The sequence below is a fragment of the Lolium rigidum genome, chromosome 6, assembly GCF_022539505.1.
Source record: "Lolium rigidum isolate FL_2022 chromosome 6, APGP_CSIRO_Lrig_0.1, whole genome shotgun sequence".
In the NCBI taxonomy this organism is placed as follows: Eukaryota; Viridiplantae; Streptophyta; class Magnoliopsida; order Poales; family Poaceae; genus Lolium; species Lolium rigidum.
The window spans coordinates 40,366,321-40,422,451 of NC_061513.1; the positions used below are offsets into that span (position 1 = coordinate 40,366,321).

The 56,131-nt window shown below is 46.1% G+C and overlaps 2 protein-coding genes across 3 annotated transcripts; both read right to left on the reverse strand.

Moving 5' to 3' along the window:
• Positions 1-17,317: 17,317 nt before the first annotated feature.
• Positions 17,318-21,194, reverse strand: LOC124666949 (phosphatidylinositol transfer protein 3-like). Of its 2 annotated transcripts, XM_047204286.1 has the most exons (5): positions 20,850-21,194; positions 20,630-20,673; positions 17,983-18,241; positions 17,646-17,899; positions 17,318-17,568 (listed from the first exon to the last, which is right to left on the reverse strand). In XM_047204286.1, the coding sequence occupies exons 3-5, from the start codon at positions 18,227-18,229 to the stop codon at positions 17,452-17,454; spliced, it is 618 nt and encodes a 205-aa protein (XP_047060242.1). In that variant the 5' UTR covers positions 18,230-18,241; positions 20,630-20,673; positions 20,850-21,194; the 3' UTR covers positions 17,318-17,451. The 2 variants fall into 2 exon arrangements, with proteins under 2 accessions (XP_047060242.1, XP_047060241.1); XM_047204285.1 differs by lacking the exon at positions 20,630-20,673.
• Positions 21,195-29,058: 7,864 nt separating this feature from the next.
• LOC124660091 (probable mitochondrial adenine nucleotide transporter BTL1) lies at positions 29,059-40,706 on the reverse strand. The gene is made up of 5 exons (XM_047197882.1): positions 40,486-40,706; positions 36,063-36,157; positions 30,132-30,465; positions 29,784-30,021; positions 29,059-29,595 (listed from the first exon to the last, which is right to left on the reverse strand). The coding sequence occupies exons 1-5, from the start codon at positions 40,693-40,695 to the stop codon at positions 29,339-29,341; spliced, it is 1,134 nt and encodes a 377-aa protein (XP_047053838.1). The 5' UTR covers positions 40,696-40,706; the 3' UTR covers positions 29,059-29,338.
• Positions 40,707-56,131: the final 15,425 nt, after the last annotated feature.

Below are 56,131 nucleotides of genomic sequence, written 5' to 3' on the forward strand. Positions count from 1 at the left end.
AGTTTGGTTGATAAGGTAGTTGGAGTACCCATTACCATTCGTTGACAACAACAAACACCTCTCAAAACTTTACTTTTATACTCTCTATATGATTTCAAAACTTAAAAAGCTCTAGCACATGATTTAATCCCTGCTTCCTCTCGCGAAGGGCCTATCTTCTACTTTATTGTTGAGTCAGTTTACCTATTCTTTCTATCCCAGAAGCAAACACTTGTGTCAACTGTGTGCATTGATTCTTACATGTTTACTTATTGCACTTGTTATATTACTTTGTGTTGACAATTATCCATGAGATATACATGTTACAAGTTGAAAGCAATTGCTGAAACTTAATCATCCTTTGTGTTGCTTCAAAGCTTTCTACTAAGAATCTATTGCTTTATGAGTAACTCTTATGCAAGTCTTATTGATGCTTGTCTTGAAAGTATTATTCATGAAAAGTCTTTGCTATATGATTCATTTGTTTACTCATTATCTTCATCATTGCTTTGAATCGCTGCATTCATCTCATATGCTTTACAATAGTATGATCAAGATTATGATAGCATGTCACTTCAGAAATTATCTTTGTTATCGTTTACCTACTCGAGGGCGAGTAGGAACTAAGCTTGGGGATGCTTGATACGTCCCAAACGTATCTATAATTTCTTATGTTCCATGCTACTTTTATGATGATACTCACATGTTTTATACACATTATATGTCATATTTATGCGTTTTCCGGAACTAACCTATTGACGAGATGCCGAAGGGCCACTTGCTGTTTTCTCGTCGTTGTTGGTTCCGTAAATCCTAGTAAGGAAATATTCTCGGAATCGGACGAAATCAATGCCCAAGCATCCTATTTTTCCACGAAGCTTCCGTAACACCCGAGAGCCGGCGAGAGGAGGGCCACGGGGTGACCGGATGACGAGGTGGCGCCGCCGTGGCCCGGGCCGCGCCCCTATTGTGTCACCGCCTCGTCAGCCTTCCGACTCCGCCTCTTCGCCTCTTTAAAGGTCCCTGACCTAAATCTTCGATACGAAAAAGCCACGGTACGAGAAACCTTCCAGAGCCGCCGCCATCGCGAAGCCAAGATCTGGGGGACAGGAGTCTCTGTTCCGGCAAGCCATCGGGACGGGGAAGTGCCCCCGGAAGGCATCTCCATCGACACCACCGCCATCTTCATCAACGCTGCTGTCTCCCATGAGGAGGGAGTAGTTCTCCATCGAGGCTAAGGGCTGTACCGGTAGCTATGTGGTTAATCTCTCTCCTATGTACTTCAATACAATGATCTCATGAGCTGCCTTACATGATTGAGATTCATATGAGTTTTGTATCACTATTCATCTATGTGTTACTCTAGTGATGTTATTAAAGTACTCTATTCCTCCTCCATGGTGTAACGGTGACAAGTGTGTGCATCATGTAGTACTTGGTGTAGGTTATGATTGTAATCTCTTGTAGATTATGAAGTTAATTATTGCTATGATAGTATTGATGTGATCTATTCCTCCTTCATAGTGTGATGGTGACAAGTGTGCATGCTATGTTAGTACTTGGTGTAATTGCAATGATCTATCATGCACTCTAAGGTTATTTAAATATGAATATCGAATGTTGTGGAGCTTGTTAACTCCGGCATTGAGGTGCTCTTGTAGCCCTACGCAATTAGTGGTGTTCATCATCCAACAAGAGAGTGTAGAGTGGTTTTATTATGTGATCAAAGTTGAGAGTGTCCACTAATGAAAGTATGATCTCTAGGCCTTGTTTCCAAACATCGAATCTCCGTTTATTTACTGTTCTGTTGCATGTTTACTCGCTACCATATTTTATTCAGATTGTTATTACCACTCATATACATCCATACTACTTGTATTTCACCATCTCTTCGCCGAACTAGTGCACCTATACATCTGACAAGTGTATTAGGTGTGTTGGGGACACAAGAGACTTCTTGTATCGTGATTGCTGGGTTGCTTGAGAGGGATATCTTTGACCTCTTCCTCCCCGAGTTCGATAAACCTTGGGTGATCCACTTATGGGAAACTTGCTGCTCGTTCTACAAACCTATGCTCTTGGAGGCCCAACACCTGTCTACAAGAATAGAAGCACCCGTAGACATCAAGCACTTTTCTCGGCGTCGTTGCCGGGAGGAAAGGTAAAAGGCACTCATACTCCGGTCCCGTGTAACTAAGTACTTTTCTCGTTGCCGTTGTGTGTGTGCTCGAAGCTATTTCCTTTAGATCCTGCAATTGCATCTTTTTGTTTCTTGTTTTACACTAGTAAGGCATAATGGAAAACATCCGTGAGCTTTTTGTACTATTTCCTGAGTCAAGACATGAATGGTTTAATGCGAAAATTAAAAAACCTATGGAACCTTATTTGAATGCTAGTAGCAATGATATTAGTATGAACGCTTTGAACACCATTGTTGATAATATAGAAAATTCTAAGCTTGGGGAGGTCGGTTTTGATGAGAATGATCTCTTTAGCCCTCCGGATATTGAGGAGAAAGTTTATGTTGATTATGATATGCCTCCTATATATGATGATTATAATGATAGTGGTCTTTTGGTGCCGCCTACTATGGAGGATAAATCTTATTATGATTATACTATGCCTCCTATATTTGATGATGAGAATAATAATGATAGCTACTTTGTTAAATTTGCTCCCACTACAATTAATAAGAATGATTATGCTTATGTTGGGAGTAGTAATAATTTTGTGCATGAGAATCATGATAAGAATGCTTTATGTGATAGTTATATTGTTGAGTTTGCTCATGATGCTACTGAAAGTTATTATGAGAGAGGAAAATATGGTTGTAGAAATTTTCATGTTACTAAAACACCTCTCTATATGCTGAAAATTTTGAAGTTACACTTGTTTTATCTTTCTATGCTTGTTGCATCATGCTTCATGAATTTGTTTATTTACAAGATTCCTATGCATAGGAAGCATGTTAGACTTAAATGTGTTTTGAATTTGCTTTTTGATGCTCTCTTTTGATTCAACTCTTATTTCTTACGAGTGCATCATTAAACCGCCGAGCCCATCTTAATGGCTATAAAGAAAGCACTTCTTGGGAGATAACCCATGTGTTTATTTTACTACAAGTATTTTTGTTTTATATTTGAGTCTTGGAAGTTGTTACTACTGTAGCAACCTCTCCTTATCTTTATTTTATTGCATTGTTGTGCCAAGTAAAGTCTTTGATAGTAAAGTCAATACTAGATTTGGATTATCGCGCAGAAACATATTTCTTGCTGCCACGAATTTGGGTATGATTCTCTCGTAGGTAACTCGGAAAATCTGCCAATTTACGTGCATGATCCTCGATATGTACGCAACTTTCATTCAATTTGAGCATTTTCATCTCGCGCAAGTCCGGTGCCTCTTTAAAATTCATCTTTACTGGACTCGTTCGGTTTGACGGATTCTGACTTTTATTTCGCATTGCCTCTTTCGCCGTGTTGGATGGATTTATTTATTTCATTACCTTCCAAGTAGCTTTGTGCAATGTCCGAAGTGTTAAGAATGATTGTGTCACCTCTCGAACATGTGAATTTTTGATTATGCACTAACCCTCTAATGAGTTTGTTTTGAGTTTGGTGTGGAGGAAGTTTTCAAGGGTCAAGAGAGGAGGATGATACAATATGATCAAGAAGATTGAAGAGTCTAAGCTTGGGGATGCCCCCGTGGTTCATCCCTGCATATTCCAAGAAGACTCAAGTATCTAAGCTTGGGGATGCCCAAGGCATCCCCTTCTTCATCGACAACTTATCAGGTCATTTCTCTTGAAACTATATTTTTATTCAGTCACATCTTATGTACTTTACTTGGAGCGTCTGTGTGCTTTTATTTTCGTTTTGTTATTTTCATTCTCTGAATAAATTCATGCTTGTGTGGGAGAGAGACACGCTCCGCTGTTGCATATGAACACATGTGTTCTTAGCTTTATATTTAATGTTCATGGCGAAGGTTGAAACTGCTTCGTTCATTGTTATATGGTTGGAAAAAGAAAATGATGCATGTGGTAATTGGTATAATGTCTTGGATAATTTGATACTTGGCAATTTTTGTGCTCATATAGATCATGTTTAAGCTCTTGCATCATGTACTTTGTACCTATTAATGAAGAACTACATAGAGTTTGTTAAAATTTGGTTTGCATGATTAGTTTCTCTAGAGTCTAGATATTTTCTGGTTAAGGTGTTTGAACAACAAGGAAGACGATGTAAAGTCTTATAACGGTTACAATATGTTCATATGTGAGTCTTGTTGCACCGTTTTATACTTGAGTTTGCTTCAAACAACCTTGCTAGCCTAGCCTTGTATTGAGAGGAATTCTTCTCGTGCATCCAAATCCTTGAGCCAATAACTATGCCATTTGTGTCCACCATACCTACCTATCACATGGTATTTCTCTGCCATTCCAAGCAAATACTTCATGTGCTACCTTTAAACAATTCAAAAGCTATTATCTCTTATTTGTGTCAATGTTTTATAGCTCATGAGGAAGTATGTGGTGTTTTATCTTTCGATCTTGTCATTTACTTTTGACAGACTTTCACAATGGACTAGTGGCTTCATCCGCTTATCCAATAATTTTGCAAAAAGAGCTGGCAATGGGGTTCCCAGCCCCAATTAATCAACCTTCATTAATAATTCTCTTCACATGTTTTGCTCTGATTTATCAGTAAGCAACTTAATTTTGCAAATAGACACTCCTTCATGGTATGTGAATGTTGGAAGGCACCCGAGGATTCGGTTAGCCATGGCTTGTGTAAGCAAAAGGTTGGGAGGAGTGTCACCCATCAATAATGAAACTAAAATACATGTGTAAACAAAAGAGAAGAGGGATGATCTACCTTGCTGGTAGAGATAACGTCCTTCATGGGAGCCGCTCTTGAAAGTTTGGTTGATAAGGTAGTTGGAGTACCCATTACCATTCGTTGACAACAACAAACACCTCTCAAAACTTTACTTTTATACTCTCTATATGATTTCAAAACTTAAAAAGCTCTAGCACATGATTTAATCCTCGCTTCCTCTCGCGAAGGGCCTATCTTCTACTTTATTGTTGAGTCAGTTTACCTATTCTTTCTATCCCAGAAGCAAACACTTGTGTCAACTGTGTGCATTGATTCTTACATGTTTACTTATTGCACTTGTTATATTACTTTGTGTTGACAATTATCCATGAGATATACATGTTACAAGTTGAAAGCAATTGCTGAAACTTAATCATCCTTTGTGTTTCTTCAAAGCTTTCTACTAAGAATCTATTGCTTTTGAGTAACTCTTATGCAAGTCTTATTGATGCTTGTCTTGAAAGTATTATTCATGAAAAGTCTTTGCTATATGATTCATTTGTTTACTCATTATCTTCATCATTGCTTTGAATCGCTGCATTCATCTCATATGCTTTACAATAGTATGATCAAGATTATGATAGCATGTCACTTCGTAAATTATCTTTGTTATCGTTTACCTACTCGAGGGCGAGTAGGAACTAAGCTTGGGGATGCTTGATACGTCCCAAACGTATCTATAATTTCTTATGTTTCATGCTACTTTTATGATGATACTCACATGTTTTATACACATTATATGTCATATTTATGCGTTTTCCGGAACTAACCTATTGACGAGATGCCGAAGGGCCGATTGCTTGTTGTTCGCTGTTTTTGGTTCCGTAAATCCTAGTAAGGAAATATTCTCGGAATCGGACTAAATCAATGCCCAAGCATCCTATTTTTCCACGAAGCTTCCGAACACCCGAGAGCCGACGGAGGAGTGCCACGGTGGTCACCGGATGACGAGGTGGCGCGGCCGTGGCCTCGGGCCGCGCCCCCTATTGTGTCACCGCCTCGTCGGCCTTCCGACTCCGCCTCTTCACCTATTTAAAGGTCCCCGACCTAAATCTTCGATACGAAAAAGCCACGGTACGAGAAACCTTCCGAGCCGCCGCCATCGCGAAGCCAAGATCCGGGGGACAGGAGTCTCTCGTTCCGCACGCCGCCGGGACGGGGAAGTGCCCCCGAAGGCATCTCCATCGACACCACCGCCATCTTCATCAACGCCGCTGTCTCCCATGAGGAGGGAGTAGTTCTCCATCGAGGCTAAGGGCTGTACCGGTAGCTATGTGGTTAATCTCTCTCCTATGTACTTCAATACAATGATCTCATGAGCTGCCTTACATGATTGAGATTCATATGAGTTTTGTATCACTATTCATCTATGTGTTACTCTAGTGATGTTATTAAAGTACTATATTCCTCCTCCATGGTGTAACGGTGACAGTGTGTGCATCATGTAGTACTTGGCGTAGGTTATGATTGTAATCTCTTGTAGATTATGAAGTTAATTATTGCTATGATAGTATTGATGTGTGACAAGGGATTAACTTATCAATGCCTATGGATTGTAGGCTAGGGTTTAGTTAGAAGTAGAGGGCAAGTAGATCTCGAAGGTTTCAGCCGAAAAGTGCTCGACGAATATGAAAACTAGGGTTTGCAGACAATGATTCGATGATCTTCTCGTCCCTCGACCCCACCTTTATATAGGTGGAGCCGAGGGATTCGTGCTATACAAGGATTACGAGTCCGGGATGGTTTCTAACTCATCCCGCCGGATTACAAATAACACTTCCTATTACAACTCTATCTTTTCCTTAAATACATCTTGGGCTCTCGAGTCTTCTTATTCTTCGGGTAGTGGGCCTTCAATAAACCCCGGGTACTATATTAGGCAGGCCCATTTGGGATGCCTATGTCAGTAGCCCCCGAGATTTTGCTTGAATCATAGAGTCAGGGAAAATCTCTACCGTTTATTTTTACTCGAAAGCTCTAACTTTCATACTTTTTCTCATGAAATTCTATATTGTACAGGGATATTGGTAGTTGGGGCTAGTTCATCCGACGGATCAGGTACTAGTTAAGCTGCTCTAGTGGCAATCCGCAACAACCTACTTCAAAATCACGTCCCCGGACATGATCTCGGGATACTCGGTGTAAACTTCGACAGAGTGCCGCTTAAGGTCTTACCATTCCGTCGAGTCCCGGCCGAATTTATCGAGTACCTAACGCGTCCGTTAGGATTTTTCTTCGCATCTGTTGATACGGATAAAAGTAGCAGAGCGCAGTCTTTGGCGATGCCACGCCCAGCAGAATAGTTCTGGGGTCTTACCTTCGCAGATTTGCGGCATTCAGAAATTGATCGCAACTTTGGCGTTCTGAGAATATATTGTCGAGTGCTTTTCCGGCTGTTGGAACGGCACATTTTATCGAGTCAAATATGACTTATATTGCTCTCTCGATGGGAGTATATGTAGAGTTAATTATAACTCGAAATATACTCTCTTGCCGTTTTATTTTTCCTTTGTTAACTTCATCGGGCACGCGAACAGCGTTCCCGATGGGAGTAGCCCCCGAGGCTACAGCCCAGAACTTGTGCTTGGTTGTAGGCTCAACATTTTAGTCCACCTTGTCGCTATATTGCCATTATCTCCTGATATTCTTTCCTCCTTCTTCTTCTCTCTTTCTTTTTTCTCTATTTTTTTTTTATTTGGCGAGGTATTAATGTACCAAGGCTAAATATTTCGGTGAATCTATATTGTATGTATTCTGAGGCTTGAGCGTTTGAGCCCCCGAGCGTGTCGAAAAATAAGAAGTATATCTCCACTATCTTTATTATATTGTAGCACCACGAGCCCGCCTCATTAAAAACCTTTCCCGGCCCCACTCGTTGCCCCGAAAAAGGAAAAGAGTGCGTCTGAAAACTCGTGGGCGTTTCAGTACAAGGACTATATTTCGACTCTAGGCGTAGAACCGCCTGAGTTGCGCCACGTTCCAGGGGTTTGGCTCCTCCACCCCTGTCTTCTTGTCCTTTATCCTGTATGCTCCTCCTCCGATTACTTCCGTGACGATGTAAGGACCAAGCCATGGTGACTCGAGTTTTTCATGACTTTTTTGTGTGAGCCGAAGAACTAGGTCGCCCACCTGAAAAGATCTTGGCCGCAGACGTCGACTATGGTAATTCTTCAAGTCCTGTTGATATTTGGTTACGCGAGATAGTACTTCGTCTCGAGCTTCGTCGAGTGCGTCCACATCGTCTTCCAATGCTATCTTTGAAGCTTCTTCATCATATGCTGTCACTCTAGGGGAGTCGTGCTCTATTTCTATTGGAAGTACTGCCTCCGCGCCATGGACCGTAAAAACGGGGTTTCCGTGTCGCCGTATTTGGTGTTGTTCGGATGCTCCACAAGCACACTTGGTAATTCTTCGAGCCGGGTATGTCGAGCTTTTTCTAAAGGTCCCAACGGACGTTTCTTGATGCCATTGCAGATGATGCCATTGGCTTTCTCGACTTGCCCATTGGTTTGAGGATGTGCAACTGACGCAAAATTCAGCTTGATACCCACCTCTTTGCAATAGTCTTTGAATTCATTGGATGTGAAGTTGCTTCCGTTGTCTGTGACGATGCTGTGGGGCACTCCAAACCTGAAGACGAGGCCTTGTATGAATTTTACTGCAGATGCTCCGTCTGGTGAATTTATCGGCTTCGCTTCTATCCACTTTGTAAATTTGTCGACGGCTACTAGCATGTACTCCTTTCCTCCCGGCCATGATTTGTGTAACTTGCCCACCATATCGAGTCCCCATTGTGCAAAGGGCCACGACAAAGGTATTGGTGCTAGCTCTGCTGGCCGGAGAGTGAGGTTTTGCGGCGAACCTTTGACACGCATCGCAAGTTCGTACTATGTCCTTAGCATCCTCAATTGTCTGTTAACCAGTAGAATCCTGCCCGAAAAACCTTGGCTGCGATAGCTCGACTACTTGCGTGGTGGCCACATATTCCTTCGTGTACATCCTTCAGAATTATTCTTCCTTCTTCAGGTGTGACGCACCTTTGCAAGACGCCTTGCCTCAACTGGATCGTCGGGTATTTCTTTCTTGAGTATATATGATATGTATGGCTGCATCCATGGTATCTGTATTATCATGACCAGGTCTTGCTCTTCTTCTTCTTCTTGCTTCTCCTTGGTAGCCCCCGAGGGTTTCTTCTCCTTCTTTTTTGATTTTGTCGACTCGATGGATCTCTCCGTTATCTCTTCCCAAAATACACCCGGCGGGACCGCAAGGCACCGCGACCCGATGTTTGCCGAACGTCGGCTTCGTCGTTGCTCAATCTACTAATATGATTTACTTCGCATCCGTCGAACAACTTCTCGAGCTCATTGTACACCTCCTTGTATGCCATCATGCTATCATTGATCTGCGTCACATTGGTTCATAACTTGCTGAGCTACCAACCGTGAGTCGCCAAAGATTTTTAATCGAGTTGCTCCACGAGCTTTCGCCATCTTCATCCCGTGTATGAGAGCCTCATATTCTCGCTTCATTGTTAGACGCGTTAGGGAACGTCATCCGAAGGATGTACTTCAGCTTGTCGCCTTCGGGTGATATGAGTACTACTCCTCGCGCCAACCCCTTCTAGTCTCTTGGACCCATCAAAATTCATAGTCCAGGTTCTCGATAAATCTGGGGTCCCGTATTTTGCAACTCCATCCACTCGCGATGAAGTCCGGTAGTATTTGCGACTTTATTGCTTTTCGTTTTTCATACGTGATGTCCCGAGGGGAAAGTTCTATTCCCCAAAGGGAGACACGACCCGTAGCTTCGGGTTGTTCAAGTATATTTGATAAAGGAGCTTCATTGACCACTATGATCGGGTGTGCCGAAAAATAGTGGCGCAATTTTCGTGCTCGTCGTGAACACTCCATATGCTAGCTTTTGGTACCGAGGGTACCTTTGTTTTGAGGGCGACAAGACTTCGCTCACGAAGTATACCGGTCGTCGTACTCCATGGATTTTCCCTTCTTCTTCTCTTTCGACAACTAACACCGTGCTAACCACTTGGGGCGTGGCTGCAATATACGGCAGGAGAGGTTCCTTTTCCTTAGGAGCCACCGAGATTGGTGGTGTCGATATTTTTCGCTTTAGATCCTCGAAAGCTCGATCGGCTTCTTCGTTCCACTGGAATTTATCTCCTTGCTTTATCGGCGCATAAAATGGTAGCGCTTTTTCTCCTAACCCGGCGACGAATCCGCTCAAAGCTGCGACTCGCCCGGCTTAGCTCGTCGTATTTCTTTCAACTTCGTTGGCTTCCTCATTGTTACTATGGCTTGTATTTTATCGGGATTTGCTTCAATCCCTCTTGCTGAAACTAGAAATCCCGGAAGTTCTCCTCGTCGGGACGCCAAAAGAACACTTCGTCGGGTTCGGCTTGAGGCGGAATTTGTCGAGGTTGTCAAAAGTTTCTTTGAGATCCTCGATCGGCGTTGTCCCCTTTTTGATGTTATGACGACATCATCAATGTACACTTGCACGTTTTTCCCGATCCGTGTTGCTAAACACTTCGCATCATCCTCTCGATATGTTGCTCCCGCATTTTTTAGACCGAAGGGCATTGTCTTGTAACAAAACACGCCGTAAGGTGTAATAAACGCTGTTTTGGCTTCATCCTCTTCTTTTAATCTGATCCGGTTATAACCAGAGTATGCATCCAAAAAGGAAAGACGTTCACAACCTGCCGTGGAGTCGATGATTTGATCGATCCTTGGGAGGGGAAAGTGATCCTTAGGGCAATGTTTGTTGAGACACGTGAAGTCGACGCACATGCGAAGGACTGTCGTGTTTTTCTTTGGCACCATTATCGGGTTAGCTACCCATGTGGCTTCGTAGATATCTCTCCGATAAAACCAGCTTCCTCTAGTCGATTTATTTCGATAGCATGGATTTGCGGTTTGGTTCCGAAAACGCCGCAAAGGTTGTCCGATTGGTTTCGCTGTTGGATCCAAATTTAGGTGGTGCTCGGCAAGTTCCCCGGGTACTCCTGGCATGTCGCCTGGACACCATGCGAAGATTTTCCAGCTCTCACGGAGGAACTCGACGAGCGCGCTTTCCTATGCGATATCCATGTTGTTTGCAATGGATGTCGTCTTTTTTGGATCCGTCGGGTGAATCTGCACCTCCTTAGAATTTTTCTCTCGTGTTGAAAGTTGATTCCTTGTTTGGCCTTCCGACGTCCGGCGGCACGTCGTAATCGACCATGCTTTTCGACGCCAAGTATTCAGCCTTGCATCCCGAAGGTTTCGATAACCGATGGAAATCCTTGTCGCACTTATCGCCTAAGGCAAAACTCCCTTTGACCGTGATTGGTCCCTTGGGTCCGGGCAATCTCCATAACAGGTATGTATAGTGCGGTATCGCCATAAATCTAGCATATGCTGGTCGTCCCAACAAAGCGTGGTACTCGCGATGGAAAATCCACGACTTCAAACTCCGGCTTCTCGATTCTATAATTTTCTCGGGTTCCAAACCGAACGTCGAGGTTGATCTTTCCCAATGGGTAACTTGGTTTCTCCGGTGTGATGCCGTGAAACCTTGTGTCCGTTGGCTTCAAGTTTGCTAAGGATATGTTCATCTTTCTCAATGTATCTCGCATACATAAGGTTTAAGTCGCTGCCACCATCTATGAATACTCGAGAAACGTCAAATCCCGCGATAACTCGCCGGCGTATAAGTGCCGACCGCCCGGTCGAGGAACTTGCTCGCGGATGATCCGCTATTGTGAAACCGATATCTTGTCCCGACCAATTAAGGTACTCAACTCGTTGGTGGAGGCATTTTCTCCGCCATAAACACCCGTCGTGAGATTACTTTTTGAGCTCTATTAGATGGCCTTCCCTTCCGAATCATCGACACCTGCTCCGTTGGAGTTAGGATCAACATAGGGTGGTGGTGCGAGTGCTGCCGCTATTCCGAGCTGGTGTTGATTGCCTTCGTAATCGCGGGAGGTGGCGGTAGATGAACTTCGCTCCAAGGCTCCCGAGGGTTTCTCTCGTGCTGCTCGTGCGTGAGCGTTTTCGCACATCCGAACATTGCTTGAAAATTTCGACAATCTTTCACGCAGTGTCCCGACTGTCTTTTCCCATTGTCGTCGAGGAAGAAGTGCATCCGGCACGGTCCGTTCAGCATTTCTTCGGGAGACATAAAAGGTCGTGGAAACCTTGGCCCACTATTTTGCCTCGTTGCGGGAGTCGTCCCTATTATCGCCTCGCTGCTCATTGCTTCTCTCGATAATCATCTCTCGTTGCTTCCTCCCGTATTTGACCGAAATCCTGCCGAAATTTGCCCCGGGCGTCGTAATTCGGATATCGCGAGGAAATCGTCGCCTCGTTCGATAATTTCGACCACGGTCTTCCTCCGGCGACCTGTGTCGTTTATTGTGGACATCGTCTTCTCCGTCTCGCCCATCTATTTGCTATCTCCATCAACGCGGATACTCGTTTTTGGATTGGTCCTTCCCAAGTCCTCGACAAAATCTCCGCGCTCGATTCCCTGCGACAAACGCATCTATTGCTCTCTCGTCGGATATATTTTCTCGCCGAGTTTTTTATGATGTTCCACCTTTGGATGTATTTTCTCATTGACTCATCTCGGCTTTTGTCGACACGCCCTCAGCTCTTCCAACGATGCAGGCTTCTTGCATGTGGACTCGAAGTTCTTGACGAAAACGTCCTCGAAACTTTCCCAGCTGTCGATGGATCCTGGCGGAAGTTTTTTGATCCAAGATCGTGCGGCTCCACTTAAGTGCACCTGAATACTTTGCATCGCCGTTGCTCTAGTTCCTCCAGTTAGCTTCACCGTCTCGAGGTAATCAATTAACCAGTCTTCCGGATCTTGCAGGCCGTCAAACTTTTTGAAGTGGTCGGGTAACTTAAATCCTGAGGGGACTCGAGTTTTTCGGACTCTTCTCGTGAAGCACGGTAGACCGCACATATCCTCGTCATTAAGCTCCGGGACCGCCGATGATCTCTTCGTTTTGCCTTGCTCTATCGACCCTCGCTTGTACTCCTGTGTCTCTTGCTCCACTTGGTCCTTCCGGAGCTGCCGCCGTTCTCGCCGCAGGTCGTGGACTATTTTGCCTTGTCGCTCCTTCGGGAGGCGTTGCTACGAACGCCGTTCCCATAGCTCCAACCCCTGCCAATGCCATGTTGTATAATGTTTCCCTTGGATCTCCCGGGGTGGCCTGGATGCGAGGATGTAAGCTTGTGTCGCCATATACCCAGCTTCCGGTGTCTTAGGGATAATATTTCCCTTGTATCTATCGACATAAAAGACATGTCGAGGTTTTGAACCAAGAACTCTCTTTCCGCTTCGGGTATGTGTTGTAACCTTGATCTTCCTCTCGTTCCGAGCCTCCCTGTGGCTATCACCCGAAACTCTAGATTGTCCACTCAGATCTGCCCTTCTCCCTGCCGGATGCGTAGCTGCCTCCTTTCTCCTGTTCAACTCGAGTCGTCTCGTTTTTCTATTTCTCGGGCGGTTCGTGCGAGCATATATTGATAAGCTTGCGGTTCTTGAGCCGTAGTCGTTGTCGTCATTGGTTCCGAACCATCTATGGCTTTTGCCGCTCTATCCCAGGCTGCCTCGTGGAAGTTGGACTCGACGCGTGGTGTGGGCCCGACATATTTAGTGCCCATACCTCTCCTTAGATCCGAGGGATCGACAAAAGGATTTCCCAACTGGTCGAAAGCCTCCGATGTTTCCTCTTGATCTTCGATAGCATAAATCTGATGATATTTTGTACTCAGATCTATGTTGGGTTTGGTGACATCATTGTTGAGATTGATGAAGACCTTGCCAACTGTGAGAGATTTGTCGATGAAGTCATAACTGTCGGCATCGCTTGAGCCATCGCTTACATATGAGTCCGCAGATGACTCAAACGATGCGTTGCTGAAGGTCTTGGCGAGTTTCTCTCTTGCTCTGATGCTGACGTAACGTGTTGTCGAAGTTTCTTCTTCTGACTCAGTTGACGATGCATAGCTTGAAAAATCAAAATCGACCGCCGACGATCCCGACGAAATCGGAATTTCGATACGATACGATCCTTCCTTCTCGACGCGAAAGTGGAACCTTCCGAACGTCATCTCCAAGGGCTCCGCCGGATACGCATATGCATCCAAACGGGAGGGTGGGTGAGGAACAAAATCAGCAAGACCAGCAGCGATCCGTTTACCTCGATCCATGGTGTTGCTTCCGCTTGACGATGTCGAAGATCTTGAACGTGCCATCGAGATCGGATCCTTACGCCTCTAATTCCTACGTACGGCGCCAATTGGCGAGGGATTAACTTATCAATGCCTATGGATTGTAGGCTAGGGTTTAGTTAGAAGTAGAGGGCAAGTAGATCTCGAAGGTTTCAGCACGAAAAGTGCTCGACGAATATGAAAACTAGGGTTTGCGGACAATGATTCGATGATCTTCTCGTCCCTCGACCCCCTTTATATAGGTGGAGCCGAGGGATTCGTGCTATACAAGGATTACGAGTCCGGGATGGTTTCTAACTCATCCCGCCGGATTACAAATAACACTTCCTATTACAACTCTATCTTTTCCTTAAATACATCTTGGGCTCTCGAGTCTTCTTATTCTTCGGGTAGTGGGCCTTCAATAAACCCCGGGTACTATATTAGGCAGGCCCATTTGGGATGCCTATGTCAATGTGATCTATTCCTCCTTCATAGTGTGATGGTGACAGTGTGCATGCTATGTTAGTACTTGGTGTAATTGCAATGATCTATCATGCACTCTAAGGTTATTTAAATATGAATATCGAATGTTGTGGAGCTTGTTAACTCCGGCATTGAGGTGCTCTTGTAGCCCTACGCAATTAGTGGTGTTCATCATCCAACAAGAGAGTGTAGAGTGGTTTTATTATGTGATCAAAGTTGAGAGTGTCCACTAGTGAAAGTATGATCCCTAGGCCTTGTTTCCAAACATCGAATCTCTGTTTATTTACTGTTATGTTGCATGTTTACTCGCTGCCATATTTTATTCAGATTGTTATTACCACTCATATACATCCATACTACTTGTATTTCACCATCTCTTCGCCGAACTAGTGCAGCTATACATCTGACAAGTGTATTAGGTTTGTTGGGGACACAAGAGACTTCTTGTATCGTGATTGCAGGGTTGCTTGAGAGGGATATATTTGACCTCTTCCTCCCTGAGTTCGATAAACCTTGGGTGATCCACTTAAGGGAAACTTGCTGCTGTTCTACAAACCTCTGCTCTTGGAGGCCCAACACTGTCTACAAGAATAGAAGCACCTGTAGACATCAACGATCTTGGCGACACTGTGAATAAGACTGACAGGTCGAAAATCCCCCACGCTAACAGCCCCCTCCTTCTTCGGAAGCAGCGTTATGTATGCATCGTTTAGGCGTGCAAAGCCCCTGGCATCGTCAGAGTCAAAACAGCTAACAGCTCTCATGACCGCGTCCTTGACAGTTGACCAACAAGTTTGGAAGAACCTGGCTGTGAATCCGTCAGGCCCCGGTGCTTTATCCGCTGAGAGGGCACGAATGGCGGCCCAGATTTCGTCTTCAGAGAGCGGCAACTCCAGATGCGTGAGGTCCATGGCGGGCAGGTGCAGCGGCTCTAGGTTAAGGGTGAATTCCCTAGCAGCAGGCTCGCCTAGGAGCGGGGTGAAGTGCTGTGTGGTCCGCCATGCTGCTCGGGTCTTACTCGACGCAACGCCAGCGGTGTTGTTCGAGTTTGACATGCATGTGGCTGCTAGGTGTTGATTTTACCGGGTACTTAGCGGCCACTGTGTGGCCTCAACCGAGTCAGCACCAGATGCGCCCCATAGATTGTCCTTGCACAGTTGCGCCGGAGCCTTGCATAAGCAAGCGGTCCCACAAGACGGCCTTCTTCTTCGGCTGGAGTAGGAGATCCCGTCAACTTCACTGGAGGCTTGATTGATGAAGATGTGGTGGGATTCGGGCATAGAAAATAGAAATTTTCCCGCGAGATGCGAATAAAACCAATATTCAATCTAGGAATATCCAAGGTATTGGAAAGCTGTGACTTAATAAGTGTGAGTTAAAAATGAGTTGCTTTATTGATATGATTCTTTTAACATGATCTCCTACTCAGTGGCTGACCTTGGCCCATTTTACAAGGGGGATGGTTAAGGTTGGGCTGCCCGAGTCACCCGGGCGGAGCGACGCGGGGCGAAGGGGCTTCTCGACCTACTCAGTCCTATCCTTAGAGCATCTCTAACAGAGCCCGTGAATCCCGTCGGAACTGAACTTTTCTGGCGGATTTACGGGTTCGGGCAGAATCTGCCGCGGAACGGAGCTCGAAAAGATGGGCCGGCTCGTAAAAGAAGTTTAGGGGCCCGAGAAACTCTCCGCACGCCCCGTATTAAAAGGGTTCGCGGAGGGGAGTTCGGTTCGCAAACCCTACTCCCCTCCGTCGTTCCTCTCCCTCCGCCGCCGCCAAGCACCATTTCCGGCGAGCAATCCAGCGAGCCCCAGGCAGTGATCCAGCGCCCTCCGGTGCGCGATGGCATCCCGTGGCGGCTCCGACGGGATTGGGCGGCGGCGACTCGCCGCCGCGTCCGCCCGTGTTCCGCACCGACGCGGAGCGGCGCAAGTGGAACCGGTCGGAGGGCGCGTGCAAGCGCAGCGCCCGCCGGTGGACGAACTGGGGGCTCACGCCCCCAGGGAAGCTCGCCAGGTATGGCAACACCGGCGAGGGCTCCTCGTCCGGCCAGTCAAGCCGTGCCCCCGTCGCGGACAGCAGCGATGACGCGGACCTCGTCCCCACGCGGTTTTCCACCATCTCCGCCGGCAGCGACAAGGAGGAGGCCATTCTCGCCCAGACCAAGGCCTTCAGCGAGGCGGAGGCTCGCGCGCTCTTCCGCCGGGAAGAGGCGGACGCCGTCCGCCAGGTCCGTGAATACGAGGCGGCCCGCCGGGAGGCCCGCGTCCGCCGCGTCAAGCTCGAAATAGTCGAGCTTGACGCCGACGACGCGTGAAGATCGTCCACGACAGCATCGGCGCCCTCTGCCACCGACACGCTGCACCACCACCGGCACCGCCGCGCGCGTAGGTCACTATATTGGCCGCATTTTGCTTTAGCTAGGTAGCGCTCGCCGGTGTACCAGTAATGTAGGTTTAATTTATCGAACAATGTAAGTTTTGATGCTCGATTGAAGCATCAATTTCATGTCGAACTATGATCATCGCCTAATTTACCCGCACCATTTTGAATTCCGCTTTTCAGTTCCATTTTTACGGTTTCTGATCTAGGCCACTGCTAAAATCGAACGAACTTACGTTTTCGGAAGATTGAAAACCACTTTTTCGGTTTGCACTTTTTTGGGCTCTACTAGAGATGCTCTTATTGTCTCCCTTCCCTCTTCCCGGCCATGTTTACTTTAGGCGGAAGGGACTGATAGCTAAGTTTAGCTGCGAACATAGCTTTGCTTCTTCACATATTCTTTTACTTTTAATTTTCGTAAGAAGCAAGCACTTCTCTGTCGAGCCTGAACCCTACAGGCCATGACATACATACTGCGTGCATCGATCTATCTAGGAAGCTAGTCGTCGGCGAGGGGAATCAGAGTTAGCTTCCCGCCGTAGATCTCTGGCACCTGGCTCTCCTCCATTTCCTGCCGCAGCGTCTCATCCAGGTTCTTATCGTCGATGAACATGATCTACGTGCGCAAACAGTTAATCAACGAGAGAGCGACGTCTAACATTGTTTGAACAATCAGTGGGTTTCTTGCCACACCTTGGCCCTGGTATTGGTGTCGATGAAGGGGTACACCATCTTCCAGGCCTTCATGAAGATGTAGGGCACGTGGACCATGAGCGCCTTGCCCAGCCTCTCCGGGTAGTAGCTCTGCATGATCTCGATGGTGGCGATGTAGGCCCGGACGTCGGAGTTGGCATATCCCCACCCCTTGAGGTCCACCACGCACATGAACTTGTCCTGCCCTCGAGGGATCCTCGCACAGATCTTGTCCAGCAAGTAGATAAGAAATCCTGCACAAACGAGAAGAAGGTTTTCATGACATTACCTTGATTCCCGAGATCATCCGAGTAAATAAAGGTGAGATGTTACATACGCTTGTGCTCGGCCATGTCGCGGTTGGCAGAGAAGTGCTTGGCCGGAAAGGCGAACACGACGGGGCGACCGGCGCGGTCGACGCCGCCCATGCGGGCCTTGTCGTCTGAGAGCTCTCTACGCACCTGTTCCGCCGGCATGACACCGCCAGGTACGGCCTCCCGCCTCCATGCCACAAACTTGAGGAGCATCGCCGAGGCCTTGCTCACGTCGTGGTCGCGCGCTCGCAGGAACCTCCGGAGCGTCATGTTGTCAACCTCCTGCACGCAGAGGTCCAGCGACAAAATTACTAACTTAACGGATTTGTTGTTTCTTAAACAATGTCGCACTTCTAAATTTTGCTAATGATAAACACTTCATTATTAATTACCTGGGGCGCAATAGTACTAGAACTGTAATGTCTTTGTGACCGAGCATTAGGTTCAGGTCGTGACATTCTTCAGAATCTTAAGAATGATCGTCTTGTAACCCTTGCTGAGTGTTAAGGCTCCTTTTTACCCGCATAAAAAAATTACTTCTCTAAATCGGACCTAGCCGAACACTTATACAGTTTAGAAGAGTAAAAGTTATAGGTCCAACTGTAGGTACCTTTATTTATAAAACGGGGTGAAAGCCTGTATCGAGGAAGTTTGGCTCTACAACCCGCGCCAGCGTTCTTCCCCGTACACATCGCTACATCGCTAGCGACGTTTCTACTGGCCACGAATATACTCCGCCGACACCCCACAGCCTCCACCTCCCTCCCACCCCACTTAGATTCGCTCGTCGTCGTTGGGATCGACCCGTAGCTCCGCCTCCGTGCGTCGATTATTTTGATTTAGTGCAAAACGGAGCCGGGGGGGAGTTCAATTTGCTACAAAAACAGAGCTACTGGCGTACGGAGATGCCGTCAGCCGGCCGTGATGGAGCTACGCGGTGTCGAAATCGGGGGAGGTCCGTGAAATCCTGATCGACCAACTTCAGCCGCGGCGATCTTGGTGTACAACCGACGACCGAGGTTGGAGTTGAACCTTCGTCCTCCGAGCTCCGCCGGCTGTCTTGTAACCCTTTCGGCCAACGTGCAGCTTCGGTACTAGCTCAACATCGCAAACCGATGTGCTCACCTGCTTCACCCCCCAAGTGTTCGACTGTTTGGCCACGCGAGTTTTTTTTTTTTTTGCTATTTTGATTTTGGTTTTGGTTCTTCGATCAAATTTAACATAGGCAATTGCATAATGTAGATGAAGTGGTTGATGGAGTTTATCTTCGACGACTCTTGGTCGGAGGAGGAAGACAGTGATGACTTCGACATGGTCATACCCATGATCCTGAGCGATGAAACTCATCAACCAAAATAGAGCGGATGGCCACACCAAACTTATGAGATATTACTTCAACCCAGTGCAATCTATCGGGAGAAGTATTTTCGGCGACAATTTCAGATGCACAAGAGTCTCTTCCTCACTAATGAAAAAGCCGTGAAGAAGCATGATAACTGGTTTAAGTTGAGGAGGAGTGCATCAGGGGACATCACTGCAAGCCCATTGATGAAGTGTATTGCGGCTGTTCGAGTGCTTGCCTATGGGTGTTCAACTGTTGTCGTTGACGAATATGTCCGCATCGGGGAAGATACAGTCTTGTAGGCGTTTAAAGGTACACATAGTTCGTGAATGAGATCTTTGAACCGGAGCACCTAATGATGAAGACACCAAGAGACTCTTGTGTGAGAGTGCAGGACGAGAATGTCCTGGGATGCTTGGATCAATAGATTGCATGCACTGAACAATGAAGAATTATCCTGCGAGATGGAAACGTTGGTATCCAACAATCATTCTTGAGACGTCATCAAAGAATCTGGATTTGGCATTCATTCTTTGGATTTCCTAGCTCGCATAATGATCTGAATGTGTTATCAAGGTCACCATTGTTCTCGAAACTTGTTGCTGGAGATGTTCCTCCTTGCAACTATGTAGTCAATGGCCGTTAGTAGACGATGAGTGACTATCCTACAGATGCCATCGATCCTCCATGGGCCACCTTTTTGAAGACACTCACGCGTCTTAAGAGCCATAGGATATCTCACTTTGCAATGATGCAAGAGTCAACAAGGAAGAACGTGGAGAGAGCTTCCGGTGTGCTTCAGGAGGGCTTTGCCATTATTTGTGGCCCTGCTGAGTATTGGAAGCTAGGATGCAGAGATTCCTTGCAGCGCATCCATGCATCGAGAATCCGAGAGATGCACGCTCACCTGCAAGATGATTTTGTTGGCTATTCCACAACACATTATAGTTGTGTTTTTTATTTCATCTGTACCGTTCCATCAGTTTGGCGTTGAAAACAAAATAGGAAGTTTATTATAGTGCAATGGGTAGAAACTCCTTCTCTTCAGATCAGCAAATATAGAAAGATAAAAAATACTGTGTTGGATAGAGGACTAAATTATGAGGGATCGGCTAGAGATGCCATATGGGCCGTGCTTTCACCTCACGGGATGCCATATGCGACTCTTAGTCAACGATCAATATGTTAAGATGAAGCCATCATCTCTAGGTTAATTTAGGTATGGCAAGATCTCAGCGATCTCAACCGCTAACGATTTTTATTAGTGGCGATATTGCCACCCATAATTTGCACTACTCCCTCAGATTAGTAGTGATCAGCTGTTGTACCTTCTACATGTTCCCAGAGTCCAGGAGAAGAGCAGATCGACCAGCTGGCCGGGCGAGGAAAGGGCACCAAATTTCAGGTGGAGGTTAGTTGAACATTATTTTTTGAAACAAAGGTTAGTTGCACATACTGCCAGAGGTTATGATAATGATAGCAGAGGTATCTGTCAAACAGATCGAGCATGAAAGAAGAAGCGGAGTATCGTGTGCGCCGTGCGCGTACCTTAACATGCGGGTCCTGGGCTTCGGCCATGGCTCTCAGCTCAGCGACCTTGAGCCACTCCCCTTCCCCAGCATCTCCCCCAACACTGCTCGCCATAGATCTCCTCAGCTCCTCCACCGAGATCTAGCAGGCAACGCCGGGACGCAGCCTACTGGTACAGTGAGTAGTGGAGGAATAGCGGGAGCTCGGATGGGAGGAAGACGGTGGTGCAACTCAAGGGAGAACCTTCACCAATGGAGGAGGATAGGGACTAGGGAGCGAGACGACAAGTGCTGGCGCGCTCGAGCTCTACCAGTTGTTAGGCGAGCGAGAGGTGTGCACTGCAGGGCAGGGCAGGGACTTCTTCGTTTCTTGTGCGTGGGTAGCATTTGTTTTCTTGTGATTTTTCTCTCTTCTTTTAGTCAGCAATCGCGATACCTATGGCACTTTGCTAGATGTGTTTATTCTCAGCCACAGTTTTTCTCTATGGACTGTCTAGTGAAAATATTGGCTGGGACTCTCTTTTCCCATCATTTGGTTATTGACCCAACGAAAAGGAAAATAACAATGAAAAAAGGGAGCTTGTATGCAAAGTTTTTTTTCCACAAAGTTAAAATGCATAAGATTCAACACACGACCAAGAAAAAACTTTTGCCAAAATTTCGTACAAGAAGTTCCATATTGCTTTATTTCTCAATTCCTAATTGTGCGTAACGGGATGGTTCATGTTTACATTGTGATCTTGTACAACAGCTGTGCGGTTCAAAAGTGTGCAAGTTTCACAAAACCACAAGTATTGTAACTTGGAAAAGTTCCTATTTTGGTTAAATTTTGGGGAGAAGTTACAAAAGCATCAATTTAACTTGGAAAAATAATGTGAAATTTCCCAGTTTACTCCACTACTCGTTGTTTCAATTACTGGACTTTTCATTTTTTTAAAGAACCTCCTTTCCTATGCGGTACCTTGGATTGCCTCTTTCGATTCGCTCCTTGAGGAGGGTCGACTTCCAATTTCTTGAGGACAAGTGCGCCGGCAAGCTACCATCTTGGAATGGCAAATTTATCATCACGGCCGGCCGTACCGCTTTGATCAAATCCGTCATCGCCTCTCAAGCCATCTATCACCTTACGCCGCTTATGGTTCCGCCCGAGACTATCAAATTCATCAACAAACTCCAAAGGGCCTTCCTTTGGTCCGCCAAAGATACTACTACCGGTGCCAAGTGCAAGGTAAATTGGGAGTTAGTGTGCCGCCCCAAAAGGTTAGGTGGGCTTGGAATCCTTCATACGGACAAATTTGCTACGGCTCTCCGCCTTCGTTGGCCTTGGTTTGAGTGGAAAGACTCCAATAAGATTTGGGTCAAATACGGTAACCCTTGCAACAAGGATGATATGGATATCTTCTATGCCGCCACTTCGATCACTGTTGGAAATTTGAAGAAAACGCCTTTTTGGCATGCCCCTTGGCTCGGCGGGAGAAAGCCAATAGATATCGCTCCGCTCATCTTCGACTCCTCCAAAAGGAAAAATTGGAAGGTTGGGCAAGCCCTCCATGACCGTGCGTGGATCACCAAGATTGACTTGGGAAGACCGTTTACCGCCGACCACCTTCGCCAATTCATTGAGCTTTGGACGCTTCTCAACACCGTCACTCTTAGGCACGACATTGATGACGACATCATTTGGAGGCTCACCCCGCATGTCGGCTACACAACCAAGTCGGCTTACGAGCTGCAGTTCTTTGGGTCCACGGCCTCGGCCATGGATAAGTACATTTGGAAAGCTTGGGCCCCGCTGAAGGTGAAATTTTTCGCTTGGCTTGCGAATCAAAAACGTATTTGGACGGCGGATAGGCTTGCCAAGCGGGGGTGGCCAAATTGCGGCCTTTGCCCACTATGCAAACAGGTCACGGAATCGGTGGATCACCTCTTCGTTCATTGCCGCTTTACCATTCGTCTTTGGACTCGGGTTAAAGATTGGTTGGGCATTCCGGAGTTGACCCCCTCAGATTGGGAGGGGCTTTCGATCGAGGATTGGTGGAGAAGAATGTCGTATGATGCTAGGACCAACCGCAAAGCTATGGCTTTCCTCACTATGTTAGTATCCTGGGAAGTGTGGTGCGAGCGTAATGCTAGAGTCTTTCGTAACAAGCTTGCGCCTTCGTTTATTGTGTTTGATAGGATCAAATCCGAGTCGAGGTTGTGGGTCTTAGCGGGGGCTAAGTGCTTGGGTGATTTCATGCCGGGAGAGTAATACCTTTTGTCTTTGTCGGGGCTTCTAGCCTTTGTAAACTTTAAACTCTTTGCTTCTCCTTAATCAATGGAAAGGGGCAAAATCTATTTGCCCCCCGTTTCAAAAAAAATAAAAATTAAAGAACATTTTTGGCTGGAAGTTACAAAAGGGCCAAACTTCAAACTGGCTGCCAAAGGTGAGCTCACATTTTTCTGGTTTACTCACTACATGTACCCTGAATCTATATATTTTTTCATATTTTCTAAAAAGATTGAATTTGGAACTAACTACGGTGAAGATTGGTGCGGGGGCACGCTGCATCCGTCATGTTAATCTTCTAGTAGACGTAGTTAGTGATTATGTTTTTGATTCTGTGGAGCATGTTTTTGAGCCGTTGTGTATCAGCCTTTAAGTAGAGGAAGCTTAAAAAGAAAGTCTCCTCAAAGGTATCGTAGGAGAAGCCTGAAATTCTTTGAAAAGTGTGTTTTTGAGCCATTGCATATATACCTTTTTAGTGGTGAAGCTTGGAGTGTGTTTTTTAGCCGATGCGTAATTCTCAAAGATACAGTAGTAGGAGAACCCTGAAGTTTTTTGGTGTGTTTTTTGAACCATCGCATATCTATATTATAAGTGGTGAAGCTTAAAACAAAATTCTTCTAAAAGTTACTATAGGAAAACCCTGAAGTTCTTTGAACTGTACTTTTTAAGCCGTTGTATATCTACCTTTTAAGTGGTAAGGCTTAACAAAGTATTCTAAAAGTTACCGTAGGGTACCCTAAAGTTCCTTCGGATGTGTTTTTCTAATGGTTGTGTATCTGCCATTTAAGTGGTGGAAATTTTAAAAAACTTCTCAAAGTTAAATAGGAAAAACGATGAAGCTACCGTGTTATTTAAGTGGTAAAGCTTAAAAGAAAAGTCTTCTCAAAGTCATCGTACGAGAACCCTGAAGCTCTTTGGAGTGTATCTTCTGAGAAATTGTTTATCTAACTTTTCTACTGTTGGATAGTTACTGTTGCGGCTGAAGAGTTGTGTAAGAAAATTTATGTCAAAGAATTATCACTTTTGTACTACTGGAAAAATATCGTTGGAAAATTACCTTTGAGAAGTTTTACCCGCCGTTGAAAATTTACTATTAGATAATTATTGCCAAAATTAATGTCATATAATTACTGCAGGCAAATAATATAGTATTTTTTCTTAACTTATTGCATTAGAAATCCCAAGCTACTTTAGAAGAAGAGAGTTACAGTTGAAAAATCGATGCCAAAAAATTATTATTTACGAACCGGTGAGAAATTACTGTTTAAAAATTACCTTCAAAAAATAACAGCTTACAAATGAATATTTTTTGTTAGATAACACTGCAGAAAAAACTACACACGCTGAAACATTACCGTAGGATAACTTCACTCGATGAATTTTTGTTGGCTGCTGCATAACGAGGTTGAAGAGCTATGGTAAGAATATTGATATTGACAATTTAATATGCATGCACAGTTGAAGAGTAATTGGCGAAGAATTTCCATTGGATAAATAATGGTAGAAAAGTACTGCTGAAGAATTGTGCCAAAAATTTACAATCAGAGTATTACTGCTTAAAACTCACTATTGGATAATTACCGCAGAGAAAATATAATGAGCTGCGATCTAAGAATTGTTGATGAAAGTTACTACTGATGTGCCGTCACATTTTTGTGGAACATCAAATAATTATTGGACGATAATTAATAGTGTATAATTATGTCAAAGATTTACCATTGAAATTTACCTATGAAAGATTATTATCGAGTAAGATGGAGAATTATGTTAAAGATTTATCGTCAAAAATATATCACTAAAAAATTCCTCTAATTAGCGCCAAAAATATTGTTCATCCACGTGATAACAGTAACCTAATGGGCTGACAAGAGAGCAAACATGCTGAACTTTCATGTATAGTATTAGGAAGGTTGGCGCAGGTATGTAAATCATTGGTTAAAATACTGTAGTATCAGGCTTGTTGAAGTAATGCAGAAGTTATGGTGTGCTGCTTAGTGATGTGGAAGTACTAGGCGTGGCTTAGAATTTCGTTTCCACCGTCCATAGGTGATCGTGAAGCGATGGAAAAGGGGTAGTAAGGGCTAAAGTCATTGGACGATGGTAGGGCGTACCTGGAGCGAGGATAATGTGTCGCGGTTGAGACAGGTGGCGGATGAGAGATCAAGTTTTTCAAAGATACCATAGAGAAGGTAGTAGTGTTTTAACGACTAAAAAGGATGGTAGATGGTGAAGTATTTTTATTTCCGGAGTTGCTATAAAGAAAGATGGCAGTATTTTTTCCGGCTTAGGCAGTGAAAGATGAAATAGGTATATTTTTTCGAAGACACCATAGAAGAAGGCAGTGTTATTTTCCCCATGTAAAATGGGCGACTGGCGGTGTAGTAAGTATATTTTTCTAATGTCACCATAGACGAAGCCGTTAATATTTTTCCTGCGTAAAAGATGTGGCAAATATTATAGTTCTGATTTTCCTAAGTCAACGGAGAAAAAAGGGGTAGTATATGGAAAAATAATTATTTTTTTAGAGTGTGTATTAGTGTTTTTTTCCGGATAAAAGAGTCGATGAACGATAAAACAAGAAATGTTGTCATGGAATTACCGCCAAAGAATTATGAACTATCGAGGAATTTACATCGAATAATTACCATTGGAAACTACCGTTGAAATTAAGAGTTGTGTAAAACATAACAAACTCGTCGCCGTTGTAGACACACTCTTGATGGTACTAAAGACGAATTATGTTCCCTCAAACAATTATTATCACATAGTTAACGTACGTTGAAAAATTATTGTAAAAAAATACTGCTACGAAATTACCAATATTACTATTAGATAGGTAACGTAGGGCAAGCTAGTGTTGAAGCTAAAGATTTGTGGCCATAAGTTGTTTCGAAAAAATAGATAATTAACGAATGTTAAATAGTTAACATCGAGAAATTGCTGTCAAAGCTAAAGATCTTCACTGACTGTAAAATATTTGACAAAGCTGAAAAATTGTACTAATAAATTACAGCTGAAAATTATTAAAAAAGCAATACAAAAATTGTAAGAAAAAATTCTGCAAAAAATAGGGCTGAATACAGTGTTCATTCACAGATACCATTCATCCGTGCATGAACAGTGTCCCGTGAGCTGAGCGGCAAGCAAAACCCACTAGCTTTTTGTACTAGTAAGTACTACCTCTAACCACAAAAATATGTCTGCATACATCCAACTTTAGTCAAATCTAAGATATACTTTTACGGATGGATAGATTATAATAGTTGGCAAAGGCTGCAATGCAGCAGCGAGCATGTATATTTATTCCAGTCCATGCGTGCGTATGTTGAGTGCGTGGCCGTGGCATCGAGTGCATGTGCTCCAGCCAGCGTCACCTTTTCTGCGTTTAGTCCGGTCAATGCAAGTCAACGCAACCAGTCAGAGTCAGTGTTAGCTGGTCTACTGCATTTGCGTCACTCGCGGGGCTGGAGGACTAGCTGCTCGAAGTAGAATGGCTTGGCTGTCTGCGTTCAGGTTCAACGCCGAACGGTCCTCTTAGGGCATCTCCAACGGGGTGACCCAAACGGACGTGTTTAGACGTCCGTTTTTATCCGTATGGGTCGCCCCGCGGATACGCGGATAGTCCCAATGTCCGGGACTCGTTTTTATTCCCCAACGCGCTGCTGCGACCCATTCCTAGTAGGCTAGTACTAGTTCATCACAAAGTGGATACCACACCGTGCTCGTCGCCGGCGGGCGCGTGGACGCGGTGAAGCTAGGCAAAGTGGCCGGCGTCCGGGCGAGGCGCGGGCGCGGCATCGAGGTACGGGGATGGCGCGGTGTCGAGGTGCGGGCGCCTCTTCACGCGGGCGCGCGAGGCGCGAGAGGTGGCGGCACGCGGCGAGGCGCATCGACGAGGTGCCGGTGCGGCTTGTCGAGCGGCGCGGCGCCGGGGCCCCGGTCGGACGCGAAGACCATGCGCGCGAGGACGATGACCGCCGGACCAAGCTCCGCCGCGGGCAGCTCAAGGCCCGTCGCAGCGCACGCTCTCCCGGCCGCAGCACGAGCCGCCGCGGCCGGGACAACGCGACACGGAGGAGGTCGTCGGCGGCGGCCGACCTCGTCCACGACCTCGCGGCCGCGCCGCCGCCACGGGCGAGCTGGGCGCAGGCGAGGGAGGCACACGTCGCCGCGCTCCAGGGCAAGGCCCGCCGCCCGCGTCGCCGCGCTCCAGGAGGTCCGTTCCCTCGCCTTCTTCCGCTCCGAGAGGCGCGGGGCGACGAGAGGCGCGGGGCGGCGAGAGGCGCGGGGCGGCGCGGCCGCCGTCGGCGGCAGCGGGGCCAGGCGAGAGGCGCGGGGCGAGGAGAGACGCGGGCCGACGAGGCCGCCGTCGGCGAGCGAGCACCGCGAGGCGAGAGGCGGCGGGGCGACGAGGCCGCCGTCGGCACGCAGCACCGCGAGGCGAGGCGCGAGCCGGCGCGGCGAGCCACGGCGCGGCGTGGTTGCGCGGGGCTGCGCAAGATGGGCCCGATCTCCTCGCCTTCTTCCGCTCCGTCCAGGCCTCCGCCGTTGTCTTCCTCGTCGGCGTCGAGGCCGGTGGCCCGGAGCTCGTTTCGCCTCCGGCGACTTCCGGCAGGTGTGAAAAAAAGAGAGGCTGCAGCGACGGGGACCTCCATGTGTAGGCGACGGCGGCAGTCGAGGAGGCGAGCCAAACTCCGGCGAATGTCCATGGAAGAAAGGAGGACAGAGGAGAGAGAGAATAGTGCAGATCTACTAGTTGTCTTTGTCTCTCTGTCAAATGGGCCAGAACGATTGTTCACCCGGACAGATTGGCCACAGATGGACGCCCGCCCGTGTCCGGCTCGTCCCAAAAGTCTCCCAAATTTGCGCCAGTTTTGGGTCAGACCGGACGCTGCACCTGTCCGTTTTTAAGATGGGTTGCCCCGTTGGGAGCAGGTTTTACCCAAATGGACACATCCGACGTCCGTTTTTGGGTTTGGGTGCCCCCGTTGGAGATGCCCTTATGACGCAGGGGTGCGACAAGCTACCCCGTTCCATAACCGCGTGGCCTCTGCCGGCTTTGTACGAAGCAGGAAATTTGCACCAATGTGTTTTGTACTCCTTCGGTTTCATATTTTTTTGTGGCGAATTCGGATGTACTCCCTTCATTCACTAATATCTAATATAAGATGTTTTAGTTTTTTAAGATTCATCTATTTTAATAAGCATCTAGTTTATCTTTAATATGTAGATCTAATTTATTTTAAAATGTGTGAAACATCTTATATTTATAAATAGGAGGAGTATCTATTTGTAAACTCTGTTAAGATATATCTAAATTTGCGATAAGAATTATGGAACGGAAAGGATACCGAACATATTCTTCATACAAAAAAGAAACATCTACTCCCTGCATCCCATTAAACATGTCCGAGGTTTGTCTAAATTTAGATGTATCTAATACTATTTACTATTTAGTATAGTATTTAGATATATTTAAATTTGGACAAATCCCAAAGAAGTTGGTTTGGTTCCAGTAGACAGTAGTACATGCCTAAACCCGCTTTGGGGATGTCATCCAACCTCCGAGACTTAGTCCAACCCTGGTGTGTACATCCTGTTCTTTCAACCGCCAGAGGTTTGTCAGTTTAGTCTTTCCCAGTCATCCGGTGCAGGCGGAACGAATTTGGATCTGAAAACTGAAAAAAGGATCAAGTCGCAGGCCCACACGGAACGAAACAACATTACTCTAAGCATGTGGAACTATGATGCATCAATATCCATATCTTTGTGACTGAAAAAATGGTTGTCTGAGCTTTCTGAGCTCCTCTATATAGTAACACGAAATGTCGATCTTTCCTACAATCACCCAAGATTTCCATGTTCCTGCGGATTCGACCGAGGCAGCTGCATTCAGCAGCGACATCAGCAAGGTAAAAGAGGATGCTTGGAGGAACACCACGCACTGGAACATGCCAAATTTTAAACAAACAGGCCGAAGCCTCCTGAATTAATACCATCTGTTAAAAAAAACCCATCGAAAACCAGGCATTCAAAGTTAGTGTGGGGCAAACAAATGCTCCCAGCCATCATTGGCCTCAAGAAGACGACACACCGTCATCCTCCTATCTAAACCTTCTAGGCTCCAGCGCAGGTGGAAGTGGGGTTCGAAAACTGGAAAAGGATCAGAACTCCCACGCCCACACAGCACGAAACAACAGCATTATTATAGGGCGTTGTCCAGCACTAGTGGTAGACTACTAGTTCTGGGGCTTGTCCTTGTCAGCCAAGAGGATGTCCTTCCACGCCTCGTAGAACATCCATGTGATGCCCGAATTTGGCATCACCTTCAGGCAGCTCGCACCCCACCCGCGGTAGATCCCCAGGAGGCCCTCCTCCCGGATCACTTCTGATAGCGCGGCAATCATGTGGGGCGGGCACTTCCCTTGCAGGGCGCCTACCATGAGACGCTTCCTCGCCACCTCCAGCGGGAAGCTGATTGTACTTGCTGTGAGACCTGCAAGTTCCAAAAGCCAAATATGAACCACAATTCTACTTGTTTAATTACTGAAGCCCCAGCTTATTTGTTTGGGCAGAAATGCCAACACCTTTTGCAAATTCACAACAGATAATAAGATAAGTTCAACCACTAACTGAAAGGTGGTGAATGAAGCTAGTTGCAGGTGGTGGGGAATCTTGTTTTACCTGTCAAAGCTCCAATAATTAGTAGCTCAGGACGGCTCAAGGATTTCTTCTTATGTAGGCAGCAGTATGAAGTCTTAATTGTGTCGTACATAAAATAGTAGCATGTGCTGTAAGGAAGCATCCCAATTAGCGTCGGTGCGAGGCCAGAATAGAGACCACGGATACCTTCAGTTCGGTATATTTTGCTGAAGGCAATGCTAATGCTAGGGTAAGCAACTCTGTCGACGGTCAAGCGATCCTGTCATAAATAAAACATACAGAATGTGAGACACATAACAAGCACAGAATATACGAGTGAACAAACAGTTTTGAGTTTTGGCTGTCAACGTGGAGTTTAGTTCAGCAAACCTTAATAACTTCAAGAGGATGGCACATCAATGTGCCAGCTATTCCAGCAGCTGCACCAGCAATAGCAACTGGTGATAACAAGTGGAGTGGCAGCTCAATTTTCATATTTCCAAGCTGTATCTTTGGGCATCCATCATCTTTCCATTTCTCTTGTGCTGTTTTCATGCTCCTTTTTACATACTCAAATGTCCCAAGCTCAATTGCTTGAGTTGGAACAATGCGGATCATGTTGATTGTGTTGCCCACCCAAAGCCCTCGCCACCCATTTTGTTCCATGATCTCCACAAAACTACCACCAATATGTCTCGATCCTACACCTACAACCATTCTTGTCCTGAAATTAAATGCATACCACGATGTTATTCAGCCATACATGCATTTAACAGGGTAATTAGCATTCAACCTGTAACCTAATGATACATTATAACACTCCACTATAAGGAAATTATCCTTCGACATATAATAGTTACAGACCTTAACACCATATAGCTCGATGAAAATCAACTTTATAAATTTAAAATGGCGTATGGGTACAAAGCATACAATCTCCACTGCTCCATCAGAAAGGCATAGTAGCCTAGTGCATTACCAACAATACTAGTGATCTGGCATTGATAAATTAATTTTGCTATGAACTGCACAAATTAACATGCCTATACATAAAAATGCGATTATAATATTTAGCAAGTTGAACTTCTCCATTTTAAGATTATAAATGGAGAAAATTAGTTAAACGTTGGTATTATAACTTCAATACCAAAAAAGAAGGGTGCTGACAATCTTAAGCAATTTAGACCAATATGCCGGTTAAATGTTTGCTTTAAGATTTTCCCTAAAGCTCTTTCAAAGGTTTGATCCTGTCCTGAATAAAGCTGTTCTACCTTGTCAAAAATGCTTTAATAAGATCCAAGGATATTATGGATGGCATTTTTTCTCTTAATAAGATTTTACATGAATCCAATGTGAAAAAGCAACAGGGTGGTCGTTTTTAAAATTGATTTCGAAAAGCCATATGATAAGGTAAGCTCGGAGTTTCTTTTTTTACTTGTTTAGAGAAACGTGGTTTTAATTCCACTTTGTTTGGATGGATTAAAACATTAGTTGTTGGTTGTCATTGCGTATTTGATGGTACTCCGGTGAGGGGGTCCTCATGGAGGGGAGAGGGGGCCATAAGGCGACGAGTCACTGGGACGGAAACCCAGCTTCGGAAACCTCACGACGACATCGAGGCCCTACTGCTGCTTGTCTGGAATTATTAGGCAACTTGTGCGAGATTCAATGAGTTGAGTTGTGCCTCAAGGGCTACCAGGATCCGGCTTATAAAGGGTCCGGATTTAGGGTTACAAGGGTAGAGATCCTACCGGATACGACTAAGCCTAGACTACGCTAAGTATTCCTTGTCGTGCACATCACGGATCCAACCGACCTTCACCATGGGCCGGATCCGGTAGCTTGTCTCTGGATCGGATCCGACCTTTGTTGTTCTCTGACAACTGCCGCCCGGTTAGGCCATAGGCCTCACCACCATCTGTGGTATACCTAGTTGCATATCCCCAACATTGATGGAACTCTATGTGTAAAAATAAATAACGTTCTTGGAAATTACTTTGGTACACATGAGGGTGTCAGGCAGGGGATCCCATTTCTCCTTGCTTTTTTACATGGTGGGAGACAGTTTGGCAAGGATTGTTTAGAAAAGCACATGAAGGAAGTTTAAGATGTGGGTTGTCCCACATTTAATTCGAAGAGAAGTGGTGAGGAGTGGTTACTCTGCAATATGCAGATGATACAGTCATTTTGTTCAAGGATGATGTGGAAATGGCTATTAATGTCAAAAAAATCGTTGCTATACTTTTATGAATATATGGTTGGTTTAAAAATCAACTTTGATAAGAGTGAGGTGTTGTTGACAATGGAAGATAGTATTAAATTGAAGTATATGCTGATATATTTAATTGCCAAATGAGGTTTTGGCCAATTAAATATTTAGGGGCGCCTGTTAATGGAGCAAGGTTAAGGATCACAGATCTGAAAGTTATAGAAGAAAAATGAGGGAAACATCTTAATGGTTAGCAAGCTGGATCTATGTCCTTAGATGGGAGGAAGGTAGTGATTGATTTCTCTCTGAACAGCGTCCTGATTTATTACATGTTATGTGGCTGCTAGGGTTTGGGAGGGAGAGAGAGGGCTGCGAGGGCGCGAGAGGGCCGGCCGGGGGCCTTGCCCACGGCCGGTGGCAAGAGGGAAGGGATTTCCTTCTTAATTCTTGCTTGATTAGATCGATACATCTCCTCTCCATATATAGAGAGGTTTACTTGACTCCCAAGCAAGGCTTACTTGACCCCTAAGCAAACCCTAAGACTAATGGGCCCAGGCCCATGATGTACTCTAACACTACACCCCACCTGGACATGCAGCTCGTCCTCGAGCTGCAACCTAACGACGATTCGACCCCACACAAACCTAACGCCTAAAAAACAAGCCTTTTACATCTCGGCCTATTGTATTGACCTGAAATAAGCTAACCCGAATGAGACTCCGACTCTTTATTTTTGACTCCGAACGATAAGGCAAGAATCCTCCGTGCGCCGAACTTGTGCGTTTACAGCCCCCTGGATCCCAAGGACACCATCGGGACCAAGGGAGCCCTCGCGGCGGCCGGCGGCGGAATGCAGTGGTGCTACGCGGTGCGCTCCTGTCGGTGACACCATGTCTTCTCCTCGCCAGCTGACTGTCGATGTCGCAGACTTGGAGGTCGCTGCCCGCGGGAAAAACAGCATGTCCGCCGCCCGTGGGGCGAACCGCACGCACAAGATCCCCGACGCAGCGGACGAGATCGAGGTTCGTTGCGCAACGATGCGCAACTTGGAGGAGCTGCAACTGCAGATCACGCATCTCCCGCACACGCCGACGCGCTAGGAGGCCGCGCGCAGCAGCCTGCAGCCTCACCACCGCCGACACGTGGCGGATAGCGATCCAAGCCGGAAGCGGTGACGGCGACGGAGGGAAACGGACCTGGTGGCAGGGCATCTCGGGCGGTGTCGATGTAGAGCCCGGGGCCAAGGTCGCTCCCACACCGCCGAAAGGCAGGGACGGCGTCGGTGGTGGCAGCAGCCCGCTGCCGCGGTGTTGGTGGCGACGGCAGCTGCTGCTGCTGTTGCAGCTGCCCACCGAACGACAGGGACAGCATCGGTGAGGACAACAGCTGCAACGGCGTTGGTGGCGGCGGCAGCTGCTGCTGTTTCTGCAGCATCCCGGTGGGGAAAAAGGCGGCCGGCTGCTGGAGAAGAGGGACCCCCGGCGCCGAGGTAGGGCCCGGCCCGGAGATGGTGGACAGCGGCAGCGGGGACTGCAGCAGCCCGATGTCGGGTGGCGGCAACGACAGCAGCAGCGTCGGCTGCCACGGCAGCGGCCGCCGCCGGCGGCGGCGGCCCGTAGGGACCGGCCAGGAAGAGGCGGATCTCCTGGACAGCAGTGGTGAGATCGCGGATTGCTCCGGCGATCTCCTCCGAGGTGAGGGCGACGGGAAGCGGCGCGGTAAAGGTGGCCGGCACCGGCCTGGGCGGGGCGCCGGTGGTGGTGGCCATCGGGCCAGTGGTGGTGGGATGGCTGGACATGATCGAACCTGGAAAGCTGATACCAAGTGTTATGTGGCTGCTAGGGTTTGGGAGGGAGAGAGAGGGCTGCGAGGGCGCGAGAGGGCCGGCCGGGGGCCTTGCCCACGGCCGGTGGCAAGAGGGAAGGGATTTCCTTCTTAATTCTTGCTTGATTAGATCGATACATCTCCTCTCCATATATAGAGAGGTTTACTTGACTCCCAAGCAAGGCTTACTTGACCCCTAAGCAAACCCTAAGACTAATGGGCCCAGGCCCATGATGTACTCTAACATTACATGTCCTTGTTTAGATTCCACAAGACTTTTAAATTTTTAATGGTGGTTTAGTGGAAGTGCAGAGCAGATTTTTCTGGCAGGGTGGTAGCACTAAGGAAATATCATTTAATTAAGTGGAAGATCATTTGTAGACCAAAAGAAAAAAGGGGGTTGGGAATTAAAGACCTAGAAAAAAATGAATACTAGCCTTTTATCAAATGGTGGTGGAAATTGGAAATAAAAAAGGAAGCAAAATATGTGAGAAATAAACCCATTGCTCTGGTGGAATCCAGACAGGGTGACTTCATGTTGGACTGATATAATGAAGATTAATAAATTATATTTGGAAAACAGAAGGATGAGATGAGAATATGACAAGCTTTTGGGATGATGCTTGGTGCTCATCCCAATCCCTAAGAAATTTGTTCAGAGATTTGTAGGAAATCTGTAATCAACAAGAATTACCTATTAAAGAAGCAGTAGACAGAGGTCTGAATTTTACTTATAGAAGATGGTTGGATGAAAATCAACAAATGCAACAAGCACGGATGATGGATTTACTCCTAACTAGTCCACTTGGTGTGGAAAAAGACAAACCTGTATGGAATTTGTCTAAAACTGGTCTATTTTCAGTCAACACTATGTATAAGAAGTTATCTGAGGTTTGGGTAAATGGAAGATTTAAATATCGGTGGATGGCAAAATACGACAGAAAATAAAAATCTGGCTTTGGCTAATCTGGCATAATTCAATAGCTACTAAAGATAATATGTTCAAAAGAGATTGGAGAGGAGATACAAAATGCAGGTTCTGTGAGGAAGAAGAGGATATTCACCATTTATTTTTCACTTGTCCAGCAGCTAGATTGGTGCTCCAAATTGTCCTGGCAATTTCACTAAGTACTTCCATTGGATAGCATATTATGCTAAGAATTTGACTAATGTTTATGGTGTTGGTGTGGCAGCTTTATGCTGGGCAATGTGGAAAATTAGAAATAGAGCTTGTTTTGAAAAAAAAAAAGGTTCATCAAGTCACCAGCTAAGATAATTTGTTTGCAGGTCCTTTCCTGAAATATTGGGCAGGGCTTCAAGGTGAAACTGATAAGCAGGTGATTCTGGAGGGTGCAAAGATTCTGCAGGACACTGCTCTATCAGCTCACAGGGATGCGACTAGAGGCATCAACCTGAGGATCACTGAAGCTGGAGAATCTTCCGACAACGATCTGTAGGAGATTCTTCCGAAGATGATCTGAACCTAAAAGGAATGGAGATGGAAGCTGTAATCATACCTGGCGTCAGTTTATGTTTCCTGGGTACCTGTAGTCGAAGGTTATGAAGAAGACTGAGTAGTTTCTATTTGGCTAAAAACTATGGTTTTGGTTGCCGTAGGTCAGGTAGCCTTTGGACGCTCATGTTTCTGTTGCTGCTGGTAGGCTGTTTCTCTTTTTCTTTTGTGTTTGCTGGACTTTGCCTCTGGGCAAAAAACTGAATATTGTTCAGTTATCTCATGATAGTGAAACCCGGAATTCCAGTTAAGAATTTCGTATGGAAAAGAAAAAGTAAACTGACAAAACAGGATGGAGAAACATAAGTTATTTTCTTAAAGGATACCTTACAGACCAACTTCTAACTCAGCAGGCCTTGAAATTTGTACCCCATCACTAAGGTGGTGTTCTGGAGAAACTTAGCTTGTATGTCAAGGTTGCTGACGTTATCACTTTTAATTTAAGATTTAGTGCTCAGTTTTCTGTCAAATTTCTGAAACCAGGTTACTGGATCAACTATATTTTGACGGAGCAAAAATGGCTTAACAAAGAAGTAGAAAGAAACGGGAAATCACAATATCGTGTGAAAGAGATATAATGCTAATGCCAGTTTGTTGGGCTATTTATTTTTGTCATCACATCGGATCTTCAACTCCAAGTGCATGCAGTAGCCTCAGATGAGAAAGCAAATATAAAAAAAGCGTAAAATGTAATGGTTCAGTAAGCTATGAGTAAAAAATACACCATACTTCATAATGAGTAATCGGACAAAGCTGCGCCAGTAAAATTGAGTACCTGATAGTCTCAAGGGGAGCAAGAATAGCTTTGGACATAGCACCAGCTAAGGCCCCGCTGGCAAATTCTCTAACCTCTCTAGTCCTAAAAAACGCCTGCAGTGGGTTAAAAAAAGAGGTTGTCAGGAAGATCACTAGCAAATCCATGGACAACATCATAAAAAAAATGTAAAGCTTTTTTTCTAGAGAAAAGCCTCCCATCAAGTGCTTCACATAGTATAGCTGCGATGATATACTAAAATTGTCCATTTTACACTGTTCAGCTGAGAATTATGCAGCTTTGCTGAAGTACAGCAAGGGTATTATGCAAGCCATCAAAGTCAGTAAAGTGATTACACAACTATTGAATCCCATGTATCTGTAAGATAAAGATACTCTATCAGATGACACTTTGTGTTCTGTTACAGCTAAATTGGTCTTAAATAAGAAATATTTATTTTATCAACAGGAGGTCATCACATACAGTAACCAAATCCGACACACGGATAGTAGTTGAATGTTCAGAGGAAATTCCTAAAATGCCATCAAACGATTGCCGTGTTCCGAGAATGCCATCAAAGTAAATCATCATTCCAGGAATGCCATTAAATGAGTGTCCTCGTTCCGGAAATGCCACTTCCGTCAGTTGACCCTAGTTTGACCGTTAACTCCGAAAGAGAAACTTGCCAGTTTTTTAGTCAGGTATCCAAATTGCCCAACTGAGGCCTTGACCCAACCTTGTCACTCACCTACCTCATCCTAAACAACGTCAGCAGCCTTAACCCTACCACGTGCGGCCTCCACATCTCTGGCCAGCCACCACAGGCACCTAGCACATCCCATCCGCCACCCCGCCTACCAATGTGACGAATTAGACGCCACCGCTGTTCCCTGGACCAGGACACCGCCTCCCAGCGACGGAACGTCTCGCCTACTCGCCGGACAACGCTGCTGCCTCCTTGGCTACAGGATGCCACCTCAACCAGGCCGCTGCCTCCCAACGCGGTGGGGCACCGGTTCCTTGCTTCACAGCACAAAAACACGCAAAGCATGAACCATCCCCTCGTCCGCCCCCTGCCTCACCCCCTCTTCCCCATGCCCCACTTTCACATATCAATACTCCCTTTATGATGTTTCCTATCCATGTTTGTACAGATTGTTTTGGAAAACTAAAATTTGGGGCTACTCAGGACAAAATTTTAATCGGATCCTATAATCAGGTGAATCCTGTTAACTGAGCAGGTCTGCTCAGTGCCGCCGTCCCCTAAAAAAAGTTAAATTTTCAGAGTACTGAAATGGCTATTCATTTTTTTTTTCGAGAAAACGCAAAAGACTTTTGCGTTTCATTTCATTGCAAAGATAGATAGTTTTACAAGCCTCCTAGGAGGCGGGGTACAGATACAAGGAATGACACAGTGCACATCCCAGGTCGTCGGAAGCACTACCCTAATGCCCTTCGCGCCGGCCCTAGCCCAAAGATCAGCCTCTTCGAAGATCTCCTGAACCAAGTCGTGTACCGAGGGCTGTGCTCTGTCAAACACGCAAGAATTGCGGTGTTTCCAGAGCATCCAAGGCGTCAGCAGGGTGAAGGAGTCCAGCCCTTTGCGCATAGGTTTAGGGGTCATCTGCCTGGCTTTGCGCCACCACTCATCGAGGGAGGCGTCGTTGCTGTCCGGCGGCTGGCAGGTCATGCGGAGACGAGCCAGCACCTCATGCCAGACCTGTCGCGAGAAGGGACAGGCGAGGATGAGATGGTGCATGGTCTCAGGCATCTGGTCGCAGAGGAGGCAGCGGGGATGGTGCTGGAGGCCTCGTCTGGCAAGGCGTTGGGCAGTCCAGCAGCGATCCATGCCGGCAAGCCAAGTGAAAAACCTGACCCGCGGCGGCGCCCACGTCTTCCAAGTAAGCTTCCAAGAGCTGGAGGCAGTGGAGCCATGGAATTGCGCAAGGTAGCAAGAAATGGCTATTCATTTTCCTTAAGTATTATGAAAGGTTGTGAGAATTTAGATCCTTAGCTCTGATTTTAGCTATTTCAGTTATGTCTCTTAGCATGTATGCTTGGTATTGCACACAAAATTTAGCTCATGGGTATAATTACTCAATTATGATTGTTTTCAGCTGGATATGCATTTGATAATAAAGTCTAATTTAAGCAGACATGGAAATTGGTAATTGTTCCTGATAATTCTATGAATGATGTTACCACCGGTCGTGCATTGAGTGAAATAAACTACATGTTTGTAGTTCTACTCATTCTGATCCTGGGGAAATAAACTAAAGATATACTCCAGTAATATCTGGGCAGATCCACCAAATAAAATGAATCAATCAATTATCCCACTAGGTCACTGGTATATGGACCCCCCTTGTCAGATCATTTGTATTCAAGATCAATGTATTTTGCAGGTGGCCAAGAGATATTTTTGTTTTTATTTACTGACAAAACCATTCAAAGGGAAGATGCTTCCATACATATCTGTCCTACTAGAGAGAGAACCTGTCTCTGTACAAGTAAATTAACTACAAGAGTAGTTCAGCTTGCAATGAGTCAGACAGTCATGTGTCCTGTTTTGTTAATAGGTAAGTTAACTACATGAATAGATTTGATGTCTCTTGCACACTTCATTTTACGAATGTGATTGTTTAATATGGTCTGGCACTTCTGTGAGCAAGAATACTAACGTGATGGCTTCTTTTGCTAACCACAATGGGTGATAGTGCTATTGCTACAGCTGGCTACTTGCAAAATATATGCCAAAGAAAATATTAAAACAACCAGTGTGCCTCCTGTATTAAATTCCTGAAATCTTACTTCTTTGGATCCTTTTGTATATGTTTTTACCAAGAGGAATTAGGTCTTAAATTTCTATCATCTTAGCTCCTGCTAGCCCAGCCATGAACAGAAGGAGTTACAGCAAGCAGCCCAGCCATGGGAACAAGGAGCAAAGTAGCTGCAGCAAAACCCAGCCGTGGGAAGCAGAAGGAAGCATTGTTGATGAATTGGTGTGATGAATCATGAATGTAGGTCATTAAATAAACTGATGTAGTGAACTGTGGCATTTTGGGCATGATGTCATGAACTTGTGAAATGGTATTTTGTTGAAATGTCTATTATATTCCATGTTCATATTATGTTGCAAAATGTCAGAAAAAAAAACAAGGCAAAACTCTGTTGAATATTTTTAGCATGATAATGTTATTGTCTAGTCAAAATCTTCGAAGAATGCATCAAGGGCATAATAGTCTTTCCACAAGAGACTTAACGGTCAACTAGCGGTGACGGAGGTGGCATTCTCAGAACGCCGAAATTCGTTTAATGGCATTCTCATAACGACGGCTACTTTGATGGCATTCTTGGGATGTGGCAATCGTTTGATGGCATTTTAAGAATTTCCTCTAAAGTTTACCATTTGCAGAGTTGTAAATAACAGAATATTCGAACAAGAGCAACATCACAGTCACACCAGTTTTGTCCTTTTTGCACATGTGGCAAAATCCAATTTAGCAGTTGAAGAGGCAAATGCAAAGATCAGTGCACGAGCAAGGGCGCGCCTCCAAGATGTGTGGAAATAAGAAGTGTCAAAGTGGAAATGGTGATTCATATGTTAAATGAACACCTTTATCCAAACGAGTCATGAAGAATATCCCTAAGACAGCCAAAATTCATTTCCTAAGGTATCCAAGGTATAAACTCTTGATCAAATACTAAAGAAAACAGAAGTTCAAATCAATATTACTGGGTGAACCTTTTGGAAGCTTGTCCATTATCATTCTCTGCAGACTAACATGGATGCAAAAGGTGTATAAAAAGGGACAAATTTCATCTGTCGGGTTCTCAATATTATTTCCCACTTGTAAACAATGTTAAGCAAGCCTGTATCGGAAGTCAGCATCTGCTTTTTCCGAAACCGAATAGTAGCTAGCAATTTAAGGTAATACAGTATGGATTATTTAGGTGTACATGGAAGAAGCCAACATGTCACGTGCATATTGATTGCATACATCATTATGGTCCCAAAAATAGCAAAGTATCATGTGTTTCACATATTAGCAGAACTTCGACAAAAGAAAGATTTCAGTAAGCGTTGAGTGCAATATTGGTGACATGACAGCAAAATCTTCAACAGATCAAATGTACTCCATTATGGCGCCCTTGAATTTCGCTGGTCCATTCGGGAGTATGTCATACAGCAAGCAGCTATACTGCATCGTATGAGGAGGCGTAAAACGAAATGAAAACGATGATTTCGAAGCATTGCATAAATATATATCCTAGAGCGAACCAGACGAACGCATCCATCCAATTGGGTAGAAGAGCAGAGTCCCGTTCGCCCGGTTAATCAGATTAGATAATTATTAGCGGTGCAAAACAAAATAGCCACGATTTGCCGCCCTAGTAACCAACGGCAACCAAATAAACACGGCTAGGAGTGGCGTGTCCTTACCCTGACGGAGCCCCCCATGTCAGGCAGCCCGGCGCCGATAAGCTCCGCGACCTTGGCGCCGTCGAGGCCGTCGTCCTTGGGCAGCGCCATGACGAGGAGCTCCTTGTAGCCGGCTCCACCGCCGGCACCGCTTCCCCCGGAAGCGACCCCGGCGCCGGCGAAGCCCACGCTGGCGAGGGACAGCTTCCCGCCGCCGCTCGGCGCGTCCATGGCGGCGCGCGGGTGTCCACTTCCGGATTTGGAAGGGTGGAAGGAAATATCCCCGGAGGGGGGCGGCCGCAAAAGATGGCTGCTGCTGTCAGCGCGGTGTGTTGTCTGAAATACTCACGATTGCAGGGGTCGGACGGTAAACCACTGGGCCGGGAGAGACTTCCGGGGTTATGGACCCTAATGGGCTACGCAGCCCAAACGCAGGTTAGACTGGTTGGGTCTCTGGCCCATCATTGCAGGCCGGCAGACTTAACGCGCGGAGGGACGGACGGCCTGAAACATCGGAGCTGCCCATGCAAGGTCCATGCTTTTTTCAAGCCATCAGAGGGATATTTGCTCCATTAAAAAAAATCAAACCCTCAAAAAAAAAAAACAGTCATGAGTTCATGACTTTCCCTTAGTGGCATACATTTATAGAAAACTAGGTGATTCCCCGCGTGTTGCGGCGGCAATTTTAGAAAGTATACATGAGTACAGCCAAGGATTACAAACCTAGGGCACTGAGAGAGAGAAAATATATATTACTTGGATATATTCAATGCTAAAACTTAACATTTTTATAAATTCCGTAATATTATGACCTATGTTTTGATCTGAATGACAAATTATCGTTCCCGTCTTACAAAATAGTTGCGACTTTTAGGATCTAAGTTGCTTGTCTGTACATAATGTATTTGTTATGCCATTGTGTTCTTCTGATGGAACTATGCTAATTTGATTTTCTCTTGGTTGCAGCCCTGACCTATGAAATCTCAGGCTCCAATGAAGGACAGTTAAAAATCCAAAAAAAAAAATACATAGGGTAAAAGAGGTTGTATCCAAGTTTTAAATAACCTTACGTTTGTGGGCGCAATGCATCAGCCCCTAGATCAGACGAAGGAACATCATGACTTGCTTATATTGATACTTGCAAATGAATAAACAAAAGATCATATAAAGGATATTAGAAGAAAAAACAGATTTTGATATAAAAGAAAACCAACCGCAATCAGGTTCGTAAATTATTTGTAAACTGAATTTAGCGAACCGCTAAATGCTTCAGTTAAAAATTGACTGAAATGAAAATATACGATCTTGATACTTACTCATGTTATACTGCTAGGATTGACTAGCGTAGATCGATTCGAGGTAGTTCTAACTCTATGAACAAATGTGTTTGTGTGATATGTGTACTCCGAGAGAGAGAGATGGATGAGGAGGTTTACCTTCTCCTAAGCTTGATGAACCGAAGGGGTTGGACATGGTGGCGAGGACGAGGGCGATGGCATGAGGTCGAGGTAGTGGCGGCGGCGGAGCTTCCCGTCGGTACAACGCTACCTCTCAGATCGGATTAGGGATGTTGTAAGGGTATTTTACCCTTATCCATTATTTTGGTATCTATGACACCGTGCTAGAGTATTTGGACTAATACATGCCTACAAGATGACTTTCAGGTATTAGCCAAAGAGGTATGATGGTGTAGCAATGGAACAAAAGGCAACGGGAGACCCCCCAATTCGACGAAAAATCAGCTAGTTTTTCCGAGCCGAGCCGGTCACAGATCCGGTCCGACCGCCTCGGCACCGGGCAGCCCGGTCGGCGACCGGGTTCTCGCGCTCGTGCCATCCGGGCAGGTTCCGGTAAGCCCGAAGCCTCGCGCGGTCAAGTTCCGGTCACCGGCCCGGTTTCGAACCGGCCGCTCGGTCCACGGCCCGGCTCGACCGGGCGCCGGACCGAGCAGCCCGGTCGGCGACCGGGTTCTCGCGCCCGTGACATCCGGCGACATCCGGTAAGCCCGAAGCCTCGCCCGGTCAAGTCCCGGTCCCGGCTCCGGTTGCAAACCGGCCGGCCCGGTTCAGTGGCCCGGTCTCGACCGGCCGTGGACCGGCTCGTCCGACGCCAAATCCGGTTGACCGGATTTCTCGAAGAAACTGCTGATGTGGCAAGTGACAACGGCCAGATTTTGAAGAACACTATATATACCCCTTCTTCTACCTTGGAAGGGTTAGGCAACATACTATGAACTGTTCTTGAGCTCTCTCTCTCCTACTCCATTGCTAGAAACACCAAAAGCCTCAGATCTCCCTCCTCCTCCACCCAAACTCAAATCCCTCCGGGAATCACTAGAGGAGGACCCGATCTACCGTTCTACCAAGCCAAATCTCATTCCCCCTTGTATTCATTGAGAAGCTTGCTTCCTAGGGTTCCTTGGAAACCCTAGGTGGGCAAGAGGAGTCCGGAAGCATCCGGGCTGTGGATTTGCTCCGGGCAAGATTGTGAAGGTTTGGAGGCTACCTCAAAGTCTACCACAAGTGAGTGAGCTATTCCTTCGTGGGATAGGCTCCGGAGAATAGGGTGAGCCTTCGTGGCGCGGGGAATCCTTCGTGGGACCTCCACTCCTCCAAACGTGACGTACCTTGTTGCAAAGCAAGGGAACACGGGAATACATCCTCGTCTCCGCGTGCTATCGGTTATCTCTAACCGAACTCCTTACTTGTGATTTAACTCGCCTGTGAGAGCCTTCGTGCTTGAGTTAGTTGTATCCTCATATAGGTTGCTTCACCTAGTTTGCATTAGGCTCATCTTTATATTCCGCAAAGCCTAATATTGCAAAGAAAGAATTAAAATTTGTAGAAACCTATTCACCCCCCCTCTAGGTTTACCATCTCTATACTTTCAATTGGTATCGTAGCCTGGACTCTTATTAAGGGCTTCACCGCCTTAAGAGTGAGATGGATAAACTCTTCGAGGGTCTAGATGAAGACTCTAACCTTTCGGTTAAAGAGATGAAATCTAGGTTCTTGGCATATGATGCCGAGAAGAAGAAAAAGGAGGATGAGCTACAAAACCAAATGACGAAATGACCGCCATGCTTAAGAACCTAACCGCGGGTGGAACTCTTAGTGGGGCTTCGGCTTCTAAAGAATCCTTCCATGAGGTTGACCATAGCTATCCCAGAAACACTTCACCCATGCCTCATATAAACCATAGTGGGACCGTTCCCCATTACGATGGAACTCACTTTCCTCATTGAAAATCTGCTATGGAATCTCATATTCGCAGCTGCAGTGTGGAGCTATGGGAACTCATTGTTCATGGACATCGGGAGCCACAAGATCCTACTCGGTTGTCCTCCACCGAGTTCTACAACCGTCAACTCAATGCATCCGCACGTGACAAGATTAGAAGTGGCATCAACCGCAAGCTTCTAGATCAAGTTGATGACATTGTCTCCGCTAAAGAGTTGTGGGATCGGATCGTAGTACTCCAAGAGGGAACCGATTTGATCCAATCATCTCTCTATGAGACTCGCAAAGCAAGAGGCCTACCAGTTCATGATTCGAGATGGAGAATCCGTATTCGATGCCTATGCTAGGCTTGGTGCTCGAAAGTAAGGGTCAAGGGTCTTGGTGTCGAGAAGTACAATGACGGATTCGAGATGAACGAAGCCTTCATAAAATCCAAGGTCATTGCTATGATTGCCGTCAAACAAGAAGATACCAACCTTGGACTCAACTTGCAAATCATGACCAAGAGTGCCGATCTCAACTCCGATGATCTAGTCTCCTATGTGGCCGCCAATGAAAACATGGCCAAAGCCGGGAAGAGGCTCAAGGCAATGAACCGTGTTGATGAAGCCTCACACAATCATGAAGCGTCACACAACCTTGCCCTCAAGGCTAGAGCTGACCATGGAGGAGAAGAAGAATATGAAATTGAAGAAGATGAGGAGATGACTTCAACTAGTGACATCGTCACCGACTTTGCCTTCTTTGCCAAGAAGTACAAGGGAAAGTTTCCTACGCTTCTCAATGACAAGAAGAAGAAGAGAACTTGCTACAATTGTGATGAAGATAGCCACTTTGCAAATGAGTGCCCTTATGAGAAAAGGGTAGACAAGCCAAGATTCATCAAAGGGGTCAAGCCAAGATTGAAGCCAAACCCAATCAATGATCGATTCAAGAAGAACAAGGGAAGAGCTTTTGTTGGAGCCGAGTACTTGTCCGATGATGAGGAAGAAGATGAGGAGAAGGAGGCCGGGGTGGCCGGTTTGGCTTATTCCAAGCCCGGGTCACTCTTCACATATGACTACTCCAAGGACTACTCCACGGAGAATGATATTGGTTCCTCCTTCATGGCAAGAATCACTCAAGAGGATGACTCCGATGACTCTTCCTCCTCTACAATCGTTGGCTCTTGTCTTATGGCAAGGGAAACCAAGGTAATGGAACCTCCACCTTCCCTATCTAGTGTTCTTGATAATGAAAATGAAATTCAAGATGAACTAAATGTGCTTAAGGAACTTTACAATGTTAGATGCACCCTTCGTGGTAAAGCTCTTGTCAAGTTTGATTTCTTGATGGACTCTCTCAAAGAAAAGGATGAGTCCATTGAGGAATTAGAATATCAATTGGATGAAAAGGAACGGAGATTCAATCTCCTAAGACAAGAGCTAAAAACCGAAAGGTGCATATCTCAAGGCCTTAAGCAACAAATTGAAACCTATGAACTTGATAAAGTTAAGGACCTAGAAACTATTGATAGGGCTCAATCTTTGACTCAAGTGCTCCATTCCTCAAAGGAGGAACTTGAAGTTGCTCATGCTTCTCTCACTAGGGATCTTGACCACCTTGAAAGAGCTAACAAGCTTGTAAAGGATGAGCTCAAGAAACTTGGAGAGAACCATGACCTACTTCAAGAAACCTACATGAAAGCACTTGAATCAATGAAGGATCCCATTGTTGTTGAAAAGCATGCTAGTCCCCCTACATCTTTTACTAGTGAGCATGCTAAGCTTGTTGAGGAACATGTTCGTTTACAAGAGGAACTCTCTTTGCATGTTGAGACCAATGCATATCTTGAATCCTTGGTGACTAAATATGGTCTCGACTACCATCCTAATGAATCCTCTTGTGAGCATGCATCTATTCTTGAGGAAAATGTTAGGTTAACAAAGGAACTTGCAAAGTTCACCACCGCTAAGAACAAGATGGGATTGGATGACCTCTTGAGTAAGCAAAGGTCAAACAATCAAAAGTATGGACTTGGATATGTTCCCAAGTCTCACAAGAAGAACAACTACAAGAAGGAGAAACCCGCTCAAGATAAGAACAAGAAGGTCACTAAGAATGGCAAAGCCTCAAGGGGCAAAGCCACTAGTGGTGACCGCACGGGGCCAAACGATCACTATGCATTATTTGTTGATTATTATGGTGATGTTTATGCTAACTATGTTGGCCCCCCTAATGGCTATGCTTATAGAGGGTACTCAATTTGGGTACCAAAAGATATTGTTGCCATTGCAAAGGAACCCATTAATCGATGGGTTCCTAAATCCTCTACTTGATTTTGTAGGGGTATTCCTCCGGTGGTCCAAAATGGGTGTTTGATAGTGGATGCACCAATCATATGACCGGAGGAAAAGGTGTGCTTGATCAATTCATTGAAGATATCAACAAGAAGTCAAGCATTACCTTTGGTGACAACTCAAAGGGAAAGGTACTTGGGTATGGCAAGGTAGCAATCTCTAAGGACTTGTGCCTTGAGACGGTTATGCTTGTTGAACACCTTGGCTATAACTTACTTTCTATATATCATCTTGCCGATGCCGGTTACAATTCATATTTCACTAAATATTATGTGCAAGTCTTTAGGAGTGACAATCTCAAATTGGTCCTTGTTGGATATGTGGAGAACAACCTTTACGTGGTTGACCTCTCGAAAGAGAGCCCCTCCTTCTCCACATGTCTAATGGCGGCCAAGCATGACGAAGGTTGGTTGTGGCATCGCCGCCTTGGTCATGTTAACATAAGAAATCTTAAACAACTCCTAAAGGGTGAGCATATTGTGGGACTAACCGGCGTTTCTTTTGAGAAAGATCGTGTTTGTAGTGCATGTGTAGCCGGAAAGCAACTCAAGAAGAAGCATCCCATCAAGAGTATTGTTTCCACATCTAGGCCTTTGGAGCTCCTTCATTTGGATCTCTTTGGGCCATCACATTATGATACTCTTGGTGGGAGCAAGTATGGACTTGTCATTGTTGATGATTACTCAAGATACTCTTGGGTCTTTCTCCTCAAGACTAAGGACGAGACCCATAGAGAGTTCATCACCTTCGCCAAGAAAGCTCAACGTATGTATGAATCCGAGATCAAGGCAATTAGGACCGACAATGGCACCGAGTTCAAGAACTACACTATGCAAGAGTTTGTTGATGATGAGGGCATCAAGCATGAGTTTTCGGCGCCATATACCCCTCAACAAAACGGTGTTGTTGAAAGGAAGAACCGGACTATCATTGAGATGGCAAGAACCATGTTGAGTGAATTCAACTCACCCCACAACTTTTGGGGAGAAGCCATCTCTACGGCCGTCCACTACTCCAACCGGATCTTCCTCCGTCCCCTTCACAACAAAACCCCATACGAGCTCCTTACCGGTAACAAGCCTAATGTCACATATATTCGTGTCTTTGGATGCACATGCCTTGTTAAGAACAACAAAGGGAAGCTCGGTAAATTTGAAACTAGAACCATAGAGGGTATATTTGTTGGATATGCGGAGAACTCTCACGCCTATAGATACTACAACCGATCCTCCGGGACCATTGAAGTATCTTGTGATGTGGTGTTCTTGGAGGATAATGGCTCCCGAGTGGAGCAAGTTGTTCCATGTGTTGCGGGTAATGATGATGATCCATCTAGTGCCATCAAGCATATGGGCATTGGACACATCCGGCCCATGGAGGTTCATAATGATGATCAAGATGATGGAGGAGATGTTTCAAGCACGCCACAAGTGGAGCCTAGCTCAACTCAAGCCGAACCATCATGTGCAACTCAAGAACCATCCTCTACTCAAGATGAGTCACAATCCGAAGAACAAGAAGAAGATCCTCATTCCATGGAGCAAGATCATGATGACGATCAAGAAACATCCTCAACTCATGATCAAGCTCAAATGGTCCCTCATGATCAAGTACTAGCAAGAGATGAATTCATTGATCATGAAGGAACCATCCGGAAGATCAAGGCCGCTACAAGGGCAAGCGACATGAAAGTGGATCAAGTCCTTGGTAGCATCTCAAGAGGAGTGGTAACTCGTAGACACCATGCATTACTTATCACTTATTGTCAACATCATGCTTTTGTGTCTAGTTTTGAACCACTCAAGGTACATGAAGCCTTGGTTGATCCGGATTGGGTAATTGCCATGCAAGAAGAATTGGAGTGTTTCACTCGTAATGAAGTATGGTCTCTAGTTGAGAGACCCAAGGATCATCGCATCAATGTCATTGGGACCAAATGGGTATTCAAGAACAAGCAAGATGAGAATGGCATTGTTATACGAAACAAAGCAAGGTTAGTGGCGCAAGGGTTTGCCCAAATAGAAGGTATGGACTTTGAGGATACCTTTGCGCCGGTAGCCCGTCTTGAAGCTATTCGTCTTTTGCTTGCATTTGCATCTTTCCACAATTTCAAATTATATCAAATGGATGTGAAAAGTGCATTTTTGAATGGTCCCCTAAAAGAAACCGCATATGTGGCTCAACCCCGGGTTTCGAAGACCCATGCCGCCCCAACCACGTGTATTTACTCCATAAGGCACTCTACGGTCTCAAGCAAGCTCCACGTGCTTGGTATGAGTTCCTTAGGGATTTCTTATTACATGATGGGTTTTGCATGGGTACTGGTCGATTCCACCCTTTTCACCAAGCGGGTTAAAGGGGGTGGCCTCTTTATATGTCAAATATATGTTGATGATATTATTTTTGGTGGAACTAACCCCAATCATAACAAAGCTTTTGAGCTATTGATGACTAGGAAATTTGAGATGTCCATGATGGGAGAGTTGAAGTTCTTTCTAGGCTTCCAAGTGAGGCAACTTGCAAAAGGCACCTTCATCTCTCAAGAAAAGTATGTGAAGGACATGCTCAAGAAATTCAACATGACCAATGCAAGTCCAATGAAGACACCCATGCCCGTGAAGGGGCAACTTGGTTCATGTGACGGTGAGAAGGATGTGGACATAAAGGTATACCGCTCCATGATAGGATCCTTGCTCTACCTTTGTGCCTCTAGGCCGGATATCATGCTAAGTGTAGGGATGTGTGCTCGTTTTCAATCCGCTCCCAAGGAGAGCCATTTAGTGGCGGTCAAACGGATACTAAGATACCTTGTTCTCACTCCTACTCTCGGGCTATGGTATCCAAAGGGGTCAACCTTTGAACTCATTGGCTATTCGGATTCCGATTGGGCCGGTGATAAGGTTGATCGGAAGTCTACCTCCGGGGCTTGCCAATTTATTGGCCGGTCATTGGTGAGTTGGTCATCCAAGAAACAAAACTCCACCGCCTTATCCACCGCCGAAGCCGAATACATATCCGCGGCATCTTGTTGCACTCAATTGTTATGGATGAAGCAAACCTTGAAAGACTATGGTGTGTCTCTTGGTACGGTGCCTCTTCTTTGTGACAATGAAAGTGCAATAAAGATCGCCAACAACCCGGTTCAACATTGTCGCACCAAACATATTGACATTCGCCATCACTTCCTACGTGATCATGTTGCCAATAAGGATATTGATCTCACTCATGTGGGAACAACCTACCAATTAGCGGATATTTTCACTAAGCCTTTGGATGAAGCCCGCTTTGTTAACTTGAGAGGAGAACTTGGTATTCTTGATCCTAAAAACTTGGATTGATTAACTTCTTGCACTACATTCTTGCATTTATCTTGCTATCTAGCTTAGAGGCATAGCACATATGGGGATAGTCATTTTACCATGTCTTGGTATGATGCATACCTATGTGTGCAACATAAATAGACCCAATGTCATTATATGGACCCAAGCATGTCTCTTCGAGGTCTCATGACATTTGCGCTTTCACATAGGGGGAGTAATCCCCCGCCCTCATTGAGCCTTCATTATAAATTGATTTGACTATATAAGGCCAAATGATCTTATTGCAAAAATCATTCCAAAATGACTTATGATTCTTGATATACACTTCGAATCATGCCCATTGTTGCTATTTACATCTTGTTTGGATTTTCTCTCCAATGGGTATGCCTAGAGAACTTTGTGTTTCCAACCCCATGTCTATGCTCATCTTATCATCATCTATCTATCTATATGTACATGTCATCATCTGAGCACTCACACACATTTACACAAAGAATAGGGGCAAAACGAGGCAAAATGACACATTTTTGGAAAAACTGACTCTGGCCGGTCACTGGCCCGGTCGGACCGGCCTGTGCGCCGGCTCGTCCGGTCACTGGCCCGGTCGACCGGGCGCTCGACCGGACCTGCGGGCTGTTATGTTTTGAGGAAGATACCCCTTGGGGATCTTCTTCCTCATTATCCCCCACCTCTCCAACCTCCATGGCCGCCGCCTCCACCATCTCCACCACACCCTAGGCACTTCCCACCACTAGATTCTCCCCAAACTTCACACACTCATAGATCGGGATCTCTCAAGCACCTTCACCAAAGGATTTGGTCCCTCTCAAGCTCGTTTGGGAGATCGTGGGGATTTGGTCCTCAAGCCTTCTTCACGAGTTCCTCTTGCTCACTTGGGTCAAGAGGACAATGTCTTCGGGTAAATCTTTCTCCCTATCCCTCTCCCTCTTGCTTTCCCTCTCCCATTGCCCATTGTTGAGGAAAGTTGAGAAAAGTTAGGGTTAGGGTTAGGGTTAGTAAGTCCTCTTGCCACCTAGAGTGTCACACCCCTCCTATGCACATTGTTCACTCCCCTGGTATAATCTATGTTCAAGTTTGTGAGTTTTTGCATGATTTTGTGTCCAATTTCTGGGCAAACATCACAACTCAGCATGACCCGGTCTACAGCCCGGTCAACCGGCCTCTCGACCGGCTGGTCCGGCGCACCGCCCGGTCAACCGGATGGTCAACCGGCTCGCCCGGTCTGTCGTCCGGTCTGACCGGCCCCTGCGCCGGGTCGCCCAGCTTTTTCGCATGATCTCGTCGAAACACTTGAATATAGGCTATGCTTTTGGCTTCCTCATATATGCTGATGACATGTACACTTACCTCATTGCTCTCCTCGCCCTATATTGCTTATTCACAGGAGATTGGAGCGGTGAGGACCGTGACACCATTGCCAAGAGAGGGAGGTATGCAGGACACCCACCACGACGTTCTAGTGGTCGTGCCTCTCAGCTCCCTGGTGGCAGCTCAGCTAGGGGCCGCACCAAGACGACTGCCAATAAGAGGAAAGATAAGCATGCAGCACAAGATGGTGATGAGGTGTTGCCAGAGTTCCATGTTGGTGATGTGCATATTGGTGCATGGAGAAGACTCAGGGAGTCCAACCCCTATCGCTTTGAGGAACCCACTTACAAAGGGGGAGATCAGCTTTTCTGGACTCAGACACATAAAGTCATGTGGGATGAATACTATGACTCCCACGAGCACATGAAGAAAGGCACCATAGTTATGCCCAAGGCCATCAAAGATGTCATTGAAATGTATGCAGCCACCAAGTTTCGCTTTGTGGTTGCGACCTTGAGGAGGATGGGGTTGTATGATCTTATGTGCCTGACACCTACTGATGGGTGCTATTGTCCATCCTTGGTGAGGCAGTTCAACCGCACGCTCTTCTTCCATGATGATGCAGCCCGGACTATGACTTGGATGACGGGCAAACAGAAAGTCACTTGCACCTATCTTGATTTCTGTGAAGCCTTGGGGTATGGTGGAGGGAGTGCTTCTGGTTTCAAGATATACTCTCAGCAGAAGTTCACCAAAGGGGACATTGCCTTTTGCTATCCTCCGGAACCCACACCTGGACCTCCCTCCATATCTGGCATGTACTACTCCTACCTTATACTTGCCAAGCTCTTCCGTGAGACTCTCATCAGCAAGTCCGGCGATACAAGTGAATGCCGGGCTTATCATCTGAACTTGATGTACTACTGTCACCCTGAGCACCGGAAACTTATTGATGGCTGTGATCTCATCTACTGTGAGCTACGGCGCTGTGTTCGCGAGCGGTTGACTCCAAATCTTTCCCAGTACGTTCAGCTGCTCATCAACCATGTTGTGCCCGCACCTCACAATACTCATGGTGAGCGGGTCCGGATGGATGCTTTCAAGGTACCTGCCCAAGGTGATAGACAAGATGTTCCTGAGATGATGCCTTCTGAGCGCCGGTCCAAGGCAAGCCATGACCATGCTAGCTCCAGCTCCTCTCGTCGCCCACAGCGTGGTGTCGCACGTTTCTTCTCCCGCTTATGGCAGATGTGCAAAACTACCCATGATGTTGCACATCAAAGTCTCTCTTTGAACCAAGAGACAAGGAGGCGCCAAAATGAGTTCATGGCTGCTAGGAATATGCCCGTCCCTCCTCCCGGCCCCGAGTTGGAGCCTCGTCCATGCACACGACCGGGAGATGCCTCTTCTCACCGATGAGATGTTCCGGAACTTTGATCCTTCTCTCGTACTTTGTCTGGTCCTCCTCCTAGATATGCTCCTGCACCTCCTGCTGATGATGAAGAGGATGAAGGTGATGAGGATGACAATGGCGAGGATGATGATGAAGAGGATGACGATGAGGATGGTGGTGGCAGCTCTCCATCCGCGGGGCACGAGTTCTATTGATGGGACGCTAGCATCTCTTATCCTTTTCTTCGCCTTTTTGGTGTTCCGATGCCAAAGGGGGAGAAGAGAGTAGAGCCTAGAAACTACGGGGTTCCTTGATTGTCACAAGCCATGGGAGTTGCTTTATTTGGATCTTATATGGCTTGTGCGTATTTGCTTTGATTTCTCAAGAACCATTTGCTACTTTGAATCATTCATGTATGGATATGTATGGACGACTATTATGTGTGCTTCTATGTTAGGATAATCATGCTTTATGGATAGTCATGCTTTATGCTTATATATGTTGATATACTTGTCCATACCATGCTTGTTTCCTAAAGATATTGGGGGAGCTTCTCATATTCCACAAATGGTGCACTTTGCATTCAAACGCAAATTCTCCAAGTGCACACATTATGGGGGAGCTGTCGTAATATCTTATATGGAATCAAGGTTTAGAGCTTATCATAATATCTATGTGTTACTCTAGCTCGGTTTGTCATCGTATACCAAAAGGGGGAGATTGTAAGGGTATTTTACCCTTATCCATTATTTTGGTATCTATGACACCGTGCTAGAGTATTTGGACTAATACATGCCTACAAGATGACTTTCAGGTATTAGCCAAAGAGGTATGATGGTGTAGCAATGGAACAAAAGGCAACGGGAGACCCCCCAATTCGACGAAAAATCAGCTAGTTTTTCTGAGCCAGGCCGGTCACAGATCCGGTCTGACCGGCCCTGGCACCGGGCAGCCCGGTCGGCGACCGGGTTCTGCGCTCGTGCCATCCGGGCAGGTTCCGATAAGCCCGAAGCCTGCGCGGTCAAGTTCCGGTCACCGGCCCGGTTTCGAACCGGCCGCTCCGGTCCACGGCCCGGTCCGACCGGGCGCCGGACCGAGCAGCCCGGTCGGCGACCGGTTCTGCGCTCGTGACATCCGGGCGACATCCGGTAAGCCCGCGAAGCCTGCCCGGTCAAGTCCCGGTCCCGGCTCCGGTTGCAAACCGGCCGGCCCGATCAGTGGCCCGGCTCGACCGGCCGTGGACCGGCTCGTCCGGCGCCAAATCCGGTTGACCGGATTTCTCGAAGAAACTGCTGATGTGGCAAGTGACAACGGCCAGATTTTGAAGAACACTATATATACCCCTTCTTCTACCTTGGAAGGGTTAGGCAACATACTATGAACTGTTCTTGAGCTCTCTCTCTCCCTACTCCATTGCTAGAAACACCAAAAGCCTCGGATCTCCCTCCTCCTCCACCCAAACTCAAATCCCTCCGGGAATCACTAGAGGAGGACCCGATCTACCGTTCTACCAAGCCAAATCTCATTCCCCCTTGTATTCATTGAGAAGCTTGCTTCCTAGGGTTCCTTGGAAACCCTAGGTGGGCAAGAGGAGTCCGGAAGCATCCGGGCTGTGGATTTGCTCCGGGCAAGATTGTGAAGGTTTGGAGGCTACCTCAAAGTCTACCACAAGTGAGTGAGCTATTCCTTCGTGGGATAGGCTCCGGAGAATAGGGTGAGCCTTCGTGGCGCGGGGAATCCTTCGTGGGACCTCCACTCCTCCAAACGTGACGTACCTTGTTGCAAAGCAAGGGAACACGGGAATACATCCTCGTCTCCGCGTGCTATCGGTTATCTCTAACCGAACTCCTTACTTGTGATTTAACCGCCTGTGAGAGCCTTCGTGCTTGAGTTAGTTGTATCCTCATATAGGTTGCTTCACCTAGTTTGCATTAGGCTCATCTTTATATTCCGCAAAGCCTAATATTGCAAAGAAAGAATTAAAATTTGTAGAAACCTATTCACCCCCCCCTCTAGGTTTACCATCTCTATACTTTCAGATGTCGATGGGGTGTGCGGCACAGCGGTCAATCTCGTACTGCGTGACGACGCCCCCAGTTGTCTTTATAGCGATGGCGACAAGGGCTCGCCAACCATAGTGGGTTGGGCACCCCCGATCAGGGCGCGGGTCAAAGGGGCCCGGTGGACCGTTGGGCCCACGCATGAGGAGATCAATCTAACATTCTCCCCGCTCGCCGCTCCCATGGCGGCATGGGGGAGGGGGGACATGTTCCTCCATTCTGGCCTAGTAGTTACGGTTAGGTTTTGTTTCCTATGGTGCGCCGTTGAGGTGGTGGAGCGGCGTCCGGGCTAATAAATCTGCCTCAACTCTACTCCCACACCGGCGATGACCTTCTGGGCGATGTCTCGGAGTTGATGGCAACGTGTGCTGATCGGTCCTTCAGATCGACAACTTGGTCTTCTCGCCGTTCTTCAAATCTGGCGAGATCAGATTCTCGGTGTGTCGCTAGCGTTCGTTGTTACCCGCGATGACGCTGGCGGCCGGGGCGAGGTGTTTCTTCTGGAGCGAAGATGTTGGCCCAAAGGTGGTGGATATGTCTTTCTTCTCTGACTTCATCGATGGGAGATGGCGTATCTTGGTCCAAGATAGCACGGGAGCGTCCCCCGGTCGACGTGCCACAACGACATGTGCCTCACTGGCTGCAGCAAGCCTGTTCATCGACTCACAAACCCTCATTGGTGATGGTGCTCTTTTGGATCTTGCAATGATGGAGGCGCGGCGTCTCTTCATGTGTCCGTCTCGACGGCGCTGGAGTTGGACGGCGGCCGCTGGCTATGGTAGTTGCAGGAAACCCTAGGGATCGTCTTGTATTTTCAATCTTTCATGATTTTATCTGCAAATTTAGAATAATCATTTTATCCCGGTTTGTCTTTTAACTTCCACATATGTTACTTCATGTAACTTAATTTTTGATTAATGAAATATGTGATTGCTCTCAGAAAAAAAGAACAAAAAACACCACACCTCCCCTGCAAGTGTCAATCTCGAAGGTAGGTGATTTCCGGTCTTCACTAGGTGTTGTGTGTGTTGGTGGCCTGCTTTTTGAAATGCATTTTAAACTTATTTTAAAATGTCAAATTAAATAATCCGGTAAAAAATGTAGCGAGTACATCTTGACATTTTAAAATGTCATTAAAATCTGGTAAAAAATATAGCGAGTACATCCTGATGTTCTATATCCTCCTAAAGTGGTTTCATGAAAAACAGATATCACTGATATTCATATGTAAAAAAAAAAATTGGTGCTAAGAAAATCTCTTCGTGAGACATTTCTTTATCTTTTTTATACAAGACACAAAATAAGCGATTATCCATGAAACTTAGCGTGTGCATATAGAATATCGATATGTGAGCGCCAAACTTTTGTTAACACTTTCAAATAATTTTTACGGTGGCCAGAGCATATGCACATGGTTCAAATGTGCATTTCCGTGGTATTACGTGTGTCTATATTATGCTCAGCTAGTGTTTCTTACAAATTATTTAACACGCGTGGTTATCCCTTTGTAAGGTTGAAAAATAATTTTAATGGTGGACAAAATCCTTTGCCTCAAGGACAAAATGTGTTAGGTTACTGGTTACGATATCGGTTACGGCAAGAAGGACAATGTCATACGAAATGTGTGCCTTCCAAACACCACCCACGTGGACAGTCTTCTCTTCGTCTGGCCTAGTGGTTGTTCTGAGTTCCGTGTTGACATTCGAAAGAAACAAACATGCAGCCAGCTGACTCCGCGTTGATTCGTCTCACCTGCAGTAACATGGACGGAAGTCTGCTCGTTTAGTAGTTACAAAGAGCAATTGACTATTGCAGTTGCAGCACATGGATCATGGATGCGTCGGTGGTTCTCTTCTCCTGTCCAGGAATTTCTAAAGTACGATTTTTTTATATATAAAAGGAACAAGTACAATAATGCATGACCTAATGGAAGGAAAAGATAATAAAAAGTGAGATTTTTTGCTTGAAATGAGGGGCTCACGTTGCT

Bases quoted from the DNA above. Each gene is read 5' to 3' on its own strand.
- LOC124666949 (XM_047204285.1), bottom strand. From the start codon at position 20,945: ATGGCGAGCAGTGTTGGGGGAGATGCTGGGGAAGGGGAGTGGCTCAAG. The intron at 18,242-20,849 runs GTACGCGCACGG...CTCTGCGTGCAG, and splicing joins CCCAGGACCCGCATGTTAAG to GAGGTTGACAACATGACGCT. The intron at 17,569-17,645 runs GTGTGGCAAGAA...TTGCGCACGTAG, and splicing joins ACACCAATACCAGGGCCAAG to ATCATGTTCATCGACGATAA.
- LOC124660091 (XM_047197882.1), bottom strand. From the start codon at position 40,695: ATGGACGCGCCGAGCGGCGGCGGGAAGCTGTCCCTCGCCAGCGTGGGC. The intron at 30,022-30,131 runs GTTTGCTGAACT...TATTTATGACAG, and splicing joins ATCCTCTTGAAGTTATTAAG to GATCGCTTGACCGTCGACAG. The intron at 29,596-29,783 runs GTAAAACAAGAT...TGGAACTTGCAG, and splicing joins AATTATTGGAGCTTTGACAG to GTCTCACAGCAAGTACAATC.